At 33.9% G+C, this 72,089-nt stretch overlaps 5 protein-coding genes, 1 long non-coding RNA gene and 2 pseudogenes across 12 annotated transcripts; 2 read left to right on the top strand and 6 right to left on the bottom strand.

Annotated features, from left to right (window-relative positions):
• Positions 1–2,429: 2,429 nt before the first annotated feature.
• On the bottom strand, positions 2,430–3,960 carry LOC120136401 (B3 domain-containing transcription factor NGA1-like). The gene has a single exon (XM_039152447.1). The coding sequence runs from the start codon at positions 3,924–3,926 to the stop codon at positions 2,739–2,741; it is 1,188 nt and encodes a 395-aa protein (XP_039008378.1). The 5' UTR covers positions 3,927–3,960; the 3' UTR covers positions 2,430–2,738.
• A 24,201-nt stretch (positions 3,961–28,161) lies between these two features.
• On the bottom strand, positions 28,162–29,732 carry LOC120136368 (annotated as a pseudogene).
• Positions 29,733–31,202: 1,470 nt separating this feature from the next.
• On the top strand, positions 31,203–36,008 carry LOC120136405 (serine/threonine-protein kinase ATG1a-like). 3 transcript variants are annotated; one of them, XM_039152455.1, is made up of 13 exons: positions 31,238–31,712; positions 31,798–31,915; positions 32,556–32,614; positions 32,869–32,933; positions 33,169–33,262; positions 33,352–33,432; positions 33,517–33,628; positions 33,820–33,874; positions 33,994–34,274; positions 34,366–34,718; positions 35,063–35,363; positions 35,451–35,521; positions 35,611–36,008. In XM_039152455.1, exons 1-13 carry the CDS (start codon positions 31,449–31,451, stop codon positions 35,845–35,847), a joined length of 2,091 nt encoding a protein of 696 aa, XP_039008386.1. In that variant the 5' UTR covers positions 31,238–31,448; the 3' UTR covers positions 35,848–36,008. The 3 variants fall into 3 exon arrangements, with proteins under 3 accessions (XP_039008388.1, XP_039008386.1, XP_039008387.1); XM_039152456.1 differs by having other exon boundaries at positions 31,239–31,712; positions 34,369–34,718; XM_039152457.1 differs by lacking the exons at positions 35,451–35,521; positions 35,611–36,008 and having other exon boundaries at positions 31,203–31,712; positions 34,965–35,297.
• A 711-nt stretch (positions 36,009–36,719) lies between these two features.
• Positions 36,720–47,543, bottom strand: LOC120136404 (protein LATE ELONGATED HYPOCOTYL-like). 5 transcript variants are annotated; one of them, XM_039152450.1, is made up of 10 exons: positions 47,200–47,543; positions 46,866–46,891; positions 46,425–46,616; positions 46,190–46,301; positions 45,932–45,993; positions 39,109–39,330; positions 38,895–39,004; positions 38,816–38,849; positions 37,582–38,730; positions 36,720–37,490 (listed from the first exon to the last, which is right to left on the bottom strand). In XM_039152450.1, exons 3-10 carry the CDS (start codon positions 46,461–46,463, stop codon positions 37,050–37,052), a joined length of 2,169 nt encoding a protein of 722 aa, XP_039008381.1. In that variant the 5' UTR covers positions 46,464–46,616; positions 46,866–46,891; positions 47,200–47,543; the 3' UTR covers positions 36,720–37,049. The 5 variants fall into 5 exon arrangements, with proteins under 5 accessions (XP_039008381.1, XP_039008383.1, XP_039008380.1 ...); XM_039152452.1 differs by having other exon boundaries at positions 37,582–37,904; positions 37,959–38,730; positions 38,816–39,004; positions 47,200–47,542; XM_039152449.1 differs by having other exon boundaries at positions 38,816–39,004; positions 47,200–47,542.
• A 2,641-nt stretch (positions 47,544–50,184) lies between these two features.
• On the bottom strand, positions 50,185–53,011 carry LOC120136387. Its single transcript, XR_005517338.1, has 4 exons — positions 52,897–53,011; positions 52,083–52,277; positions 51,842–51,886; positions 50,185–50,304 (listed from the first exon to the last, which is right to left on the bottom strand). It is a non-coding gene; the product is annotated as an uncharacterized LOC120136387 (long non-coding RNA).
• Positions 53,012–59,096: 6,085 nt separating this feature from the next.
• Positions 59,097–61,373, top strand: LOC120136346 (protein DMR6-LIKE OXYGENASE 2-like). Its single transcript, XM_039152399.1, has 4 exons — positions 59,097–59,368; positions 59,474–59,721; positions 59,798–60,119; positions 61,093–61,373. Exons 1-4 carry the CDS (start codon positions 59,138–59,140, stop codon positions 61,336–61,338), a joined length of 1,047 nt encoding a protein of 348 aa, XP_039008330.1. The 5' UTR covers positions 59,097–59,137; the 3' UTR covers positions 61,339–61,373.
• Positions 61,374–61,589: 216 nt separating this feature from the next.
• LOC120136386 (protein CURVATURE THYLAKOID 1B, chloroplastic-like) lies at positions 61,590–62,796 on the bottom strand. The gene is made up of 6 exons (XM_039152430.1): positions 62,518–62,796; positions 62,297–62,418; positions 62,133–62,219; positions 61,999–62,061; positions 61,880–61,917; positions 61,590–61,801 (listed from the first exon to the last, which is right to left on the bottom strand). Exons 1-6 carry the CDS (start codon positions 62,684–62,686, stop codon positions 61,744–61,746), a joined length of 537 nt encoding a protein of 178 aa, XP_039008361.1. The 5' UTR covers positions 62,687–62,796; the 3' UTR covers positions 61,590–61,743.
• A 4,694-nt stretch (positions 62,797–67,490) lies between these two features.
• Positions 67,491–69,204, bottom strand: LOC120136379 (annotated as a pseudogene).
• Between the last annotated feature and the right edge of the window lie 2,885 nt (positions 69,205–72,089).

Here is a 72,089-nt window from a genome sequence, read left to right as displayed (position 1 = left end):
AATTGATAACGGAATTCAGCCAATTGTGTTTATGTCTCCGGACTGCTGCAGATCTTTTACTAAAAGAGAAAATTTACAGGTGTTTACAAAACACTCACTACTCACAAGAAAGCTCTCTAGTATTGGGAGAAAGAAATGATTTTTGGGATGGTTTTGAAGCTAAATGAGCTAGGGTATTTAAAGTTGAAACTTAAGGACTTAATCTTGTAAATACCCTAAAACCTAGGGATTAATTATGATTATCCCATTATCATTTTTCAACAAACATCTACTAAACTTTGAAAAACTATTTTTCAAAGAAACATTTACCAAACTTTGAAAACCATTTTCAAAGAAACATTTACCAAACTTTGAAAACCATTTTTTCAAAGTTGGTTACCAAACTTGAAAACCATTTTAATACTTTCAACATTTCAAAAGAATATTTTCTGGAAAAATCTCATTGCATTGTCGTCAGAAATAGTAGCAAACACATATAGCCTCACATGATTTCAAGTTGAATATATATATATATTCTTTAACCAATGCAGCATAATAAAATAAACTCTGCTGCCTAGACAAAATAATGAAACGATGCATGATTCCCAATATCTTTCCTTTTTGGATTCCTTTTACCTCTATCTCACCTTTCTCTTGCCCTAGAATATTTCTACTGGATGGCTCCTAAAGGCGAATTTAAATTATTCATCCAAATACCATGCTCCTAAACACGAGATTAAAGCAGGAAACAACGATATACTTTTTGTAAAACTTTTTTATGTTCATCTATCTATGCATCAGCCCTAAAGTAATCTGTCTTCTCTTAAGAGAAAAGCTATCAAAGTCTTGTGATCCCGCATTAACATTCACATTCAAAATCAACAATACCTCATCGGGAGCATAGTTTGACAAATGAAAATCCTTACGCAAACGACTCCTAGCCAAAGAATCATTACCAACTTATATCCCTTTGCTTACTACTTTACAAACAATGATAGACATAAAATTTTATGTTTTTTAATATTTTAAGAGATGATAATCTTTTAAAATTTTAAGGGAATAGATTATCAGTAAAAAATATAAAGAAAATATTTAAAATATATGAAAGTAAGGTCACTCCTCGATCCATCACTTAGTGCAAGTGCAACATTGTCTCATGTATGTATATAGTTTTTGAGAACGTTAAATATTAGGCAAGACATGCATATAGATCCATATAACCATCATCAATATCTAAAACTACTGCAAGTTGTAGCATTCAGTTAAATATGATGAAAAAAAAATATTGCACCATGTGTACTACCATAGTAGCATGTTGTTGTGATAGAATCTTTCTTTTCGATATTGTACTGCACGACAACAGACATCATGGGAAATTTTATAAATATTATATATATATCTTTATTGGATGCAGATGTCCGATCCGAGAAATATAGAACTATGTGCAATAACGAATTGTGCATGGCTGAAAATGCATGATTGGAGAATCTCAACAAAAATCAACAAGTACAAGATTGGTCAATCAAATGCCATGAAACACACTTGAAAAATCAGTCATCAAACTACTCACCAAGACAGAGACGAGATATATCCGACTGGTTATATTATATGTATATATATATATTCTTCAAATGAATGCAATTCAATATCAAGTCACTGCATTCTGATGCATCACAACTGTTTTGGAAGAGCCGTATGGTTCAGTAAACAGTAGTGAAAATAATTGATAGGGAATTTGTACAACAAACATGTATCTATAGATGCCAATTCAACATGCACATATGTGTATACCAAGAAATAAAGATCTTGTTGAACTGCTACTAACTAAAATATTGCTGGTATATTTTTCAATTCGTTTCAGAAGCTCTATATTTTATGTATCAATGGTGCTTTAGTTGAATCTTAATCATACTTAATATAAATATTTGATGCAACATAAACTTCAACATGATTGCAAACAAGATTACCTGAGTTCTTAGTAGAGATCCTTACCAGTCGGGGATTGTAAAGAAGAAGACTCCATTATCACAGTAAGGGAAAATCTAACTCAAAATAATAACAAATTACAATGAGTAGGAAAATTCTCAAATTAATAATTACAATACTGAGTACTGACAATACCGCTTTATTGTGCTCCAACTTTTCTGTGCATTTCCTGCTAGCCTGCAGCTTTGTTGTTCAGCAGTAACAAGCCAAGAATACACATATAATGGTTAACATACTAAATTAACACAGAGACACGATAGAGGGAGAAAAAGAAGGAATGAAAGGCCTTTTTTTTAGACTATACATACATACATACACACCAGCTATCCATGCATCAGAGGACAAGTAAATGCTGTCAGTCGGAGAGAATGTGCTAACTGCTAAGACAACTAGAGAAGAGAGGAATATATATATAATATTACACACACGCACACATGTATATATATATACACACATACACGCTTAACAAAACTGGGAAAATTGATTTACTAATAAATAAGTTGGGAATATGCTGATATAATTGTATATGTATTATACACAACTATCGATTGTGTTGCAACTTCTTTTAGCTTTAATATGCATAGATCCCAAACGTAAACAAACTAAGGTACTAAAACCATATGTAGAAGAAATGGTTTTCTATAAAAAAAAATAAAAAAAGGTTGCTAAGAACTTATATTCAACATCATTCAGCCCTCTTTCTTAAATCCAATGCATGTCGAAAGCAAAAAGAAGAGAAAATGCAACCCTTCACTGTATTTTTCTCTTTATGATCAGAGATCCAAATCAATGGACAAGGAAGATTTCCCTTTCTTTGAATATTCAGACAGTGGCGAATTGTTATTATTATTGGACGAAGAGCAATGAGGAGATTCATCTGAACCTATTGTGCCGTGAGGAAAACTCAAGGAAGATTCATCTCGTGCTGTACTGGGACACTCCATGTTCACACCAAACAACCTTAGCGTTTTAGCTACAGTTTTAGTACCCTGAACAACTGGCACTGAATCAATCACCATTGGCTCTCCTTGAACTGCTGCTCCAATTTGATGATGTGACCCGGATGATGACCTCGAATAATACTGCCCCACATAGCGGTATGTAATTGCCTGACGCTGTAGCTGCTGTTGCCTTTGATGGCGATGGCAATAAGGATATATGCTGTAGTTCAACCGATGCAAAGGCTCATAGCTTCGAGAAACGCACATGGTTTGCGGCATTGAGTAGAGACTACCCCACCGCACTGACTGCGGAAAGTTGAACCGACTTTGGAGCTGTATGCGTGCTAGTGTTGTTGGATCGGGTGCATTAGGCCTGCGGCTCCAATCAATGTATAAATGGTCTTTTCCCGCCTCCCCGACACCCCGTTGGAATGACACGGTATCACCCGGATTGAGCTTTTTTTCCTTGACGAAACGGCTCCACCCTTTGGTCATCACATAACTCTGGCTACTATTCCAATACAAGTACCGGAACTGCCACGACTTTCCGTTCGGATCCTCGAAATTCAATAGAAGCCCTTTCTCGTTCGATGAACCGTAGAGAGGGAAGTACTTCTCGGCATGCTGCTTCGGTATAACGAGGCGGTTGAGTTTGCCTACATCGCTCGGTGTGACGACTTTGTCGAACATGTGTTCCTTCTCGGTAGACCTACTACTATTTCCGCCTATACAGCTTCCAACATTTGATTGACATTCATTATAGTTGCCGAGGGACAAGTCCATCAACCCTAGATTCTTGTCGAAATTGATAGCAGGCTCTTGGGTTTTGTAATCTTCTCCAGAATCCAAGGTTCCCGACCACAGGTTTCGGGGTTGCCGAGGAACAGAATCTGTGTACTTTGAAGTAGCAGAAGAAGAGGAAGAGGAAAAGAGGAAGCTGCTTGGAGTTTCTCTCATCACTTCATCGTTTCGCTCGTGTTCCTCATTACAACACCCTTTATCTTCTTTCATAAAGTTCATTCTGATGACCCGCCACCCAATTTTACCTTGTTTATCACACTGAGATGAAATACCGTTGAAATGGAATTTCAACCATTAGATTGATGGGAAAATTAACGGTAAAAGAAAAGAAAAATTGGGTCTAGACTCTAGATTCTAAAACTGAAACTGAAAAAAAAACTGACCTGCAAAATAATGGTTCTTTGGAAGTATATGGTATTGTTTCTCTTAGATCTTTGATGGCCGAGGGCCTCACTGAAAATCCGACCGGAGTCGGTTCTTGCCTTCTTCTTTGACCCCGAAAATGAAAAACGATGAAAAAAGAAAACCCTAAACAAGACAAAATAAAGCCATGGAAGAAGAATCAAGATGATAAGGTTTTTCTCGTGGTTGACCTAGCATTTAGCTTAAAGAGAAAGCAAAGAAACAAGTGAAGGATGAAACTTGGGTTTAAATCCAGTTTTTTCTACCTCCATCAAAGCATATTAAAACGCTTTTTTTTTGTTCTGGGTTCTTAAAGAGAGAGAAAGATGAAGAATGGAGAGGTAAAAACTCCTACGTAGGGGCCCATGAATGATCTGGTTCGACTCATGTGAGCTTGTCATTTCTTCATTTTTTTGGTTTATCTCTTTATCATCTCTATTATCTTCTCCACTAAGACACATATGGCCAGTTTGGTCTTTAACTCTCAAATCTCAATCAACTTTGTACTGCCAAAATGTGCCCACAAGCATTTCCCATTATCTTTTATTATTATTATTATTATTATTATTATTATTATTATTATTATTATTATTATTATTATTATTACTGCTACTGCTGTTTGCTTACCTATTAGCATGAGTGAGAATGTTAATAGTTAGGTTTCAAATGGAGTTTTGACTCTGCTGTCATTGATTGTGTGTTGCTTGGATTTGCAGCTGGTCCTCCGAAAAATGGATCTGAATAAAGTTGAATTGATTTTGCTCTCATCCGATCCAACAACAAGAAGAAGAAAAAGACTCCTCTACTATCATACATCTAACCAAACTCACCATCACTGCAGTTGAAGTTCATCAACCCTTTTTCCAGCTTTCAACTTCAACCCCTCCCATTCCTCCCATGTCTTTGTTGTTTTCCTATCACTAGTACTCTCTCATTTATGGCTAACTCTCTTTTAACTTTTCTTCATTCATTATTCTACTACTATATTTATATGCATTAACCAAATTTCTTACTAATTTATGTTCAATTATATTAGACATCCTCAAATTATAGCTTAAATTCTAAATTGGTTTCAAATTTTAAAATGTTCTAATTGAGTCATCGAAATACGAATATAATTTTAATAAAATCTTTAATGCCAACTCAATTCTAACATAGAGCATATTTAAAAAATGAATTAAATTGTAATTGTACACCTACTCCACGGATAGTTTAGATATGTTTTGTTAAATGAAAAAAACCTACTAAATTTATTGATATTGTTTGTTTTTAACTTGTCAAATCCAAACTATCTCTTCATTGTATGCGCACGTGTTTATAGTTTAATTAAAATGTTTTAAATATAAGTGATATCTAAATTGATATTTAATAACTAAATTGACAAAATTTTGAAGTTTAGAGATAATATTAAAATATAAAAGTTTGATGTAATTTACACATATAACTCAATTAGAGGTGTGGTCGGTTTAATTTTATCAAACTTTTTTGAAACTTTTGAACCGTTAATGATAATTCAGTTTTATTTTTTATTTTTTATACTCTCGTTGTCCTATTAATATTGTCACTTACTAAATTTTTGTGATCATTCTTTTAAAATTTGACTATAATTATTTTTTGGATATGATTATAATTATTTTAGCACTTAAAATAAATAAAATTTGTAAAATATATATTTTAAAAATAATTGAAGATGATTCGTAACAGAAAGGTGGAAGTTTCCCACTTAACAATTCTGCAACATATTGACGATTTTCTTAGCAAGGATTGGAATTTTCGCTTGATGTATACACCAAAGGAAGGAAATAAAGCTGCTGATACATTGGCTAAGTTTGCATGGAATCTCACTGAAGAGCTGCATGAATTCGATGAGCCTCCTGAGATGATCAATGATGTCATTCTGATGGAAGTGATCCATTTAGAATAGATTGTTTACTTTAAACTCTGTACTCAACAAAAAAAAATTATATTAATAAGAACTTTTAAAGAAATAGAAGAAAAACTAAGATTAAAAATTTTATAATCAATTAATGAATTATAATTTTAACGAAACAGAAGAAGTACTAAAATCACTTATCGTCATTGAGCCTTATACTTAATTACAGTGGTTTGCATACTAGTATTTTAACCTTTGATTGTTTTTTTAATTATGATGAATAGTGACTTAAATTATGATTTTTTAATTGATAAAAACTATATTGAATCAGCCTATCAATGAATGTGATTAAGAGAGAAGGGAATTAGCTCTTAAAAGATTGGTAGAAATTTCTCGAAAAACATGAAAAAACGATAAATAATTTAAAGTAATTCGACTTTTAAATCAAGTCTATATTATAAATATCAAAAATAATATATTTTGTCCAATGGGATTTCATCAATCTAATTCTCTTCCTAATCTAATCAAATCCGTGTTTTGAAACTAAATATGGTTGATTTATTTAATGAATGTGGTCATTTATCAATGTCCGAAACGTGGGCAGTTATCCGACGAAATGTTCTTTCCCCATCTCTGAATTTAAGGAAACCTGCGATCTTTTCAACTCTTCGCTTAATTGCATGCGACTCTATTTTTGGTAAGTCCATGAGTACTAATTTGGAGTGTTATTTAAAATACTTTTGTATTAAAATCTCACATTAAACTAAAAAACATTTCTGACTCAATGCACAGAGGGGTACTATCTCCTCCTTATATAGATCTATTTTTCAGCCCAAAATCAAATTTAATAAATTTAAAATAATTACTTGAAAATTTAAGTATTTAAATTAAATTATAAATCTATTTGTAATTTCACTCAAAATACAATTTTGAATATGATCAGATTATTTAATAAATATAAAATATTAAAAATAATATTATTAATAGAACTAAAAATATTAAAAAATATTTTTCGTTAAGTGATATATGTAGGCATTTATCTACCTAACATTTTTTTCATATTTTTATTAAAAATTTCTAACGAATAATAAATTACCAAATAAGCCCTTAAATAGCTTAATTAGTTTTTTTAAATAATTAAACCTAAATTTCTTGACAAAATACTAAAAAATAAGACTAAGTGTGTGGTTGATAAACTATTGAAACACTCCATTTCATTGAAAAATAAGTATTTTTCAACATTTAAATTTTTTTATTATATTTGATAATCATAGTTAGTTTTAACTTATTACAATAGTTTTAACAAAAAAAATAATGAATGAGATAAATAATTAGTTCGCTACTTTTTTATATTGGGCAGGGGAAGGGGAAGTAGTTAGCTACTTATTAATGTTGAAAATATTAATTTTTTTTAAATTATATTTAAAATAATTTTTTTTTGTTAAAAATAAAATATTAATTATATTTAACTTTTATCCAACACCATTAAAAATAATATAAAAAATGTTATGTTAATAAGTTTAACACTATGAAATAAAAAATTAAATATTAAAATTTACTATTATCAAATAACTTAATCAAATTTGACATATAATTTTTACTGCAATACTTAAAGATCTTATAATATAAATTTATTATTTAAAAAATCATTACTAAAATTCAGCGCGTACTTAATTTTCTGATTTATCAAACGATCTTGTAATGGGATACAAATTGTTTTTTTAATTATCCACTCAAATAAAATAGTAATTAAAGAAGGGAAAAACAATCATGGAACAAAATACAAGTTTTGTTAGACAAAGACTTGGATGTAAATTGTTAATGTTTAGGTTTCAGCAAAACATAATTTGTCATCAGTAGGTGGATGTGCCTATTCATTACTAATGTAAGGTGGTCCAAATCCAATTACATCTATACCATATATATATATTCTTTCATTTTATAGATCATTTTGAGTAAACAAATAATGGCTTTGATTGCCTAAAATTTCATATATTATTATTATTATTTTACTGAGCTAAAGGTGATTATAAAGTAATATATGTTCTATGTACTTTCAACCATTTGACAATAAGTGTTTAATCACTTTTGTAGCCATTGATGCTTGAACCCGTGATATCTAAGAACAACAATGATTCTTTAACCGCTGAGGTAAATTAGTTCGTGTTTCACATATATTACAATACATAAAAACAAGACAGTATCAATTGAAAATTATGTATTTATATAAAATCTTCATTTATTATGTTATTATATTTTAAAATTATGTATTTAAAACATTTGATCAACGTGTTCAATTGCAAATTCATTTAAGATGTTTTCTTAGAATTTTTTATTATTATTTTTAACATGATGTATTTAAAAGAGATAAATGGTCGATTCATTCACAAGTTCATTCAATATTGATACCTAATTTGAGGGGAAAATTCAATATTGATACCTAAACTGTTAAATGAATAAGCGGGCCTGTAACTTTGGTTACTATATAGTGTAGCTAAACACGGCTTACTTGGCTACCTTTAGTCTATGTCTAGCATAGTCTATTGCAATTTGCAACACATTAGGATGTGTGCCATTTACATTCCCAACATAATAATAACAGCTATAATATATATGAATGATGACGAGATAATTGAACTTTGGGAGAATTCAGAAATTAAATAAAATATTATCTTTTATATTAGGGTAAACTACATATTTAGTCACTCAACTATTTGTGTGGTTCTATTTTGATTATTCAACTATTTTTTTTCAAAATCATACATAACGTTACGTTTTGATTTCATTTCAGTCACTCGTCGTTAAAAAATTAACAAATTGGCGTGACATTTTTACAATGATGACATGGTATTAACTTATGTTGACATGTATGCATTATATTAATTTTTTAACGAAGAGTGACCAAAATGAAATCTAAATATAAGGCTAAATGTGATTTTTAAAAAATAATTGGATGACCAATATAAAACTACATGAATAATTGGATGACTAAATACGTACTTTACTCTTTATATTAATATTTACTTGGGAGATGGATATCCACTGGAGTGAAAAGACCCACAATACGTATATCCTTCACCCAATAATATTGTCTTTTATTGTTGAAGGTCGATAGTTTTTTTTGTAAGATATCAATTTAAGAGAGTGGTACCGACAAAAGTGAAGGGAAAATGAAGAAGAATTCTAACTCTGTGGTGGTTTTACAATGAGTTGAGAATTGATTTTATAAGGTTTTGACAGCAGCAGCAGCAGCAGCAGCAGCTAGGTAGCTAGCAAGTAGCAAAGCATCAGCGGCCGAACACGGCAGGCAGCCGACCACGGCAGGCAGCCCCAGATATTGACTTGGGGAATGAATTTGAATTGCATGCAATTAGTGTTGCCAAAAAATCAGTAGCCCCACTAGTCTGGACTCTGAACCTTTCGGGACAACTCTCATTTATTTATTTTTTAAAATTATGAGAGTAACCCTAATATTTATATTTTCAGAAATCAATATTTAATGGTTTGTTTGTATATATATATAAGCAAACAGGTCGTAAGTAACGCTTATCGAGGATTTACGAGGTAACTGATGAGAGCATGCCTCTGTGTTTATAAAAGGTATAGCACAGCCTATTTTCAAAACCCTACACTGGGTTTTGGGGACCTCAGACTTCACTGTTTGTATATAGTTTGGTTTAGTTTTTGCAAATACTGTTTTTTTTACAGGCAATAAATTAATACGTTAGTAGTAGTGATTTATTACTGTCGGGTAATTAAAATTGAATTTAGAGTTGCAACTGTATAGTTTCAGACTCAACAGTTTACATGTAATGTGTAGGGTGGAGTAAGCAGTGACAGAGGGTCAGGACCACTCTCTTGCTTAGGGTACCCCCACCATTCTCTTAATCTTCCCTCTCCACTCCCCAACCATTACCTCACACTAATACACTACGCTCCAGTTGGCTGGTTTCTTCTTTCATAATTCTTTTGCCGGCTCTTTGTTCCCTTCGCTTTTTCTCTCTCATCTTCATATATTTATAATCTTATCCTCCCTATATCAATTGTTATGTTTATGGTTACACTGATATTGGAAATATATCGGTGAGTCATTTAATTATGGTTTAATAACAATTTTTTTTAAAAAAAAGTTTTAAATATGAAATTCAATTAAAATATTATTATAAGCCATTAACTATTAAATAAAATAGTGATATAATCCGGTATAATAATAATTTTAATCTTTAAAATTTATATAAATTATCAATTTTATCCTAATTAATCAATAACAATTCAATTGATTTAACCTTTTTATATTTAAAATTTTTATTGACAACATGCATATATCTCACAAACACTTTTTATTACTCATGACACGAACAGAAATCTTCTGCCTCCTTTTTAGTGCCCTTATTGGTGCCTCTCCAACCAAATATTAACACCTGGATCAACTTTTAATTCATTAAATATATTTTAACCCTTAATAAATACACCGTTTATTTACTCGTTAACTTTTAAAAAGAAATCTTTCACAGCTAAAATCCCAACATTAAATGTACTATTAAAATATTAAAAGGTCATTTAATAAACTCATTTGTTGAGCTTTCTATTTCTCCTCTTTAAATTTATAAATTCTCCAGCTTTTGTTTTGTTCAGGAAAAATTATATTGTGCCTTCAAAGCAAGAGAAGCTTTTTTTGGAACGACATTAAATTTTACTAAAAACATTTCCTTCCGGTGAGTGCTTTTAGTGTTATTTTTCTTCTGACTGAACTCAGTTTTATTTGTTGGTTTTCTTGATTTTTGGAATGCTTTTTTTTCTTCTTGAAATGGGCTCTTTGATTACCGATTTCTTATTACATGCGCGGGGGAGTGGGGTTGTTCCATTCTGAAATATAATGGGTTTTCATCAAATGGGTTCTTTGATTTTAAAGTTTTAGGTATATGCATGGAATTGTTAGTCTTCTTTCCAAAGAATATAATTAATATTTAAATATATAATTAATATAAAACTAGTTCATTACTATATAAGAAAATTAAATAAAATTAACAATATATATATATATTATAAAAAATAGTTAGTATGATATTATATTAAAAATATAAAATGTTAAAACATATTCAAGAAGTAAATATAAAAGTAATAAGAAATTATTATTGTTAGTTCTACATCTCGTACTCTCTTTTCTAATTTTTTTTATTTCGACGATTTTTTTTCTTGTGGCTTTTTCAAAAGTATTTTTTGGTCGAATTGATGATCCACCTTTTTTTTCTGCGTTTACACTTGATTCCTTTAACTTTTTTCTCATTATTATCAAATTTGTCCAATTACATCAACTTGAGAATTTTTTTTTGCACCGTATGCGTTCGAAGATTATTCAATCGATAATTGCTTCAAGGTTGCCTCAACTTTACTTAATGTATGTTCTCTGTCACCCATGGCAATATCAAATGATTGTTCACTCATTGCATCATGTGCTACTAAATGAGAATACCATCTAAGTAAAATTTTATAATGAGGTCCTACATCTACTTTAGGATCATTTGATCTAGTAGACATTGACAAATTTATTGTAACTCCAATCTTTGCTTCTTTCATCCATCTTTTCAAAATGTATTTACTTGGAACTAGTTTGAAATTTTGAAATGAGAGCACCTTCAAAGCATGCACAAATAAAATACCAGCAAATTCAAATTTCTTACAATTACAACAGACTATAGAATTTGATGAGTCGAATATAACAATATGTTGACGATGTTTCCTGCATGAGTGACTTCATAACTAGTAATAGTCCTTGTACTTTCAATAATATGCATCTCACAGTCTCAAGTAAGCCATAATTCTTTCAAAAAAACTTTAAATACAGTTAAAGTATACACATCTGCAACATGTTTCAGTATCTCTACATGATATGGGAGAGATGGCTTACTTTGATTGTCCTTGTAGTCAGCTTTCAACTCTTCATAGCGTATATCAACCAATAATCTTTCAAAATGACGAAAGAAATGTAGTGAATCGTAGCTGTAACCAATACACATATTTATTTGATTATTCATACTCTCACTTCTTTGAGTAGTGTACATATCTACACAGAAAGTTTGTCTTCCATAAACTAAAACCCATTTTTCTCTCAACTCGAATTGCTTCTGTAACCAACTATTATTTTTCAGATTTTACCCTGCAAGCATTTGATCCCATGCTTTTAGAAAATATTCTTCTTCATCGTGATCATAAACACAATTACTAAAATCTTTAGCAAAATACTAAATCTCTCAAACACGTCACTAAGATGTTTCGCTGCATTTTGGTACATATACCACACATAATTGATAGCATGTTTCGGGCCATTGTGAAGCAAGAGCTTTTGCCATTGCAGCATCTTGATCTGTAAGAATTGTAACTGGTTTTTTTCCTGACGTTACTTTCGAAAATGAATCAAATAACCAAATAAAGGAATTACATGTTTCATCATACAACAAAGTCGCATCAAAGATAACACTTTGCTTATGATGAATAACACCCACAAATAGCGCAAAAGGTCTACTATCTTTATTTTTTTCTATATGTAGTATCAAAGCATACCACATCTCCAAAAGATTCATAGTCTAATTTCATCCTACCAAACTGTCCAGAAAATATTCATTATGAAATCATCAAGATCAACCTGAATGGCATAAGAAAAATTCGGATCATCATGTTGCATATTTTGTAGATACTCCAATACCCCGCCAGCATCTCCAACTTTCATCTCTTCCGTTCTTCTAGTACGCAAGGAATTACTATTGTCTTCAGGAATAAAACCAAGATTCTCGACCCCACCAACTTTTCTAGCTAAAAACTCGAAACTTTCTTTTGGTGTTAATCCTGAGCGATCAACAATTTCAAGTTCTGCAGCTTCAGCAAAATTAATTGTCCTTTGAGATCTCAGAAGCATACGCTTAGAAGGAGAAGCCAATGCATGATTATGATCTGGAATAAATTCTGTAATTTGAAACTTACCATTAAACTGCGAAATTTTTAATACAACTAAGCATCCAAATCTTGTTTCTGGACGATGATATTTTACATGATCATCTCATTTATCCTTTATTTGGGTACCTTGACAAGAACAATAAAAAACCTTGTTTACCCAATGACCGTATTGATCTTTATGTCCTTTGCTTTTACGGATACTAAATCCCACCTCTCTGGCATATGTATTGTAAAAATCATAAACTTCTTGTTCCGTATTGAATTTCATGCCAACTCTCGGAATAAAATCATTAGATAAATTTGCATGAATTGGAGTAGCAAAATTATTATAAGAATGAATCTTGCTCTAAAACTTGTTTATCCAGTGGTTCAATTGGTGGAACAACTTACGCAAACTCTAATTTTCTACATAGACTTTTAGTCGTTGCACTTATATCTCTATTCATAACCTGAAAAAATAAATTTTCTTTTTTTATGAATAAATAAATTAAAAATTATTTAGAGTAATCACATGTAAAAGTGTCATATAAATTTAATCTAATTAAATTTTACAAAATAAAAATAAAAAGAATGAAAAACAATACTTACGAAGAGTTGGAGGCAAACGATTGAAAAAGAAAATGATTGTTTAACCAATATTGAAGTATAATTCTCTTATTAGCGTGAACAATTTACTAGGAAAATAAAGGATTGGTACGATTTTATATTGTTATTCACTTTTTATGAAACCTTTTCTTTCTTTATTTTTAGAGAAAATAACTTCAGTGATCAAAAATATTTTATAATATACGATTTTAACTAATTTTTTTTGGATTTGCAAAAATAACCAACAAAATAGCAATGTGATTTCAAATTCGCAACGCGAACTCCTATTTTACAACACAGTTTCCAAATTCGCAATGCGAATTTCGTTTTCGCAGCGTGAATTTCGCAACATTAATTACCGATATAGGTAAACACAACTATCACAACGCGAATTTCGTTTTCGCAACGCTAATTACCGATATAGGTAAACATTCACCAATTTCGAAACTTAATTACCGATATAGGTAAACACGGTAGAAACAATCCGGTCAAAAATCCGAATTCGCCAATTTGAAAACTGAGTTACGAATTTAGCAAATTCGTGTTGCGAAATGTAAAATCTCACCTCTTAAAAAAATCATTTCGACAGTTCGTTTATTTAGTTAAAGTTAAACGAAAGAACGAACGAACATGAACATACCCTCGTTCGTGTTTGTTCAATTCATTTACAGGCGTAGGTTTAGCTGAGTGATTCATACGTGGACTTAGCAACAGGGATGTCCCAGGTTGAAAACTACTCCAGTGCATTTTATGTCCTTTAATTTTTTCTTTAAGAGGCGAGATTTTACATTTCGCAACACGAATTTGCCAAATTCGCAGCTCAGTTTTCAAATTGTCAAATTCGGATTTTTTTACCGGATTTTTTCTACCGTGTTTACCTATGTCAGTAATTGAGTTGCAAAATTGGTGAATTCAATTTACGAAATTCACGTTGCGAAAAACGAAATTCACGTTGCGATAGTTGTGTTTACCTATATCGATAATTAGCGTTGTGAAAATTTCTATGTTCGCGTTACGATTTTGTTAGTTATTTTTACAAATCCAATAAAAATTAGTTAAAATCGTATATTATAAAGTAGTTTCGGTCTTTTATTTCCTTTTCTCAACAAAAGAGTTTATTAAATGCCTTTTTAATATTTTTTAATGGTAAATTAAATGTTGGAGTTTTAGCTGTGAAAGATTCTTTTTTAAGGTTAACGGAGAATAAACGGTGTATTTATTAAGAGTTAAAATATATTTAAAGAATTAAAAGCTAATCCATGTGTTAATATTTGATTGGAAGATTTCTGTCCCTCATGACACTTGATGGGTTAATGGAATGTTTATGATTATCTATCTAAAATTTGGATCCCTAGGAAATTAATTAAAACCAGGGAAAAGACAACTGTGATGCTGGCATGCTGCCCCAGACCAGAACCGCGGTAAAAATAAAGCAAGTATACACACATATAAAGCCCATATTTAGGGGTATGTTATATAGTGTGAGAGATTACTCATTTAACGGCATTTGAAAGTACAGAGTCTCAAACGATGGACCCTCACGCAAAGGAGCCTGAAAATCAACCTGCAGGTTGCGATCATACCTACATAAATTCCACCCTATACATGCTTATAGTACCGTAGCTTAGCAGCAAAAGCAACAGTGCGTGTACGAGACAAATCCTTTTTAAAGTTAATTATATGTTTAGCCATCACCTCTTCTTAGCACATTATTACTCTACAGATCCATCTCTTTTTCATGGACCATTTCTCTCTTCATAATTCTGCATGGAACCACAAAATCGGTAGAGTTTTTCTGGTTTGTTGGAAGTGGTTAGATGTGAGTTGGTTGAAGATAATTAAAGTTTATTATCCTACCCTGGACTTGTTCATGCATGGGGGATTGAGTCTGTTAATTAGCAAGTATAGTTTTAATTAGCCAGAACAGACCGATATCTGCCTTTTTGTTCATTTATTGTTTTTCCATGAAAAGTAAAACTACTCGGGATAGATGGCATTATGCATGTAATCAATGCCCCCAACCATAAGAATCCCTGGACCCTGGTCCAATTACTCTTTTATCTAAACCACATGTTTTGAAAAACTTGAAATCTCGTGGGTTTTTTTTTTTTTTAATTTCTGATCGTCAATCGTATTTGTAGTTAACATCCTTGTCAAAATCCTCAAATCATTATCATTATTAATCAAGACCCTTAACATTATAGTTTGAATAGCCTTTTTTATTATTTGATCGCATCATATTCAATATGAACTAGGTCATTTTGGAACCATTTTTTCATGTGGCTTTGATTTCACGAACCGAGTAATGAGTATGTATGTGTACATAAAACCCAGAAAGAATTTAAACGTTTGTATCATTACAATCACATGGCCTCAGTTTAAGAAGCAAAATTAGTTTTCAATTTAAACGCGTAGATGGTTGACATTTTGGTTTTTGCATGAACCTCCTATCACGTCCACTATTTTTCCTTGTGTTTCTTGTCACGAGCTAACCCATACAGCTAGCGGTCGGTGTGGGATACTTGGATTTCTCGACTCTATTACATGATCTGCACACCCACCATTTGCGTGAGAATTAGGTTACTTTTACGTCAAATCATTATGTTGGGTGAAACAGTACAATATATTTTATTTTCGATAAAATTATTTAAATTCTGAGACGATATTATATTATCATAAATTTGGAATGGGAACTGTAAAATCATTGTAAAGCTATTAAAATAATATTATCTAATTCAATTAAGAAACTTTTAATTTACAGAATAACATTACTTGCATTCCATTGTAATATGATGAAAACTAGTGAATCATCAAGAAATAGTTCAACTATGTGTGTCTATTTTATTTTCATTATTATAAGTTGAGAAAAAAATACGCTTATGTCTAGTACATTTTGATTAGAATAATACTTCTTATAATAATTTTATCATTATATTTTATTATTTTCACTAATTTTATCCTTAAACCATCATAGTATATAACATGTTTTAGGGGAAACACATTCTTCTATCTTTTATCTGTAAGTTTGATCAAAGGAGAAACACTGGTTTGTTACTCATCCCAAATTCTGTTTTTATTCGAGAAATGAGATATAAAATTAAATTTACTTATTTGTAAAATAAGATATTATGAGTTTTAAGTTTCTGTTCATTTATTCAAATCGGGACAATATTGTTGACTCATAAACCAACCGGAGGAATGGGGAATCAGTTAACGCATTACCTAATAGCTAATGGCCTAAACAAGGAGGAGGATGTAGACCCTGTTGAAAAATAAACAAGTGGACAAGCCACTTTCGGTGGCAGCCACCAATTTTGTCAAAAAGGGTTGGCTATTTGTTGAAAATCAACAATGGTAAAATCTCAATTTTAGTCATTGTAATTTAGGGTATTTACAAATTAGTCCTTAAGCTTCAACTATAAATACCCTAGCTCATTTAGCTTCAAAACCATCCCAAAGCATTCTAGCTTTCTTCCAATACTAGATAATTTAGAGAGTTTCTTGAGAGTTATTTTTCTCCTTTTTATCAAGAGAGAATTATCATTATTTTCTCCTTGGTAGATAGAGAGAAGTTGTAATTCCTATTTTCTCATAGTGAAATTCTTCTACCATTGCCCGTGGTTTTTTACCCTATATTATTTAGGGGTTTTCCACGTAAATTCTGTGTCTCTTTTATTTTCTCAAATTATTAGTTACGATCTTGCTCTATCCGATAGCCGTCTTCCGCAACAATTGGTATCAGAGCTAGATTAGAGTGTGTAATATCTGCTTATTATCTTTGTAGTTGCCACCAAAAGGTGGATCCTCCAACATAAGAAAATAAGAAGTTATTACCCATTCTTTGAATGTTCCAGAGAACTATTCACGATAGTGAAATAGTGGGAGCTATCCGTAAAAGAAGCTATGGCAACGAAATTTGATATTGAAAAATTCAATGGGAGAAATTTCTCATTGTGGAAATTGAAGATGAAGACCATCCTGAGGAAAGACGGTTGTCTAGCAGCTATCAGTGAAAGGCCGGTAGATTTCACAGATGACAACAAATGGATCGAAATGGACGGGAATGCTATGGAAAACTTTCATCTACCATTAGCAGATGAAGTATTATCAAGCATCGAGGAGAAGAAGACAGCTAAGGAGATATGGGATCATCTCACCAAATTGTATGAGGCCATATCGCTGCACAATAAAATTTTCCTTAAGAGGAAATTGTACACTCTCCGGATGCCAGAATCTACTTCAGTGATGGAGCACTTAAACACGCTGAACACTTTATTTTCTCAACTTACATCCTTAAGCTATAAAATAGGAGAACAAGAACGTGCTGAACTTCTACTTCAAAGTCTACCGGATTCGTATGATCAACTCATCATTAACTTGACAAATAGTAATGTTACCAGTCTAGTCTTCGATGACCTTGCAACTGCTGTTCTACAAGAAGAAAATCGGAGCAAGAACAAGGAAGACAAACAAGTAAATCTGCAACAAGCAGAAGCATTGACAACGATGACAACGATGAGAGGGAGATCAACGGAACGTGGCCAAAGCAGCAGTCACAAACATGGTAGATCGAAGTCGAGGAGCAAGAAGAAATTAAAGTGTTACAACTGTGGAAAGAAGGGTCACTTGAAGAAGGATTATTGGAGTCTAAATAAAAACTCCAATCCATAAGGCAATACCGCAAACACTTCACATGATGGAGATGCTCTATGCTGTGAAACGTCAACCATCGTGGAAGGAAGAAAACGATTTGCAGATATATGGCTCATTGATTCGGGAGCAACATATCACATGTCCTCAAGAAGAGAATGGTTCCATCATTATGAACCTGTCTCAGGAGGATCTGTATATAGTTGCAATGATCATGCCTTAGAGATCGTTGGCGTGGGAACCATCAAATTGAAGATATATGATGGAACAATTAAAGTTGTCCGAGATGTGCGGCACATGAAAGGTCTGAAGAAAATTTATTATCCTACGGATTGTTGGATAATAATGCTAGCAAGATTGAAACACGAAAAGGAATCATGAAGGTGTTCCGTGGAGCGCTTGTGGTGTTGAAAGGTGAAAAGATAGTTGCAAACTTGTACATGCTGAAGGGAGAGACTTTGGTAGAAGCAGAAGCCTCTATTGCCTCATGTAGTTCAGATTCGGTAATGCTATGGCATCAGAAACTTGGACACATGTCAGAACAAGGAATGAAAGTCCTTGTGGAGAAAAAGCTAATTCCAGGCTTAACAAAGATATCGCTTACTTTGTGTGAGCATTGCATAACAAGTAAGCAGCGCCGGTTGAAATTCAACACATCAAATTCTAGAGGCAAGTGTTCTAGAATTGGTACACTCTGATGTATGGCAAGCACCAGTAACATCCCTAGGCGGAGCAAAATACTTTGTCTCATTTATTGATGACTACTCTAGGAGATGTTGGGTGTACCCTATTAAGAAGAAGTCAGATGTGTTTTCCACTTTCAAAAACTTCAAAGCGCGGGTGGAACTTGATTCTGAAAATAAGATCAAGTGTTTCAGAACAGATAATAGAGGAGAATACACAAGCAAAGAATTTAATGACTTTTGCAGGAAAGAAGGCATCAAAAGACAGTTCACAGTGGCGAACACTCCTCAACAAAATGGAGTGGCAGAGCGGATGAACATAACCTTGTTAGAAAGAACAAGAGCAATGTTGAGGGTTGCAGGCCTAGAAAAATCATTCTGGGCAGAAGCAGTCAATATCGCCTGTTATTTGGTGAATCGAGCTCCATCAACTACAATAGAGCTGAAGACACCAATGGAGATGTGGACTGGTAAACCAGCTGATTATTCAAACCTCCATGTATTTGGAAGTATTGTGTACGTGATGTACAACTCCCAAGAAATCTCAAAGCTGGATCCAAAATCCAGGAAATACAAATTCTTGGGGTATGCTGATGGAGTCAAGGGGTATCGCTTGTGGGATCCCACTGCCCGCAAAGTGATCATTAGCAGAGATGTTATCTTTATAGAAGATAAACTACAAAGAAAAGAAGACGATGATAGCGCTGAAAAGTCAGAGACTACACAGATACATGTGGAAAAGGAGGTTGAAGAAGGAGATTCTTCTGAAGCAGAACCAGCACATGATGAACAAGAACCAGAGAGTTCTGAAGCTCCAACAACTCGTCAATCAGATCTTGTGAGAAGATGTCTCAATTGGCACTCAGATTATGTTATAGAAGGAAATGTTGCATACTGCCTTTTAACAGAGGACGGTGAGCCATCAACATACCAGGAGGTAATAAACAGCTCATATGCTTCACTGTGGATGATGGCGATGCAAGAAGAAATCGAAGCCCATCATAAAAATAATACATGGGACCTTGTGCCACTACCACAAGGAAGAAAGGCAATTGGGAACAAATGGGTCTTCAAAATCAAGCGAAATGGTGACAATCAAGTTGAGAGGTATCGTGCAAGACAAGTGGTCAAAGGATATGCTCAAAAAGAAGGTATTGATTTCAATGAAAATTTTTCTCCTGTGGTTCGACTAACAACAGTTCGAGTAGTCTTGGCAATGTGTGCTACATTGAATTTACATCTGGAACAGCTAGATGTTAAAACAACTTTTCTTCATGGAAATCTTGAAGAAGAGATTTATATGCTTCAGCCTGAAGGTTTTGAAGAAGATGAAAAGAAGAACTTGGTTTGCAGGTTGAACAAATCTCTGTACGGTCTAAAGCAGGCACCGAGGTGTTGGTATAAGAGATTTGATTCCTTCATTATGTGCCTTGGATACAACAGACTTAATGCAGACCCTTGTGTTTATTTCAAGAGGTCTGGTGATAACAATTTTGTTGTATTGTTCTTGTATGTGGATGACATGTTGGTTGCAGGACCCAACAAAGATCATATTGAAGAATTGAAGGCACAACTGGCTAGGGAATTTGAAATGAAGGACTTGGGATCAGCAAACAAGATTCTAGGGATGCAAATTCACCGAGACAGAAGTAATAGGAAGATTTGGCTTTCACAAAAGAATTACTTGAAGAAAATCTTGTCACGATTTAGCATGTAAGATTGTAAGCCAATTTCTACCCTTATTCCTATTAACTTCAAATTATCCTCCAGTATGAGTCCTAGCAGTGAAGAAGAGAGGATGGAGATGTCTCGAGTACCGTATGCATCAGCAGTGGGAAGTTTAATGTTCGCTATGATATGCACAAGACCAGACATTGCACAAGCAGTGGGAGTGGTTAGTCGGTACATGGCGAATCCAGGCAAAGAGCATTGGAATACAGTAAATAGGATCCTGAGATACATCAAAGGGACCTCAAATGTTGCATTATGTTACGGAGGATCAAACTTACTAATCAATGGGTATGTAAATTCTGACTATGCAGAGGATTTGGATAAAAGCAAATCTACAACATGATATGTGTCAAAGTTGCTAATGGAGCTGTAAGATGGGTTTCTAATTTGCAGTCAGTTGTGGCTACATCCACAACAGAAGCAGAATATGTAGCAGCTACACAAGCCAGTAAAGAAGCAATTTGGTTGAAGATGTTATTGGAGGAGCTTGGGCACAATTAAGAGTATGTCTCTTTGTTTTGTGACAGTCAAAGCACCTTGCATCTAGCAAGGAATCCAACATTTCATTCAAGGACAAAACACATACGAGTTCAGTACCATTTCATTCGTGAAAAGGTGGAAGAAGGGACAGTAGATATGCAGAAGATCCATACCAAAGACAACATAGCAGATTTCATGACAAAGGCGATCAACGCTGATAAATTTACTTGGTGTTGATCCTCTTGTGGCCTGTCAGAGACATAAGCAACATGATGGTACAAGGTAGAAAGAATTGTGTGAAGATATGATTGTTCCAATCTAATCTTCAAGTGGGAGATTGTTGAAAAATAAACAATTGGCCAAGCCACTTTCGGTGGCAGCCACCAATTTTGTCAAAAAGGGTTGGCTATTTGTTGAAAATCAACAATGGTAAAATCTTAATTTTAGTCATTGTAATTTAGGGTATTTATAAATTAGTCCTTAAGCTTCAACTATAAATACCCTAGCTCATTTAGGTTCAAAACCATCCCAAAGCATTCTAGCCTTCTTCCAATACTAGAGAATTTAGAGAGTTTCTTGAGAGTTATTTTTCTCCTTTTTATCAAGAGAGAATTATCATTGTTTTCTCCTTGGTAGATAGAGAGAAGTTATAATTCCTATTTTCTCATAGTGAAATTCTTCTACCGTTGCCCGTGGTTTTTTACCATATATTATTTAGGGGTTTTCCATGTAAATTCTGTGTCTCTTTTATTTTCTCAAATTATCAGTTGCGATTTTGCTCTATCTGATAGTCGTCTTCCGCAACAGACCCATCATCATTCAAATAAGTCTTTCGATCTGAACCTGAAGTAGTCCAATTTATGACAACTAGGCCTAGCACTTGATTTACATATGACATTTTTGAACCAATGAAACTTGAAACCGATACGTAAGAGTATTTAACAGTTAATCTATCACCGATTAAATTAAATTAATTATTAAATTTTTCTTTAATCGATAATCAGATCGATTTTTTGTGTCATTTGTGCTTTGTAAACGACTTACTTATCTTCTACCACAGTTCAACTGATTCTATTTTGGAGGGCCTTAAACACTTTGGAGAAGTTCTATGAGATGTCTAGACTTATACTCAATGCAACCAAAACTAAATTTTTTGCTTGTGAAATGGTAACTAGTAAGGTTACAGAGATCCACAAGCTTTAGGATGGATCGTCTCCCTGTTAGATGTCTTGGTGTGCATTTGATAAGAAGGAAGCTCGCTAAAAATGACTGTTCATCCTTATTGGAAAAGATTAAGGAAAAGCTTGGTAAGTAATCAAGTAGAAAATTCAGTTATGGAGGCCGTTTGCAGCTTATCAAGATTGTGCTCTTCAATATTTTCAATTACTAGAGTTGGCAGTTAATTCTGCTCAAGTTTGTGATCCTAAAGATTGAGAAGTTATGTAGGAGATTTTTCTGGAAAGATAATGACCTTCCTGTCAAGGGAGCTCGTGTGAGTTAGAATCAAATATGTTCTTTGAAATTTGAAGGCAATTGAGTTTAAAGAGTCTGCAATAATGGAGTAAGGCTTGTAATCTGTTGCTTGTGAAAAAATATCCTTGAAGGGGAGGGATCTCTATAGGTGGCTTGGATGAAGGAGTATATTTTGAAGGGTGTGAATTTTTGGAATGTTGATTGCAAACCTCACTTTTGTTGGATCCTTAAAAAATTATTGAAATTTAGGGGTGAAGTAAGGAGTTTGTTTACTTCTGGTATTAACTGGTCTTATGTTAAGTGCGGTTGGATTTGGGATAATATAAAGACTATGAAAGATAACGTGATATGGCATAGGCTCATTTGGTTTCCTTTTCATACTCCAAAGAATTCCATCATTGCTTGGAGGACCATTTTGGATAGACTGCCTACAAAAGACATGTTAGCTCCGTTTGGAATAGCTATGGATGATGTGTGTGGTATTCATGGTACTGCTATGGAGTTAAAGAAACCATTTATTGTCTGATTGATTGTATTCCAGAGGAGTTTGAGAGAAGGTCTTGCATGTGTGCAATTTGCTTTATAAGTCTCTGTGTTAAGATGATAATCTTTTGTGGGTTGTGGATAATTTGAAGGATATTTTCTCCTCATTCGAATCCTTAAGCTGATTTGGACATGATTTTTGTATTGTATATGAGGGTCGTAAGTAGTTTAGGGGTGCTAGGCGCTTGATTGATGACATTGTTGATTGTGTAAAAGTGATTGTTCCTATTGAATTGTGTAGACATTGTATTGACATAACGATAGGGTTAATATGCATTTATACTCTGATTAGGGGATCCTGTATGTGATGGTTGCTTTGTATAAGCCGTATTGTTTGTAGGAGCTTGATTGTATTTTTGGATAATATAAGCAACAACTATTAATCTAAAAAGAATCATTTTTAAATTATTAACCGAATCAAATAAATTTTGATTAATTAAATCGGTGACCGAAATAATCAATTTTTTGTAATTTTTAGTTAGATTAGTTTGAATTTAACGGAGATATATATATATTTTTTAAATTAAGTTAAAATTTGATTGGGTTTTGAAAGTTTAATAGGTCTAGTGTGATTAAAAAATAGTTAAATTTTAATTCTTATCGGCCTTGAGCTTAAAATATATATTTAATAAATGTTAATATTTAATATTTCAATTAATTAACTATAACCAAACTTTAAAAATTTTCTTAATCATTAACCGGTTTAATATCTAATTAACCGATAGATTAACCAAAATAAATTTTAATTCGATCATTTAATTTAATTAAAATCGAACTATAAACACCATACGAACCTCAAACAATTATTTCTTTTTTCTTCTTCTTCTCGGAAACCAATTTTATTACCGACATACAAAAATAGCATGCATAATCATGTTTAGAGTATTTCTTTTCATCATTTTAAAAACACATGTATATCGTGCTAGCGATACATTATGTAGCATCAGCTTTAAATCATTGATTTGATAAGTTTATCGAATCTTAAAATTATGGAGTTGAACTGATGTTTTTAATAATTTTATAATTTTAATTCAAATGTTTATATTAAATTAAATTTAATCAAATTATTAAATTTTGGGAGGACAATTATCTCTTCCACCTACAATGTAGGTTCGTCCCTATCATATTACTAGGGGTGAGCATGGGACCTGAATTCGATGGGTTCCGAACCGATTGGGTCGAGTTTTTTTTAAATTCAAGTTCGGGTCTGGTCGGATTCGGATTTAGGGTGACAAATACCCTATTTGACCCGACCCAAAAAATATAATTTTATCTTATATATTTAAGAATAATTATAATAATACCCCTCTCTATATATATATATATATATATATATATATATTTCAATTAAATCATTGTTTTTATTGAAAACAAATAATATATTTTTATTATTTCGGGTCGAATCTAATTCGGATTTTATCTCAAAAAGTCGGATAGGATTCGGGTCTGGTGAAGGGTATATATTTTTCGAATTGGGTCAGGTCGGGTCGGGTAAATGATGTAAAATTTTTGGGTCAAGTCGGTTTGACCGAAACCTGACCCATTCCCATCCCTACATATTACTATGTTGTTTTGATTATTTTATCGACATTTCATGATCATGCAACCACTAGTAGGCTAGTAGCCCATTCTATCAATTTCTTTACTTTTTTTTGGATAAATCGTTATTTTATTATCCAAGAACAGTAACAGATACAAAAAAATCAGAGGTCGGAATCAGTGATTCGCCTATACAAAAGAATCAGATCATTCAATACCCCATTACTCACATAGAGTAATGTTAACATTAACATTCCTATTAAAATTCCTATCACTCAATTGAATTCTAATAGTATCCTTAATGCTAAGGAATAGTTCATGTAAGTTTCTGGATCGATCTTGGAATAGACGTTTGTTGCGCTTGTCCCAAACAGTATATATAAGAGCTATTAAAGCTAGTTTCATGATCAAAATTGTAAGTGATTTTCCTTTCCAGTTAGTACTTGCTCTCATGATAAGATCTTCCCAAGAGTGAATATTGAATGGAAGGCCAGAGGAGGAGAAGACAACAGACCACAGTTGGTTAGCCGTTGGACAGGAGAAGAATAAATGCTCCCTTGTTTCACAAGGGTCGTCATAGAGTATGCATTTATGGTCATTAATAATACCCATATGGAAGATCTTATCTCTAGTTGGTAATCGATTAAGTAAAGACATCTAAGAGATTAAACTAAATTTAGGAACATGTAGAGGGAACCAAATAATATTTTGCCATGGAACTTGAGGTTTTTATCACGCAAAGTGTCTTATATATCAGAAATTTTCCCTGTTCCAACAGTAAGAATGGGATAAGCCACAGCTCGAAGTTTGAAGATACGCTTAAGGCACCAGCTGTAAGAAGAATCAATATGAACAGTCCAAAAATCATTACCTTTGAGAAAATAGTTATTAATACAAGCCACCCATAAAGACTCTTCTCCTGCTAGTATTTTTTTTAATAAGGAACACCATAGAAGCTTTATTCCATGTTTTCAAGTTTTTAATTCCAATTCCACATTCAGATTTTAAGTGGCAAATATGCTGCCAACTCATCCTAGCACCGGTTGCTGATTTATCATCCCCTTTCCAGAAGAAGCGCGAACAGAGCTGCTCAACTTTGCTTAGAGCCGATTGAGGCAGAATGATTTGCCTACACCAGTAATTGGTGATGCTAAATAAAACGGTTTTGATGAGCTCAAGTCTACTAGCATAACTCAAAGTTTTAGTAGTCCAGTGGTTAAGTCTTGCTCTAATATTATCAATAAGAGTATAGCAGTCCTTTTCAGAAATTTTTCTAGAGACCAAAGGGATTCCTAAGTAGCGCACAGGTAAACTGCCAATTTTAAAACCAGTGGCCAAATGGATTTCCTCAAGAGATAAGGAATGAAAACCAGCTGCATAGATTTCACACTTTGAGGCGTTGAGCTTAAGGCCTGAAATCTCATAAAAAAGGTCTAAAACAGTTGTGACCCCAATGACAGAATCAATCGATCCTTTGTAGAAAATTAAGAGATCATTCGCAAAAGATAGATGGGTGAGGCTAATTCGTTTGCATTTAGGGTGGTACCCGAAAACACCCTTTTCAGCTGTTAAATTAAGGAGTCTAGAGAGGACATTCATTGCAAGAACAAATAGCAAATGAGATAGAGGGTCTCTTTGTCTAATTCCTTTGGCTCCTTTAAAAAAACCAATTAAAGTCCCATTGAAAGATATGGAATATCTAGCTGTAGAAAAATAGATTTCAATCCATTTGATGAAGATTGAAGGAAGACCAATTGCTTTAAGAATGACAGAGATGAAATCCCAGTGAAGAGTGTCAAAGGCCTTATGAAGATCAATCTTAAGTGAACATCGAGGAAAAATATTTTTTCTATTGTAACCTCTAACCAATTCTTGAGCAAGTAGAGTATTGTCCATAATGCTTCTTCCTTTAACAAAAGTTGTCTGGTTTAGGGAGACTAAATCAGGAATGAGCTTTTGGAGTCTCCAAACCAGAATTTTGGTGATGACTTTATAGAAGACTGAACAACAAGAAATAAGTCTGAAATCCTTGACTTTGCTTGGGTTAGGAATTTTAGGGACCAATGCAATAATAGTGCCATTAAAAGCTGGGAGAATAGGAGAATCAAGAAAGAAATACCTAACAGCAGAAGTGGCATCTTCCCCTATGATATGCCAAGCTTTTTTGAAGAAGAGAGGAGTGTATCCATCAGGCCTATGATATTTATCGTTTCCTTGACGAAAGAAAGCATCCTTAATTTCCTCATTAGTGATTTCTCAAATAAGATCATTCGCATTGTCTTCAGTTATAGGTGATTTGAAAATATATTTCAACAATAAAGGATCAATAGCTTTCACCTCATTGTCAATGGTGCCAATCAAGTTAGTAAAGTAGTTGATCACCTCGGTTGACATTGAATCAAAAGATTCCAGCCTGTTGCCATAGTCATCAACAAGGATTCGAATTGTATCCCTTTTATGTTTAAGAGCAAGAGCAGAAGAGAAAAGTTTGGAACATTTGTCACCCTCTTTGAGCCATTGAATCTTAGATTTTTGCTTTAAAAATAGAGTTTCGGCAGATTCGAGGGATTTGAGGTCATTTTGTAGCTGAATTTCCTTTTCAATAGGATCCTCACCCCTAAGAGTTTTAAGTTGTTGATGCTCCAATTCTATCTTCTTTTAGAGAACCCTTATAGTAATATCACTATAATTTGAACGATTAAGATCTCTTAGCTTGGCTTTCAAGCGCTTAAGTTTAGAGAAAAGAACCTGCATTGGATTTCCTTGAGTAGGAATGTTCCAAGATTGCTCAACAATAGTTAAAAAATTGGGGTGGAGAGCCCAGAATTTGAAGAACTTGAAAGGTTTAGGTTTATTAGCTTGAACATCTTTGGATAGGAAGACTAAAGATAAGCAATGATCAGATATTCCTGGAGGAAGGAATTCAACGTAAGAACTTTTAAATCTGCTCATCCAGGTCGGGTTAACTAAGACTCGGTCAAGCTTTCTAGCAAGAAAAGAATTTTGCTGTTTGTTACTCCAAGTAGCAGCAATACCTCACCGAGTACCCAAATTTCTTTACTTTTTGGGGGGGACCAAACTAGCCCATTTGTAGTTGAACCATTACCATAGGAGAGTAGTTTATGTTCCTTTGGACTAGATAATGCCCAAGTACATTGAAAAGGTCCAACTCATTTTCTTCTATCAATTATCATAAAATGTATATTATAATATATAATACTAAATCTACAATTTCGAAAATACAGTTGTACGGGGTGGTGGCGCAGTTAGCTAGCGCGTAGATCTCATAGCTTATTGAGTTATCCTGAGGTCAAGAGTTGGAGCATCTCTCACCCCAAAGCGATTTTGATATTTTTAAACTTGTTTTCAGACTATCTTCAAGCTACACATGAATTATATATAATGGCTAAAGTCCAGAAATTGCATTTTCTTCGTATATTCTGGAAGTATGAGGTGACAATTATGAGCATAGCTTAGACTCCCAAGTTTCCATTTTGATTTCTTTCATTGATTCATACAACTGTTAGCTCAAACCCTGCCCGCCCATCAAATTGCTAGTAGGCTGATCTGCTTAAACTCTGCAAACTCGCCGAATTCACAACACAAAAGCTAATTTCTCATTTTGTGCCATTCACAACTGCTCTACAGGCTCTGTTGTGGAAACCGTAATCTCACCGGTGAGAATACTGCGGTGAGTCGGGCATGATCCGAAAGAGGGTAGTTTTTGGGCCATATCCCTTTCTCCACTTCACGGGGGAAGATAGCTGCATTCTTTACTGCAAAACCAATAGCCTCTTCTTCATTACCTTCATTCGAGTCATCCGAGCTGCCATCATCATCCGGATCTTCTGACCATGTACAGTTCCAGATTCTCTGTAGTAATGTAAACCAATTACTAAATGCTTTATTCTATGTAGCTAAGTACATGAAGATTTATAACATGATAGAGATATGCAACAAACCTTAAATTCATCATAATCTAGAACACCATTCTTGGACCCAGAGATCCTTTGCATCCTGGAAACTTCCATAAGAAAGACCTGTTAAATTTACCTTTAGATAGTTCAGAAAAAGGTGGGAATTTCATCACTGCAATTATACTAATTATCTCAATAAAGTGAATGAAGAGAAGCTGTGTAAGAGCATCACAGAAAGCCGAATAAGTTATGTGGTTGACATTGTTGTCAACCCTTAGAACAATTATACTAATTATCTCAATAAAGTGAATGAAGAGAAGTTGTGTAAGAGCATCACAGAAAGCCGAATAAGTTATGTGGTTGACATTGTTGTCAACCCTTAGAAAGGCAAAAGCATCTCTTTCAGCCAATGAAGCCTTCTGAAGTTGAAACTATAACCAAGAAAACGGAAACTAAATTTCTTATTCAAAAGAAAATGATAATGTAATCTACCTGCTGCAGTCTTACGACCGATAAACTGGAATCGTGAGGAAACAAAAGGTGAGGGTTTTCACAATAATAATTTCTTGTTCAACACAGCTATTCTGATTTATCGAAAAAGGGAAAACTGACTGAACATGTAAAAATTGAGCAACTCGGTCTCCACAGTCGTTGAAAAGCATTTCTCTATAATTTAAATTTAAGACCCTGAAGTAGTCCTTGCGTATAGCAGTTAGTAAACCTGGTGAAGTCAATAAGAACTTCCCTATCAACTCAATTCATAAACAAAATCTTAAAACTTGCCTTCATTATTCGAAGAAATCAGTTAAAGAGCTCTGAGCTCATACCATCTCCTCTGTTGTTGGTTCTTGCGAGCTTGAAGGTCTGGTAGGGTAGCCTGCAGCACCAAATCTATCTTCAAACATATGCACCAATTCCTCGTTTCCAACCCACAATTCCTAGTCATTGAACGAAACAAATACATATTAAAAAAGATACTAATTCATCGGAGTAGAAATAAAGGGTGTTAATGGATGGAAGGAACAAGTCATTTCTTTTAACAAATCATTTTCAGAAAGTCAAACTAATGAGAGAGAGAGAGAGAGAGAGAGAGAGAAGGGCACATGAAACGAACCTGGAGACAGATGATGGAAGAACTTTCATAGAGCAACCAAAATGCGCTAAACTCACTCTCGCGTATGTTCGGATTACGTTCCATCACCACACGTTACAAAATGAGATTAGCAAATCCTACAAATGGAAGATGAAAAAAATTTATCATATCATTTTAAACAAGATTTTGTTTTAAAATAGATTTTTATCATGTTATTCTGCAACAAACTAAATAACTATGATAAAGTATTATTAATTTAATTTATATTGAAATCTAATATAAATTAATTGAAATTTTCTGCAACGATTATAAGATAATTTTGGTGTTCAACTCATCATTTAGAGAAAATTTCAAATATCATTTATTAGAGTAAATTTAATTAAGTTTTTAACTAGTATCATAATCACCAAATATCATTTGTTTATCCTTCATATTTGGTCAAAATAAAAACAAGTGTTTCGCTTACATAATATCCAGAGAAATTATAAAAATAATAAATATTAAAAGATAATTATTAATTTAATATTTTATTGATGATTTTGAATTTTACCTCACCGTTAATGATAATAAATATGATAATTATCTATACATTTTGAATGTGAATAGATAAAGACAATTAATAAATAATATTATTTTTCTCGTGATTGGTTCAATCATAAATACATTTAAAATTTTATAACTTTTATATAACGAAATACTGTTTTTTTGGTATAAATATGATAATTATAAATAATGTTTTAAAATTTGACCCAACATGTTCTCTTTATGGTTCTGAAAATGAATCTAGAGAACATCTTTTTGATGACCTTGATTCTCCTAGTCAGATTTGGTTGAAAATATTACAGGTTTATCTTGTTCGTAGGCCCATGAATGATTGGACAGAGATGTTGAATTGGGTGCAAAATCATGGCGAGGGTAAGTCATTGAGGGCTGCTGTCATTCGGATAACTTGGTGTTGTTACGTTTATAATGTTTGGCAGGAAAGGAATGGCAGGCTGCATGGAGATAGTCCTCGGCATGTTGATGAAATTGTTCTTTTGATTAAAAATGTTGTTAGGTTGGCCCCCTTGATTTTGTTGCAGGGTAGGGTTTGATATAGTTTCTTTCTTTGACTTGTTTATGTTATTATTAGGTATTAATTTTTTCTCTTTGTAATTAGTTTTGTACAGATTGGTTTTTTTTTTTTGGATGAATAAGAACGTCATTTATCCAAAAATACTGTTTTTGATTTGTATTTTTTAATATTTTTTATATGGACAGCTTGTTATTAGACCACGTAATATTTTTTTAATGAAAAAATGTGGAGCGAAGAAATTAACCTAAAAATACGAGAATTGTCGATTACTAGAATACACATAGAATAAAGCATGTATTCAGTCAATTATAAATATACAATTGATTTTAAATTATTTTATGTAAAAGAAAAAAATAAAACTCAATAACAAATGTATATTCAATAGAATTTATACTACAGTGGAGAAAATTAAAAGTGAGATAAAGCTTGAGCTTTAATTCAACTCTAACTAATACCAAATCTCATTACATCAGACATCGGCGTCGTTTCCACACAAATAATTTAATAAAAAGCCGAATCTGGGAAACAAAAAGAGACATACTAGTCCAATAAAACAACGCAAAATTCTCGCTCTTTGCTAGTCTTCTCCTTTTCCTTGTGTTTTATTTTGTTTTAGATAAGTTGGGTAATTCTGGAATCTGAAGAACCAGGGGATGAAAGGCTTGAAGGACAAGAGAAGATGATGTTTTTAACCAGAGGAACAAAAACCCAGTAAAGGCAGCGAGTCAACTCGTTGGTCGTCGATTATGACGATGAGGGTGGATTTCGGGGGACCGGGTCAAATCCAAGCCCGAGTAGTGGGAAACTATATTCTGGGTCCGAGAATCGGGTCTGGTTCATTCGCGGTGGTTTGGAGGTCAAGGCACAGGCAACATGGATTGGAAGTAGCAGTTAAAGAGATTGATAAGAAGCTCCTGAGCTCTAAAGTCAGTGAAAATCTGCTGAAGGAAATTTCCATTCTCAGCACTATTAATCACCCCAATATCATCCGATTTTTTGAAGCCATCGAGGTCTTTCTTTATTTTATCTGATTAATTAATACCCACTTCTTTTTATTAATTTGATGTGATTGATGTGTAAGTAATGCTGTGGCAGACTGAAGATAGGATATTTCTGGTGTTGGAGTACTGTGATGGCGGTGATCTCGCAGCTTATATTAATCGACATGGGAAAGTATCGGAGGAAATTGCGAGACATTTTATGAGACAATTGGGTACTGTTCTTTGAAATTTTCATGCTTTCTATTACAATGTTTAGACGATTGGTTTCTTTAATTTGGATTAGGGAAATTGGGTTGTTTTGTTTTTGCTGTATAATTATTACTCTAGTTGGGTGCCATTCATTGCAAGTGGTTTTTTTTTGTTGGAAACCTCATAGAACAGTTAAAAGAAGAAACTTTTGCTTCGTTAGCACTAATGACTTTTAAATTAAATTTTTTATAGTTAAGGCTATGGTTTTTGCAAATTTTTATTGTTGGAAAATAAATTTTTTTCATGTGTGGTTTACAGTAAGATAATTCGTAATAGTTTTGTTTGTCAAATGGATATGATGCCAAACTTAGAAACTTGTAGCTTCTCCCTTTTGTGCTTTGGTTTTCATCTTCATTCATCGGTTACGGTACTTAAAATTGAATCATATGGTAATTTTTAATGGTTGTGGTATTTGGCTGTTCAGATTCAAACATATTAATGCCATATAAGTTGGTGGTATAGGGAGGGAGCTTGTTGTAGGTGTTTCTCCCGAGGAGTTCAATTTTTACCTCATATCCCCAACTTTTACCTGCTTACACTTGTTTGATATTTCGCTATTGTGAAAAATCTGGAATGCCCTGATCTATGGACTGTCTCGTGCAGCTGCAGGATTGCAAGTTCTTCAAGAAAAACACCTCATACATCGAGATTTAAAGCCACAGGTTTTGTGCTTAATATCATAGTTTAATTGTATGTATGTTTAGTAGGATATCTCTTTAGTGCAGACCACGTTGTTTAGTTTTAGAATTTATCACTTCAAAAAGTTCAGACATTATTGTTTTATAGGACTCTAGTCTATTCTCTCTTGTTGGATGTGAGTAGATTTATCTAGTAATCAACTGGAATCTAACCTCTGCAGTTTTCATCTTACGAGTACTTGATCATTTATTTCTTTTAAATTTGTTGCAACTTGCAGAACTTACTATTGTCAATAAAAGGAGAAACTCCGCAACTGAAGATAGGAGATTTTGGTTTTGCAAGGTGAATATTTTAGTTTGCCTCTTACAAGTTGAATCAAGGCTTACTTCATAGATATTGCTTCACTTTCAGACATGCAGTATAACTTCGTCTGTTTATTGATTCTGATACTTCTGGGGGAGTCCCCTGGCTTTCCGAGAAAAAGGAGGGAAATTTTTCAAATCCTATCTAACAAAATGTGTTCTGACTTCCATGGAACATTGGTCATAGAAAGCTGTTGATATACCTTGTTTTGCAGATCCTTGACACCTGAAGACTTGGCTGCTACACTATGCGGTTCACCATTGTACATGGCACCAGAGATTATTCAGAACAAGAAGTATGATGCAAAGGTGAAACAACTACTTGGGTTTTACTCCCCACAACCACCTCCTATTGTTTTTTCTTTGCTATCTTTAAATAACTGTAACACTCTATGTAGGCTGATTTGTGGAGTGTTGGGGCAATCTTATTTCAACTGGTCACTGGGAAGCCACCGTTTAATGGAAATAGTCAATTACAGGTTTGAGTATAGTAATCTATTTGGCTTATTATCAAAGCTTCAATGCTTCGCAAGTTATTTATTATGATTCTCTGCTTGATGCAGCTGTTCCAGAATATATTGAGATCCACTGAACTGCAATTTCCTGAAGGTTCCCTACAAGAATTACATCCTGATAGTGTTGGTCTTTGCAGAAGCCTTTTACGTCATAATCCAGGTACTGGTTACTACAGTACAGGTGTTTATGCATACATGTTCATGTTAAAGTGATTATTGTCCAACAGTTCTTGACTTTGGGTTCTTACATAGTACTAATAATTTTGCCTGCTATTTTCAAATATTTAAGATCATAAATTTATTTGCAATATTTATAAATCCTGCAATCTAAAATTTAACTTCAATTTGCAGTTGAGCGACTTACATTCAGGGAATTTTTCAATCACAAGTTCCTTAGGGAGGCCAGGTAAAATCCTCTTTTAGTGCATTTGATGCTCCTCAATCCAACTTACTTTATGTAAAGTTGTCTAGCATCTAAAGCAATTCAAGCTATTTGGATTGAGTTTATTGCATCATTATCTGTAGCAAAAGGGTGGATGTTGAGCCAGACACTTCACGTCTGCCATCAGAATCAATGCATGAACAGTTCGCTTCTTCTGCAATGAAATCTCCGTTACCATCCTACAATCTTATGGAAGCATCTAGCAGAAATAAAAAATCAGCTAGTTCATCTGGATGTGATACTTCATCACTTACAAAGGAGAACGGTGGTTCATCTGGTGTCAAAGGTGCCCATGGAGCAATGCCTCTTGTATGTGATGACAAGAAATCTGTTAATAACCAATGTTTATCAGATCAGCTCAGAGGTGAATTCTTCTGTCAAATGATGTTCTCATTGCGCTCTTTACTTTTCTTTCTTTTGCTTTTGAATTCCTCATTTTTCCTCTCAATGACCAGTAGCTGACTCAATGGAATCTATTGAGAAAGAATATGTTCTAGTCAATCCTCATTCCACATCAATGGAGACTTTCTCTGATTACCTTGAGACACCCCTGCGAGATTATTCAACTTTGAAGTGCCCAACAAAGAACAGTGACCAGGAATCAGAAGTTACTCTAGAAACAAAGGAGACTGCTGGGAGTTCTGTGGGTTCTGCAAATACACAAGTTCTGGGATCTGATCCACAAACAACATCATCTGAATCAGCTATATTAAGGGAAGTACAGAGACTTAACAGAATGCATCCCTCAACTAGACTGCAGTTATTGCATCAGTATGCACAGGCTATTGCGGAATTAGCTCAAGAAAAGGTGATCTTTTATTGTTTTCTGCGGACTAAATTTACTGTGAATTTTGTCCCTTCTCATAGGAAAGAGAAGTTAGTTTGTCCCCATTTAAATGACAAACGTTTAATTGCTGCATGTGCATTGTAATCACAATCCGAGGTGAAGGACAATTGGTACTCGGTATATTTGAGCATGTGAACTCCTGTTCATAGTTGAGTTGGAGCCTGCTAATACTTCGTGAAATCAACATTTCTATATCTGTTGTTGCAGATTGTTTTTTTTTTGTTGATAAATTGCATTTGCACTTTGTTTAAGGTTTCTGATATTGTTGCTTTGAATGAGACATCTCAAAAATCAGTTCATTGCAGTACAATGCAGGACTATTTCTGGAATCATTTTCGATTGAACTTGTTGTCCTGGCTATATGGAAGAAAGCTCTTCAGATATGTGCCTCTTGGATAGCCTCTGCTCCAGAGAATGAATCCCATGGAAGCAGTTCAGCCAATCAAACAACTACCAATGTCCTGGGTAATGCAGACTTGGCTCTAAATTCAGAATATGGTGGAGATTCAAACAGGCCTTCATCTGCTTGCTTCTGGGTAGAGCAAGGTTTTATTGCTGCATGTGATCGTACCGAAAAGTTATCATGTCATATTAAAGATATGGATGGTTAGATTGTCAATCTGAAACAACTCTTCGTTTATAATTTTCTTAATTGGGTTGGAATTATTTAAGGTATCTGTCAAATAATTGCAGCTGCCGCTAAGATGCCTGATGCCATGGAAATAATTTATCAAACAGCACTCACTATCGGGACAAACGGTGCTGTGAGTAACTTGCATTATTGTCATAATTTATTTACTTCACCCTTTGTAGTTGTGACTAATGCAAATTCTCTTTTTCCAACTTCTTCTAGGTAGAAGAGTATATGCGAAACAAAGGCAGTGCTGCAGCATCGTACTCGAAAGCAATGCTTTTACTTTCATTCATTGTAGGAGAGGCGGCAAGTATTCCATTGAACCCTCCCTTTTCATTGACTCCTGCCAATAAGAAGCGAATTCAGACCTACATCAACAACTTGCAGACTCATCAGGTTCAGTTTCTAACATCAGCACCTTTCCCTAAGCTGTCTGCAGACGTCCACACCAATTGAAGAGACTGAAAAAATATTTTCAAAAGTGCGGCAAGTTTGAACTGTGTTTTCTCGGAAAATATATTCCGATGATTTCATTCTATGAATAGATTTGAAACATGATATATCTATTGTATAGGAAAAAACATATTAACAAGTACTTGCAATCTGGAGCAGAATGATCTGACATTGCACAGGAGTTGATGTAAATAATATTCTCTCTTGATATACTGTAAATCGGAATTGAAATGTAACCTGTACAGTAATGTTTTATATATATGGAGAGTATTCTTTCAATCATTGTTGGATCTGTTTAAAAGCGTACTTGATGGATTTTGTCTAACCTGACTATCTGATATAAGTGATATTGATAAATGATAGAACCTGTCTCGAAATCCCTGGCAGGCTCAACCCATTAACACCTCCTGTCTTCTGAAATGAAACTGTAGGGGAAAAGTTCTTATACCTGAAATAAATTGGAAGTGTTGTCAAAATCATTCTCCACAAACATCAAGTATGGGAGTTATGCACACCTGTAACGCATCAAGTGAGAAATTTTCATTCTGTTGACAAATGTTAATCAGTTACTTTCAACATTTAGGGCATTATCTGGGTTTCACCAAGGAAAATAATAATTGAGTTGATATCAAAAGTAGAATACTAACAACCATGGATTTAGCTCAGTTGATTCGTATAAACTTCTAGTATAGCATCCAGACATCCTGTAAATCTTGAGTTTGAATAGCAGCATCTCTGATACCTTCTATTGTATGCTCATGGAAGGAAAATACTATGTAGTTAAGACTTGGAAGAAAAATAAGCATAAAAGCAGTTAAAAAGTTTACAGAAACCAGTGGATGTCGCCTGCAATTGAAGGGTGGGCAAGTAGATCTTTTTTGTGTAGCTTGCCGTTTCAATGCATCTAAAAGGTTACAGCGAATATGATCACCATAGGTCCATAGTAGAATAATAAAACACAAGGGCAAATATATGCTGAAAAGAAGCCAAAGCAAAGGCCATTCAATATGCTAGATGCTTCTTATCTAAATTTTTTTAGCTACAGTTGCATGGTCCCGGAAAGTGAACAAGCCAACGTATATATAGTACACACTTCTAGACATGAAGTCCCGTTAACTGCAAGTCTTTAAGATTAAAACCGTAAGTCAGATATTAGGGGAAGGGGGGAATTAGAAATGCACACAGCTAACAGAAAATTTTCTTCGTTAATTGAATGCGCTATAGCTTAAGTATGTAGAAGCTTCCCCTTCCAAGCGTATCCTCTTCGGGTCTTTCCCTTCACCTTGACTACCAGTGTTCATCATTCTGCTTTCCTTGGCTTCCACAGAACACCTTTTGTAAGGTTTAAATCCTGTTTGGCGGCCCTTAAGCTTTTCATGTCCTAGCTCAATTGTCGGCTGGCTCTTTTCTACAATGTTCTTGGCTTTTGATAACGCATTGTTCTCAACTTCTCGATGGTCAGAACAAGATCTGCTTGCCTGGCTTGTGAGGTGTAAAGTTGATGTCTCTCCATTATTCTCATCTGCATTTTGCTTGTCTTCGCCTATATTTTCCTTTTTCTGCTCCTTATTCTTGCCGTCATGTGGTGGAGAAAAGCTTTGTGGCAGTACTTCTCTGGAGAAGAGGGCTTGAAAAGCAAGTCGGCCCTGACGAACACAAAAATGCTTAACAAAAAGTAATGGAGCCATAAATGTCATAATATCACAATACAAGTGGAACAATGTCAAATCAACTCACCCCTTCAGATACCTCCTTCCAAGAATCACTCAGGTTCATACTGCTTCTACCACGACGACTATTACATTCAGCTTGTGGATGATTTACATCAGCTTCCTCTGGATCTTCCTTGTCTTTCTCGTGCTTTTCTAATACATCTATCTCCATCTCACTACAAGGTGAATTAGAATCACTTGAGGACCGATCAACTTGTTTCTTGTTTGTTTTATTTGCATCTTGAGGCTCGGTTACTCCAGCATCTTTCACATCAATATTTACTTTTGCATCACCGCTCTCTTCACAATCTGATGATGAAGTAGGTGACTTAGATGCGGAATGTTGACCTTGCATAACTTCAGAGTATCCATGGTCCAACTGTTGGTTCTGCATGGATAGATCTTGATCAGCATTATTTTTTCCACCCGTCTTGGCAGATGGAGCTTGGTCACTCTCCACAGGAGGAACAGTACCTGCAAATGCAGGAGCACATGTACAGCCAGTGTGCAGAGGGGCACATAAAGAAAGCATCCCATGGGCAGCCCACCATGTAGTGGCAGCTGCTACAGTTGCAGCTGCAATTCCAGCCATACTTGTAGCAGAGTTCATTTGTCTGGAAGGAAAACCTCCCTGGTCACAAGTGGGAGAATCAGCAGAATGTCGAACATTTGCATATGGCCAAAACGTAGCTGCAAAGCTTGCAGTAGCATGAGCAGCTGGATTCTGTAACAGAGTAGATACAATGAGATTGGAAAAAGTGGAGGAGACATGTAAAAATGATTGATAGTCCTCTTGATTGGGCTGCAGATGCGTAAAGGGAGTATGAAAGGTTGGAAACGCCTGATGAGTTGATCTTGGTGCATTATTCTGATGTGAAGCAGTAGTGGATGCAGCCGGATTTGCAAACAGGTTAGCTTGTCCATGAAAATCACCCATAGGGTGAAATATAGAGTCCTGAAAAGGCATATCCAGGGAACGATTTTGAGCAAATGTTCCCCGGCTTCCATCTAGGACATGCACAGCAACATGCTGAGGGTAATTTTGAGCGACTTTCATCTCATCTGTACGTACAGCACCTTCCGTATCATCTTTTCTCTGGCCTTGAGCTTGTTTCTCATATGAAGTGCAAGAATTCTCCAAGTCTGAAGTCTGACTTGTATCATTATTAATTGTCTGTAGGACATCAAGTTTATAAGCCTAAAAAAATTAATTTCAAGAATTACAAAGGGAGGGGTTAATGTTTATCATGATTTACTACCTCTTTTAGCGAAGGTACAAACTCCCTAAAAGTGCAAGAGGTTCTGATCGCTGCTGGTGTTGGCATAGAATTCTTGTTCACCAAAGACACAGAGGAGCAGTTTGCTTCATGGATATGGGTAAAAACCTCAGAGCAACTACCATCTTGATTTTCCTGCAGATTTGAAGACTTTTCATCCTCATTAGGTCTCTGTCAGGAAAAATGGAAACTATTTAGATAAACAAAAATATATGGAACATAACTAAGGGCATGGAGAATTAGATAAATGAGATACATGAGAAAATGAAATGAACCTCTGGAAGTGGCTCTTTCTCCAAGTCTAACACCTGTTTGCAACGCAAAAAAGATGGTGGAGTTTCAGATTTTCCATGCTTCATTCCCATCTGTACTAAGGTAGCAGCACTCGTTTTTCGAGGATAAGGGTTGCTTGGTTTTCTTTTTGGGCGTGGAGGAGGAATTTCTATATCAAGACTTTGACCAGTTGGAACACCTTTGGCAAGTGCCTTCTTCTCCAGCTGAGAATGTAATTTGTTAGTACTCCCAGGAACTGATGGTGTCATTTAGCATCAACCATAACAAACTGTGAAACTAAATAGATAGGAATAGCATAACTCATGTTGGCATTGGTTTATTTATTTTCTCTGGAATTTTTTAGATAAGGAGACGAAGTTGTTTTTCTCACTTCAATGCAAAAAATATAAGATGTGAACAGAAGAATACTGCATATTATCAGGAAATTAGAAGTCCATGCATAATTCCTCTAACATCTACTCATTTCTCGTACAGGAGGTTCATGCAAAATTATACACTCCTAGTGTCACTTATATGACCTGTTTTACATACATTTGATGTATCTGCTTCTACTCTCACTAAATATACACACAATTGCGACCTTCAAATCAGGAAAGCTCATTCCAGATGGTGAATCCTGTAAGCCACCTTTAAAGAGCTATTTATATCCTTTCAGTCCTTTACATATACCATGTGTTCTCTCAAAGAATCCTATGCGAAATAACATTTCACTGCAGTAGACAACTCAAAGGACTCCTAGACCACGGTTGATCATACATACTCAACCATAAACTAAATTAAAAAGGGGGCTGATCTAGCCAAGCAGTCTACATAGATGGAAGAAAATTACAGGTGGTTGCTTAGGTATCACAGTTTCAAGATCCGCATAAGTTTAGTTTTCCTTTAGCTGATTATGAAGGATACGCTAACTGACAATCCTAACTGTCCATGCCTGGCATGCTACCCACGGATGCTGAAGAATTCAATTTGAAGCAAAGCCAAAACCTTTGCAAAATCTAGCCATGATGCACACTGTAGTTAAGTCTGTTGGGAAATAAACCGAGTAACGAGTAATTTCACTATAACCAGATTAGTGAGAATGCGAAATAAAAGCGGAAAAATAATACACGAAATTGATAACGGAGTTCAGTCAATTTTGCTTACGTCTCCGGACTGATGCAGATCTTTTACTAAGAAAGAAATTTTACAGGTTTTTACAAAACACTCACTACTCACAAGAAAACTCTCTAGTATTAGGAGAAAGAAAATGATTTTAGGATGGTTTTGAAACTAAATGAGCTAGGGTATTTATAGTTGAAGCTTAAAGACTTAATCTTGTAAATACCCTAAAGTATAGGGATTAATTATGATTATTTCATTATCATTTTTCAACAAACATCTACCAAACTTTGAAAAATTATTTTTCAAAGAAACATTTACCAAACTTTGAAAATTATTTTTTCAAAGTTGGTTGCCAAACTTTGAACTTAACAATACTTTCAACAATCTCCCACTTGAAGACTGATTTTAATCTGTCTTCACACCTCGATCAATGCAGCAGCATTTCTGGTCCTGTTATTCTAGCATGCCAACTGAAGTTGAACACAACTTCAGTTTGTCAGTGGTCACCGTCTTTGTCAACATGTCTGCCGGATTTTGAGCTCCACTAATCTTTTCAAGCTCCAAAATCCCATCTTCCAGAAAAGACCGGATAAAATGATATCTCAATTGTATGTGATTTGTCCTGGATTGAAAAGACGGATTCTTTGCTAGATGAATGGCACTTTGACTGTCGCAATACAAGACATTGTTTTCTTGTTTATTGTCTAACTCTTCCAAGAAACTTTGGAGTCAGACCATCTCCTTGCTTGCTTCCGTAACGACATATTCTGCTTCAGTTGTGGAAAGAGCAACTATCTTCTGTAGTTGAGAAACCCAACTCACTGCAGTACCTCCTAGAGTATAGACAAACCCTGTAATGCTCCTTCTGATGTCAACATTTCCGGCTAAGTCAGCATCTACATAGTCTGTCAGTATCGTATCTCCACCTTTGAAACAAAGTACTTTGTTTGTGGAACCTCGCAGATATCTGAGGATCCATTTGACAGCTTCCCAGTGTACTTTGCCCGGATTATTCATGTACCTGCTAACAGCTCCTACTGCATGAGCAATATCTGGTCTAGTACAAACCATAACATACATCAGACTTCCAATTATTGAGGCATACGACACATTCACCATGTGTGCACGTTCTTTATCCGTCTTTGGTGATTGATCTTTGGAGAGTCTAAAATGAACACCTAAAGGTGTACTTACTGGTTTAACATCTTGCATGTTGAACTTGGAGAGTACTTTGTTGATGTACTCGGCCTTTGATAACATCAATGTCCCCGACTTTGTCTCTCTTGATCCTCATCCCAAGTATCTGCTTTGCAGCGCCCAAATCCTTCATAGCAAACTGCTTCGACAATTCTTGCTTCAAGTTTATAATCTCTTGCATGTCTGAGCTTGCAACGAGCATGTCATCAACATACAACAATAAAATAATGAAGCTTTTGTCGAACCTCTTGATGTAGCAACAATGATCTGCTTGACATCTGATAAAACCACTGCTACTCATGAAAATATGAAACTTCTTGTACCACTGTCTAGGAGCTTGTTTTAAACCATACAAGCTCTTCTTCAACCTGCATACCAGGTTTTTCTTGCCTACCTCTATGAAACCTTCTGGCTGCCTCATATAAATTTATTCCTCCAAATCACCATGAAAGAAAGCTATCTTTACATCTAACTGCTAAAGATGTAAATTCTCTGCAACTACAATTTTCGACACCAGTCTGATTGTAGACAGTTTTACGACTGAAGATAAAATTTCATTGTAGTCGATTCATTCTTTTTGCTGAAAACCATTGACAACCAATCTTGTTTTGTAGCGTTTACTCCCATCGTGTTCTTCTTTGATCCTGTAAATCCACTTGTTATGGAACGCTTTCTTGCCTGGTGATAATTCAGCTAATTTCCACGTCTGATTTAACATAAGCGAGTTCATCTCATCTTTCATGGAAGATTCCCACTTGATCGAATCCTCCACTTGCATTGCTTCATCATAGCACTCTGGTTCACCATTGTCAGTCAGCAACAAGTAGTGCAAAGAAGGCGAATAACGCTGGGTTGATTTAGGAATTCTAGAGGAGCATCTTAGTTCTGGTGTGTCTGGTTCTTCTTGAACTGCTTTAGGACTGATTTGAACATCATTTTCAGAAATCTCCTCGAATTCAACAAATTCCTTTGTTTCAACTTCGATATTTGAACTACTTAATTCTACAGTTGATCTGTCTTTGTACATCACATTCTCATTGAAAATGACATATCTGCTTCTGATGATCTTTCGATTTTCATAGTCCCAAAATCGGTAACCGAACTCATCACCGCCATAACCAACAAATGCACATTTGTTGGACTTAGCATCAAGTTTACTTCTTTCAGCAGAATCTATGTGTACATAAGAAATACAACCAAACACTATTAAGTGTGAGATTTATTTATTTCTTGCTCCAAACTTCCTCTGGTATTTTGCATCCAAAGGAACTGAGGGCCCACGGTTGATCAGGTAAGTTGCAGTGTTGATAGCTTCGGCCCATAGAAATTTAGGCAATCCGGCATGTATCCTCATGCTTCTGGCACGTTCATTCATAGTTCTATTCATGAGCTCTGCTACGCCATTCTGCTGCGGTGTCATGGGAACTGTTGTCTCCATCTTGATCCCATTGTTTGAGCAGAAATCTCTAAATCTACGATTTCTGTACTCTCCTCCATTGTCAGACATCAACCGCTTGACTTTCAGACCAGTCTCATTTTTCACCATGGCCTTCCATTTTCTGAAGGTATCAAAGACTTTTGATTTCTTATTCAGAAAATAAATCCATACCTTTCTTGTAGAATCATCGATGAAGGTGACATAATATAATGAGCCTGCAAGAGATGGAACTGGAGATGGTCCCCATACATCAGTATGAACCAACTCTAACTTTTCAGCCTTGGGTGTCTTACAAATCTTTGCAAAGCTGATTTTCTTTTGTTTGCCAATGATACAATCCTCGCATAGTCCGACATCTACATTCTTTAGATCCGACAGCTTCCCTTTTGACAAAAGTGTCTTCATCCCTTTCTCGCTCATATGGCCAAGTCTTTGGTGCCATAGGTTTGATTTTTCATCAGCATCTGCGGCTGCAATGATATTCTCTAAATTTGAGGTTACATAGAGAGTACCAGTCTTCTTACCACGAGAAATGACGAGTGCTCCTTTGGTAATCTTCCATTCACAGCCTGAAAAGATTGTGCTATATCCTTCTCCATCAAGCTGTCCAACAGAAATCAAATTTCTTTTGAGACCAGGAATATGTCTCTCCTGTCAGCTTCCAGGTGATCTGGTTTGACAGTTTTAATCGGATGTCTCCTTTTTCGACGATCTTCAAGGTTTCATCAACAGCTAGATGAACCTTCCCAAAATCATCACTGACATAGTTCTTCATGATTTCTCGGCATGGGGTGGGGTGGAGTGGAAAGATGCCCCTGAATCCAAGATACATGATTCAATTGAACTGTTGACGCTTAGAATTATGACATCACTTGTCTCCTCTGTCATGTTGGCAGAATCCTGTGTGCCAGTATCTTTCTTCAGTGCTCGACAATCTCTTTTAAAGTGACACTTCTTGCTACAATTATAGCAGGTAAAATATTTATCTCATTTGGATTTTTACCGTCTGGATTTCAATCTGCCACGATTTGAATTTCTTTCTGAAGTTCTCTCTGGACTCCGTGTGCAAGGCTAAGGAGGTTGATGCTTCACCCGATTCTCTCCGTCGAATTTCTTCACTCAATACCAAATCCCGTACATCGTCGAATTTTAATTTTTTGTTTCCCGACGAGCTGCTGACTGATGTAACAGTAGCATTCCAACTGTCTGGTAGAGATAATAAGAGAATTAAAGCTCGAACTTCATCATCGAATTCAATTTCTACTGAACTCAACTGAGTTGTGATTGCGTTGAGTTCATTTAAGTGTTGAGCCACTAATGCTCATTCCGTCATCCGCAAATTGAACAATCGCCTCATCAAATGAACTTTGTTTGAGGCCGATGGCTTCTCATACATACTGGAGAGAACCGCCATAAGACCCGCCGTGGTCTTTTCCTTTGCTATGTTGAAAGCAACATTACGGGATAACGTCAGTCGGATAACTCCGAGGGCTTGTCTGTCGAGAAGAGCCTAGTCTTCATTCTTCATGCCCTCTGGTTGCTTTCCTGAGAGAGGTTGATATAGATTTTTCTGGTACAGAAAATCTTCAATCTGCATCTTTCAAAAGCCAAAGTCCGCACCATCGAACTTTTCAATTTTCACTTTCCCTTTGTCTGCAGCCATCGCTCTCACTCGAATCTGGCTTCTTTTGATCGTTCTGACAATTTTCGCGAACCGCCGTGTATTATTAGAACACCTCCGTCGACAAATTCGTATCTCCGACAAAATTTCACTATTCACGAAATTCTCTATTCACGTGAATTGTAATTAATAGTAACCTCGCAAAAATTGACAAAATTCACAACCAAAAGCTCTGATTACCAGTTATTGAGAAATAAACCGAGTAACGAGTAATTTCCCTATAACCAGATTAGTGAGAATGCGAAATAAAAGCGAAAAAATAATACCTGAAAATGATAACGGAGTTCAGTCAATTTTACTTACGTCTCTGGACTGCTGCAAATCTTTTACTAAAAAAGAAAATTTACAGGTGTTTACAAAACACTCATTACTCACAAGAAAACTCTCTAGTATTGGGAGAAAGAAAATGATTTTGGAATGGTTTTGAAGCTAAATGAGCTAGGGTATTTATAGTTGAAGCTTAAAGACTTAATCTTGTAAATACCCTAAAGTCTAGGAATTAATTGTGATTATTCCATTATCATTTTTCAATAAACATCTACCAAACTTTGAAAAACTATTTTTCAAAGAAACATTTACCAAACTTTGAAACCCATTTTCCAAAAAACATTTACCAAACTTTGAAAATCATTTTTTCAAAGTTGGTTACCAAACTTTGAACTTAACAATACTTTCAACAAGGTCAGCCCAAATTCACTTATAAGCCAAAGAACCAAATATGTTAAATCTGAAACCTCTGCTGTGGTAGATTAAGTACAAAACTATAGCAAGTTCAAAAGTAACCAGAAAAGTGCATGCCTTGAGCGTAAAAAGATTGTGAAATTGCTACCAGAAAGTAACCATTTAAAACAACAGAAAAAGTTGGAATGCACTCCTTTTCTAAAAGATCAGACTCCTATGATGATAAACATTCCTTGCACAAATCAGATTGCCAATCTTGGACCCAAATAAATAGAATTCAAATAGCTGACATCTCCAGAACAATAAAACAGATTTGTGGAGAAGGGATCACCCTACATGTAGTATGCTAAATTAGTATAAGACAGCTCAGACTTCGGTTGTAAAATCAGTATTAAGGTTTCTTAGGTATCACAGTTTCAAGATATATTGCGTTGAACACTTTCTCCTCAATTGTTACTCGCCTGTGCTGGGAGAACCTCTCATATTCTCCTGACTGTTTATCACCCCCCCCCCCCTCCCAACCAAAAAAAATGTTTATACAAGTATGGGGATAAATCAATATGAAGTAAAGAATAATAAGATTTCCCAGACCATTCAATATGGTGCAACTGAGGAATCAATATTTCATATAGTTGTAGCAGAAACAAGAGTTAAGAAGCAGAAAAGTACATTAAATATAAGCATAAGCAAGAAAGCACCAAATGACCTTTGAAAAGAACTTTTGAGCATGACTCCTGATCTGAACAGCAGTCTTGGTTCCTATGTGTTCTGCAATTCACCAAGTTTAGAGAGAAAGGACAGATCTCCAGTTAAGACAGTAAACTACCAAGTCCTAACAATTTTTTTAGCTCCAGTCCAGGATAATAATAATTCTAAATTACAGCAGCAGCTGAAATATTCCTGTTTCTTCCTCCTCAACCCCACCAACAAAAAGAAACAATAAGATCAAAAAATAAGTGAAAACCTTCAATGCGTTGCCAAGCTCGTCCATGGAGCTTCAAGGCCTCTAGGAACCTGTTATGCTCCTCCTCAGTCCATCGTTCACGTTGTTTTGTAATAGTATAAGGCTTCCTAGTCTACAATTCATAAGGGAAATTAAATAATTGAGGTTGTAACAAGAAGAAATCCACTTTCTACAATTCCAAAATGGATATCTTAAAAGAAACTGAAAAGAGTTTCCTGTTTTTGATAACCGATACCTTAATTACTAGTTCTTCGCCAGATGAGTATGCGTCCATTGACAGTACCTGGACAGCGCTACCGCTGCTTCAAATCCTCTGCAACGAGCAATGAGTAAGACACGAAACTCCTTTGATTTCCTTTGACATCCAACACTACAAATAGCAAAGCCGTCTTTGAACTCCGAAAAAGCTGAATATAGTTATATACTGCTGCAAAACACAAAAGCCAACACCAACCGATAGAGATCCGTCTCTGTTTTCTAATTTCTTTCCAGTTAACACCACCTCATCAACATTCATAATCATAACAATAAAAATATTTTACTACTTTTATCTTTAATCACGTAATAAATTGTTGATGAAAGTTAAATCTCTTGAAATGATTGAAAAATAAGGACATCCACCGTAACAAAGAGAAGAGACGGCATCTTCAAAAGAACTTAAAAGAAAATTCCTCACCAAAACGAACCCGTTGACGCCAAAACCTTTCGAGAAATGAGAGGAAAAAAGAAACTTTAATTAGTAATGAAGAAAACACTTGCTCATCCAGACTTCAGGTAAATGCAAAACTTTTCCGTTTTAGCAGCCAAAACATAAATAATTTCTAGGGAAAAGAACTCTCTACCTTCTATTTGGTTGCCAAAACAAAAGGAAATCAATCAAATTTTCTTTTGTCTCTCTGCTCAACTTAGTATAAGCTTAGGTGAGCCGAGTTTTTAAGAAAACGAATTAATTTAGGCGGCAACCAAACAGAGAGTAAAGAAGGAAAGCATCGGAAGTGCGGTGAAAATACCTTGAGAAAAAGCCATGGAAGACGAGAATTCTGGAAACAATGATCCACGAATGAGAAAAAATAATTCAACAGCGACCTGTTGGAGAGATCGGAATCGGCATCGGAAAACAGTCTTTATATTTAGAAGGAATTGAAGAAGTAAAGCTCGAAGTGAAAGTTTGCGTGTTTCTGGTGAGACCTAAAACACCATAAACTACGGTTTGGGGGAGAAGGAGAAATCTCAGCCACTACAATTTCCTGTGAAATATTTTTCCAAAAAAAAAAAGTAAATACCAAATTTAGGCGAGTTTAATATTCTTTGTATTCAAAGGAGATTAAGTAATCTGGAAGAATCGGAATTTACGACTGGGAAATAAAATTCAACCTTTGTAAGAGAATTCAATTGAGCTGGCTGCGAAACAGAAAGAACGAACGGTGAAAGGTAAACAGAAATGAGAGACGCAACACGATGTTGCCAAGTGGCGGTAATTTGGTGACTGATTTAGGTATGACCCACCTTTGCGCTTTTCCCCCCCCCCTTTTTTTTTTCTTCAACTCATTGCTTGCTTCCTACCTTCCAATCTCAGCCACAAGTTCCCTAACTGTGAGGTCAAATCCGTAAAAACGCCATAGCTATGCCACGTGGGACCCTCTTTTGACATGGACTTTGATGTCTGCCGGTTGCATCCGTAAAAACGCCATAGCTATGCCACGTGGGACCCTCTTTTGACATGACTTCAAATTATAAATTTTAAGACTAAAATTGCTATGTTTAAAAAATAACGTAAAGACAATGAATTTAGAATAAATATAATAAATGGATGGAAGAAGTTTAACTAATTTACTTTTGGGGTGGAAGCCGCTGTGTTGGGGACCATAGATTAGATGCTGCTATCCAAATCTGGAGTTAAGATTGAAGCCACAAATTATGTATATCTAGAAAGCTCTATCCTGCTTCTTGGGTAAGATTATGGATATTTCTTTTTAGAAAAAAATGTGTTATAAAATGATCCAACATTATCTAAACTCTAAATAGGGGTGTAAAAAAAACTGATTGAAACCAACTCGAGTTAAAATTGTTTTTGACCTGCGCTGTAACGATCCGAAACCAACTTGAGTCGGAACTGGTGTTGACCTGAACTCTAGTTGGACCTGGAAATTGTGGATCTGAACCCGATCTGAGAACGACATGAACCCGAATTGAACCGAAAATATGATACTCGAACTGCATCCGATTGATATGAACCCGAACCTGATAGTGACCTGGTAAATAATTGGTATTACCCGACCCGTATACAACATGACCTGTTATGAACCTGACTTGTAATTGACTTAACCTGTAAATGATCTGATGCGTTGTTAAAGTGATATGATATTATCCTGACTTATAATAATAAGTTACAATTAAATAAGAGCACAAGGTTCTTAATCTTAAGGTCGTGAGATCGAGTCCCATGGAGGGCATTTCATAATTTGGAGGTCTCCTACAGAAGTTGCCTCAACTTAGTGTTGGGGCATCCTACTATCTTACCTCCCCTTACCCCATTACATATGAGAACAAGGGACAACCACTATAATTAATATAATTATGTTATTTTAAATTTATAATAAATTTATGATAATTAAATTTAGTTTTTATATTAATTACAATTCTTTATATTTTTTATAATTCTTATATTATAATTTGAATATTATAAATATGATTTTTATATTAATTCAAATTCTTTATATTATTTATAATTCTTATATTATAAATTTTATTTATAATCACTAAATTAAATTTAAATATTGTCTTATTGAACATGATTTTATTAAATTATATAAATTGAGTTAAAATATTCATAAATCTAATTTACTTTTAATGTAAAAATTGATTAATAATTTAAGTATAACTTAACTACATATATTAATTTTTTTATATAAACAACTCAAAGAAAGTACACTGTCCTCAACTACATGAGATTAATATATCTTATGATTGGGGCATCTAACTTACATATATTAGCTACAAAAGAAAAGAAAAAAGCTAAACTGCATCTAGCAGATCATTCTTGTTCCTCCCAATGCTAAAATCCATGATAATCAAGTATGGTTGTGTATGTAATACATTTGCAAAAGCTGACATAGTTTCTATCCCGAGGATTGAGAGGTGTCAGCACGATTAAGACAATTTTTCCTGCATCTCCATGACACCTGAATACGAGTTGCTGCAAGGCTTCTCCAATATGGTGATTCATAACTGTCAAAATAACACTTTCATCAAATACATAATCAGCACCGATACATCTTACTCACAAAATGTCTCCACATGATCTGAAAGGGAATGAATGTCTCTAATTTTAAAGCAAACTCTGTATAATCACTGCAACACCACTAATAACAGTGTCTATAATCACTGGCTGAACTGCTAACACGACTGAACCAGGAAAAGCAGACTTTTAATGACAGAGGATATAATTACATTCTATCTGAAGAGATTCGAGAGAGCAAAATCTGTTGCACAGTTCACTGTCTACAAACAGAAAACAAGAACATGACTTACTAGAGGCTATGGAGGAATTCTAGGTTCTAAAAAAGATTGATAATTTACAGTCTTTATGAAGAGGCCAAGGAATGAAGTATTGACCTACTAAAAGAATGGTGAAAAGAGCACGAGTCTATAATTCGTGAGTATTGTCCGTTACTTATTAAATAAAAACAACAAACTGCAGCTCTTTAATCATTTTCGGATATACTATACAGAGTAACAAAAAACAAAGTACATGGATACCAAAGAGTAATATCATTGTGTTACTTTAGGTTTGCACCATAGTCTCATTTCCAGGGGCACGAGTCCTAGATCAACAATCAGCCAAACAGTCCTAACACAAAGCAATGTAGACCCAAATGCATACTCAAAACACATAGCTAGTCCTAGGACAAACCTCCACAAGCAAGATGCAGAGTTCCTAATTTATTGGTTCAAATTTGTTATTATAAGAAGATAACAACAAGAACTTGCCTTGTAACCAAATCCTTGAGCACTCTCGGAACCTGAACTGGAGATTTTTTGTTGTTTTCGTATAAGAAACAGTGAATTCTATCCATAGCATTGGCTTCTCTTAGAAAGTCAAATTCATACCCAATCTTGAATGGCACAAAGGATCAATTAATAACAACATCCAAAAAGAACAATGAAACGCAAATCATGCGGAAGAATACTCTTAATTTACATAATCTAAGAAGTAAATAGAGCATAAGGCAAACCAATAAATAGATTATATCAACTTAATGGCTCGAGAACAATTGTCTAAAATAATTTCATTAAAAGTTTTACCAACATGAATAAGTTTCATTTTTCATCAGATAGTAGATTCTGAACATAACAATTATGCAATAATGAATAAAACCAATGATATTCACTAAATCAAGTATTATTTGGAATATACAAATAGACCAGATGTACTAAGTTGACATCATACCAAAGTTTGAAATGGCTTAAGTCAATAAGATAAGCCATGAGAATGGAATTACATTCTTGTGATTCGAAATGATTAATTACAAATTGATTAATGAGATAAATCAACTCTAAAAGCCCTTCAGGGTGATAATTGTTTTGTTTTTCCCCCTCTAGAACGATGGTCCCTTATTTATTACTGAAAACCAGACCCATCATTCATCAAACTTTTGCCTAGCCATTGTTATTAATTACTTAACACTGGAAAGAAAGTAAAAAAAGTAAAGAAGACCTGGAAACAAAAGAAATTGGAAGACAAGGATAGATGTGCTTTGTAAGGAATATCAATGTAAATATTGACACCTGTTTTTCCATTTCCTTGGTAAGAGAATATAGATCAAATTTAATATATGTCTTTTGCATGTACAATGCAAATGCTTGCAAGTCACGGATGTCAGTCATCATCAGACCTTGGACTCCAGTATGGTGCACCTGCCATAAACTTTAGGGTGCGTTTGGTTCATGGAATGTAAGATTACCAGTGGGAATAAAAGATTACTAGAGAATATGATTATTGGGAATGTTGTATTTTGTGTTTGGTTGGTTTAGCACGAATGTAAGATTACCGTATTTAGTTAAAGGAATAAAAGATTATTGAAATGTATATTTGACCAAATTGTTCTTATTATATATATTTGTTTTTAACAAGTTGGAAAATATTTATATATTTTCTTTAAAAAATTTAAATTCATAAAATTTATATAATTTTTTTACAAAATTAAAAATATAAAAAGGTTTAATGAAAGGGTAAAATTTTATTTTAACCCCTGAACTTCATATAAAATTTTAATTATAGATTTTTTTTGTAAATCTAAAATAGTTTAAGGATAAATTTGTAATTTAACCTTCGTAGAATTTTTATTATTCAATGACAGAATAAGGATATTTTTGAAAGAAAAAAAATTAAGGGCATTTTGGTCCAAAACACAGGTATTCCAACAATACCTAAGGAAAGGGAGGTAATGACATTCCCGGTAATATACCCCAAAAAATCCACTATTAATAATGTAAGATTACCGGAAATGACATTCCCGGCCAACCAAACGGGAGAATGTGGATTTTATTCCCATGGGAATCTCACATTCCCCCAACCAAACACACTCAAGTTATAATCTCGCAGACTTACCTTTGACTTCAGGATATAATATCATCGTAAATGGGACTTACCTTCACAACATCTTTGACATCACCCTTGAGTCTTGCTCAATGAACCTAATTCATTGATGAAAACATATTAGGTATATCCATAGGATTCTCATAAGCAAATATCCCACCAATACGAATTAAGAGTTAAGCCAATGACTTAAAATTACTAATAAACAAAATTATCAAAATGGTGTCATTAAAGATCCCTTCCCAACCAGCTCATTCAGAATTTTGAGCTATGTAAAGAAATGGAAAGTAGTACCTGCGCAGTTGAAGCCGAACCAATAGGATTTACGTCAAAATTTTCAAAAATCTCGCCTATACTTAGACCCAACTCCTTATCTAAAACAAGTTGAACAACATCAAATGGTGTTGCAGGGGCTTGTTCACACAGAGTAACAAGCTTTCTCACCCATGCAGCAGGGGTTAGGTCTGGCTTCCCAATAATTTGAGCAACCTAGGAGCAAAGCATCCAACAAGCAATTAACGGATATTCAATAAAATATAGAGATACTATAAATCAGCCAATAATTGGGGAACAAATGAAAACAAAAGTTGTCAATGTAACGCAGAAGGGAACATAATCAAATAGGTACAGAACCATCCGTTGAATGAATTGAAAGAACACAAAAGAAAATACTTAATAGTTTTCCAAGAGCTAAGAATAACCAAAATCAACAAAAGAAACAATCGATAAGATAACCAAACAGCAAAGAAACTAAAAAGTAAAAAAAGACAACCTTGAACTGAACAGTTTTTCACAACGAAACTCAAGTCATCACTCTTCAATTTGCCAAAATAGTTTCAGACATGAGCATGGAGATGCGACTGTCCAAGGAATATCTAATTACATGAAAAACTTAAGCAAAATTCGAACATAACTTAAGTAAAATCCAAAATACATACTCAAGGTAAGAGACGATGGGGGAAACAGCAATTGAGATTAAAAGGAAATGGAAACTGAAGGTTGAATTTAAGTACCTCGATAAACATGGGGAATTCAACAACATAACTAAATACCCAAAACATAAAAACAAAAACCCAATCAAAATTTGAGGGGAAAATTGGAACCAAACCTTGTAACTCTACAGGCTATCACTGGAAGCAACAGAATGCCAAGCACGTGAAACAAGGAGAGATAGTGCCATGCTGCTCGGGGAAGAAGAGAGATTGAAAATAAAGGATGGAGGTTTGGTCGGGAAAAGGGAGAAACTGACTATTTTGGCGCTAGTTTTTAATCTTATCCCTATAAAATTTATATTAATAAATTATTTATAATTAATATTAAAATAATTATATATTATAATTAATATTAATATTAACTTATATTAATATAATATAGTTTATAATTTGTAATTAATATTAATATAAAATATAGTCTATAAAGTTAATATTAATATAAACTATATGTTATAAATTATATAGTATAGTTTATAAAATATATACTATATTAATATAAATTATAGTTAAGATAATTAACATTAATATAAACTATAGTTTATAAATTATAAACTATAGTTTATAAATTATATACTATAGGTTATAAAGTATAAACTATATAGTACACTAATATAGTTTACATATAATATATAGTTTATATATACTAATGAACTATATAATATATAGTTTATATATACTAATGAAATATATATAATGTATAGTTTATATATTATATAGTTTATATATACTAATGAACTATATAATATATGGTTTATATATACTATAGTATAAATTATTTTATATAGTATATAAATATCAACTATAGTATATAGTTTATATGATTTTTATAAATAGTTCATATGTAAATTATATTATATAGTATATATAGTTTATATATATAATATATAATATATAAATATAAACTATAGTATATATATATAAGTCATATGTAAACTATATAGTAATATCAACTATAGTATATATATATATATAGGTCAAATGTAAAATATATAGTTCATATATATAGTTCATATGTAAACTATAGTTCGTATGTAAATATCAACTATATTTTATATGTAAACTATAGTTAGTATATAAACTATATAATTTATATGTAAACTATAGTTCATATATAAATATCAACTTTAGTATATATATAGTTCATGTGTAAACTATATAGTTTATATATATAGTTCATATATATAGTATATAAATAAAAACTATAGTTTCTATAAATAGTATAAAATATAGTATATAAATATAAATTATAGTATGTAGTTTATATAAATATAAATATAAACCCTAAGTCATAAACTATAAACCTTAAACCCTAAATCTAAACCCTAAACCCTAAACCATATATTTTACATATATATAAACTATATAATTTATATTAATAAACTATGTAATTTATACAATATATATTATTTATAATTATACATAATATATAAATATAAATTGTATAGTTTATATATAATTCATATATAATTTATATATAAACTATGTAGTTTCTATATAGTTCAATAGTTCATATATAAACTATATAATATTATAGTTTATACATGGTATATATAGTTTATACATAATATATATATATAAACTATATAGTTTATATATATAATACATATACTTTACATATAAACTATATAGTTTATATTATATATATATATATATTAGTTGTTTTAATTTTTTCTCAACTTTTAAAATGAATGCAATTTAGTCCATTTTACAATATTTTTCATATTTGATCCTTTTGTGTTGTTTAATTTATTTAAAATTTTATTTGTAATTTCATATTTGTTCAATTTAGTCCTCCACATTTTATTTGCATCTGAAATTGACCCATACTTATTACTTATTTATATTTTTAAATTGGCTCATAACTTTTTAAATGGGTATAATTTAGTATTTTTTGTATTAATTTCAACATCATAATTTAAAATTATTTCAATTTGATCCCTCGTCAATGTGTGTTGTTTAATTTATTTAAATTTTTATTTGTAATTTCATATTTTTTCAATTTAGTCCTCCAAATTTTATTTGCATCTGAAATTGACCCTTACTTATTAATTATTTATATTTTTAAATTGGCCCTTAACTTTTTAAATGGGTATAATTTAGTAATTTTTTTATATTAATTTCAACATCACAATTTAAAATTACTTATTTCGATTTAATCCCTCATCAATGTGTGTTGTTTGATTTATTTAAATTTTTGTTTGTAATTTCATATTTGTTCAATTTTGTCCTCCAAATTTTATTTGCATCTGAAATTGACCCATACTTATTTCTATTTTTAAATTGGCCCATAACTTTTAAAAAGGGTATAATTTAGTACTTTTTTGTATTAATTTCAAGATCACAATTTAAAATTATTTTGATTTGATCCCTCATCAATGTGTGTTGTTTAATTTATTTAAATTTATATTTGTAATTTCATATTTGTTCAATTTAGTACTCCAAATTTTATTTGCATCTGAAATTGATCCATACTTATTACTTAATTATATTTTTAATTGACCCATAACTTTTTAAATGGGTATAATTTAGTATTTTTTTTGTATTAATTTCAACCTCACAATTTAAAATTTTTCGATTTGATCCCTCATCAATGTGTGTTGTTTAATTTATTTAAATTTTTATTTGTAATTTCATATTTGTTCAATTTAATTCTTAAATTTGTATTTTTCATAAAATTGAACCATGATTATTTATATTCTTAGTAATTTACTCTAAATCATATACAATTACAAATTTAAATTCAACGTTAACGAAAGACGAAAATAATTAATCCAAAAATAAAAATTAACCTGATTTGAACTAAATCCGTATCTGATAGAGATCCGACCTGAATTTTATCTGCCAATGATGTGACCCGATCTGAACGAGATCCGCCTGAAGTCCATCCAAACCTGAATTAACCTACTTCGGACCTGAACTGTTTTGACCTGAATTGGCAACGATCCGAACTGAAAGTAACCCGGCCTGAACTCGAACTGTATCTGGTGTCAAGTCAACCTGAAAATGACCCAATCTGATTTGACCTGGACCCAACCTGATCCGGATCGAAGCATCAAATTTACCTGACTTCACCTGTATCCGATTTTACCCGACCTGACAGGATCCGACTGAAACCTGAACGATTACCCGATTTTACAACCCTAACTCTAAAGCTGTTATTTTCCATTCAAAATTGGCATAACCTGATGAGTTCCTTATTCTAAATGAACATCGAAGAGGTTTTTGAGTAGCTTGTTTTATTTAGGGAAAATGATGTCTGGATCCAATGGGCCGACAACAAACCTGGAGAATATGGAAAACTCTAGATAAATAGATATATGGATCAAAGTCCACTCAAGTGCTTGGACCACAACCATTTCATTTCGCAATACTTTCTTCTCAGTTATACTCCTTTTTTTAAGATACGTACAGAGTATATTATGACTTAATATTTTTTTACTCTGTATTATAATAAAATTATCACTCTGATTTTTATTAGTTTGAAATTTTAGATTTTTTTGTTTGATTTGGAGTAGCGGTGTAAAATGTATATGAAATGATTGAAAGAATATAATTGTGTTCGTGTTTGTTTGTTCGCTTTTTTGAAAGTGTTTATGTTTTGTTTATTTAGCATTCGTGAACATATACATTTAACGTTCGAAAATATATATGTTTAAAATTTGTGAACATATTCATTTACTGTTTGCAAATATATACGTTTAGCGTTCTTTTAATGTTCGATAATTAACACCGTCCTTTTTACCATTTTATTTGCAAGTCAAATGAAAATAGTGAAATTATACCACTAGTCCTTAAACTCATTATGATTTATAGTTTGAGCTTCAAAGTTCACCCTTTGTTTAATTTAATCTCTACTTTCATTAATATTTAAAATTAAAAAAATAAAATAAAAAAGAGAATCACATAAATGGGCACTCCTTTATTCCCATTCGTTCATTTATTAAATGAACATAAAAATTATATTCATATACATTTATTTAATTTAATAAACAAGTATAAATAAATATTATACGAACAATTCATTCAACGATATATTTATTTACACTAACTCGAATGCTATTTTAAGCAAATATCTGTTTGTTACCAAATTTTTCTACGACTTTCCATCTCTCTTTCTTTTCTCATTATTTCGCACGGACTTCTTCTTGGCATCTCCTTAGCAAGCTGCAAATTTCTTTATTCCCTTCGTTTTTAAACACTTAAATAAGAGGTGTTTTCGGTACTTAAAGTAGTGATAAAATGATCGAAATTCACCGACACACAACGATATGGACAATACCCGCCGGATTTTTAGCAAAGGGAAATTACCTTGACGTTTTCGTTGTATTGTTGGAATACGGTATTTTGATCTCAACTAGTAATTTCAAGATATAATTGAATTTTATGATCTGTAATAATTTGAAAGTTTAGGTATGTTTTATATATATAAAGCAATTTACCTGGCCGCATACACCCAATATAATGTTGATGATTGATTCATTAGTAGACTTTATTAGTTTCCAAAGTCGAAATTACCAACCCAATAAGCAAATTGTAGTTGGTAGAGAGATATAAAGTGGAGTATTGAACACTTGAGCACCACGACTCAATCGCCGCCTCACCGGTTGCTGACGCGTGCTGCTGATGACGAAGGCACGATTACTCATGATTTGGGTGAACCCTTTCGTAACTCCTAAACGTAAGCACTGATGTAAAGGCACGTTTACGGATGGATCATGGCGGAACGGCATAAAATAATCACTTTTTTAAAAAAAATTAATTTTTATATATTTTCTTTTGATAATTTAATTTTATCCTCTCTAAAATTCTTAAAATTTTAAAAATTTACATTCATTGTAATAAGATCATACATCTATCTTCCTTTTAAATATTCATTAGAGGCCGTCGAATCTTGATTCTTTCACGCTCAAAAATGGACAAAAGCACATTGTTTTCATTGACGACTGTGTGCGTTGCATGATATCAAAGATGTCACAAACGTTATATCCCTCTTCACATTCCAATACATATCGGATTTTGGCTTTTACCTTTCTGCGTCTCTCGGTTCACACTTCTCAATTGAAAAAGGTACCAAAATACAAAGTAAATACGCTTTTTGCCAATGATGCACGCAAATATCTCAAAATGTTAAGTACTCGGATTTGCACTACGGACAAGCACGATAAGAATTTTAGGTACTGTAATACGAAACTCGTAATACTTGTACACATTAAGATTATTGTTCTAATTTGGACATTTTGCGATTTGACTAAATCTATTACATTACTTTGTCAACGTTGAAAAGTTTGCAATGCCATAAAATTCTGATTATTTGTTAAGTACTTTTCTTCTTAAGCCGTTGCTAGAAATTTGTGTCGTTGAATACCAGATCGGTGCACCAAGAAAATCTTATTTCTTGAATCAGACTTTGAAAATGGAGGTATTCTTTGCCACCAAACTTGATATTCATGAATGACTAACGTATTTTGAAGAAAAAAATTGAAGCAATTCTATATCTTGACTATTTGTTTGTTAAACTATTTTTTAAAACATTAAATTTAATTCAAAGTTGAGAAATTAGTAAGAGATTTCGATTTTCGGTTCAATCCATTTTAAAAATATTGTAATGCTGACTTTATAATTTTGTCCTTAAATTAGTACAAAGGAGTGAAAATTTAAAATAATCGGACAGTTTGAGAATGCTTCTAAAAATGGAAAAATAATTTTTCGCCTCATAAGTAATACTAAAATACCCAAAATTTGATTTGAAATCATAGTTGAACCAGTGATTTTTAACCTAAACTCAAGAGCTCAAATTTCTAGTTTCTGTTGTGAAAAATTATTTTTGGAGTGAAATTATATTTTTACTCTCATTATTTAATTTTAATTTACAACATAAACCTCTAACAATTAAATATTAAATTGTACTTTTTAGAAATATTTTTAAAAATAACTTTTTACAATACTTTTCAAAAGTAATATCAATCTGGTTATCATTATCAAGAGAAATTTATCAATTGATTCTAATTGATATTTTCTTCTCAGAATGTGAAATTGATTCTTATTTAAGATTTAAAAAGTTATAAAAAATTAAGATATTATATAAAAATGACGATATTTAAGGTAGAATATCATGTTATTCTCGTTTTGTAACGTGTTGTTCTTCATATAGTAAGACATTTAACTTGGACTTATCCATGACATAAAAAAACTGAAAACTGGACGTATCCTAATTATTTATTCTTAAATAAAAAAAATTAAATTTTCCAAAAAAAAAAGACAAAAAGAGAGAAAGAGGACCCTACCAAAAATGTAAGCCTACAATTTCTGATTTTTAAGCCTCAGGCCTCTATATAAATTTGTTTATTACCATCAACAATGAAACCACTATTAACCGAAGCAATGAAGCCACTATTAACCGACCTTGTATCCACCGTGAGCTCCGTTCCACCAAATTTCATCCGACCTGAATCAGAACGTCCAAACCTCCACGACGTTATCTCCGATCATTCCATCCCCGTCGTTGATCTCCAACACCTTGATGGCCCCAACCGCTCCACTGTCGTCAAAGCCATTGGCCAAGCCTGCCAAGATTATGGTTTCTTTCTGGTATGAATCAATTTCTGCACTCCAAATTTACTTCACTCTAAAAAAAATATAATAATAATAATAAAATATGTTCGGCTTCGGCTGTAACGCTAATCTGTGATGAAGGTTAAAAACCACGGCGTTTCAAACGAGGTGATCGATAAGATGATGCATGTCTCGAAAGAATTCTTCCATTTACCGGAGAGCGAGCGATTGAAGAACTACTCCGATGATCCGATGAAGAAGACGAGACTTTCCACGAGTTTCAACGTGCGAACCGAGAACATATCGAGCTGGAGGGATTACTTAAGACTCCATTGCTACCCTTTGGAGGACTATGTTCATGAATGGCCAACCAACCCTCCATCTTTCACGTAAATCATTAAAAGGATATATATATATATGTATTATTTTAAATCATTCTCATTTCTTTGCTCCTCGTTTCCACAGAGAAGACACTTCCGAGTACTGCAAGAACACCAGGAGGCTGGCACTGAGACTGCTGGAAGCAATATCAGAATGCTTAGAGCTGGAAAAGGATTATATCAATTCGGCACTGGGAAAGCACGCGCAGCACATGGCGATCAACTACTATCCAAAGTGTCCCGAGCCGGAGCTGACTTATGGGCTACCCGGTCATGCCGATCCTAATGCCATCACCATTCTCCTTCAAGATGACGTGCCTGGTCTGCAGGTTCTTAAAGATGGAAAGTGGATTGCTGTCAACCCTATTCCTCACACCTTCATTGTCAACATCGGTGACCAGATACAGGTTAGATAATTAATACATATTACATGTTCTACAATCATGTATAGGGTTACATATTAGACGGAGAGTTTAACGAGAGAGAATTTTCTGGGAAAAACATATTCTAGAAGCAATCATAAGCATATAATATTAAATTTACAAAAAGTTCAACTCCTTTATAAAATCAGTTGAAGACTAATGTAGGTTTTTACACCTTTTTTTTGGGGGGGGGGTACTGGAGTAGACCGCTAGTAATTAATAGATATAAAAGTCAAATTCGTGAGTTGTTGGTTTCAACTCGACAATCTACAAATTTAGGTGGATATATATATATATGAAATTGGACAAGGTCTGCCCCGATTGTTCCATGTAGTTCTCTGTAAACTAATTTTGGTTAATATTTCCAAATATAATTAATGATTAGTATAATACATATAGGGTGAATTACACAAGATGTTCTTAAAAGAAAGTCCAAATGCTAATTTTGTCCTTAAGTTTCAAATTCTTCCAATTGACTCTCATTAGCTTAGATGTTAAATATCAATTCAAAGCTAATGCAAAATGTATTAAAAATAATTATTATTTAAATTATAAACATGAGTCTATTTAATGCATGAACAACTTAGATATGATGTGTTAAGAAAAAAAATAACCCACCTATATTTTAAAGATATTAACTTTTTTTAACACGTAAAATCTAAGTTGTCAATATAATAATAATTTAATCCATCTATTTTAAATATGCTTTTAGTTATATTTGAATTGGCATTTAGTGTCTAAATTAATGGTTAGACTAATGAAAAGAACTTGATTGACATAATATTGATACTTTTAAGTTCACTTGATTGATGCTTTTTTTTATACTTTGAGGGCTCAATTAGAATCTTCTCAAGTTTAAGAGATCAATATAAAATTTGAGCAGTAGTTCAGAGATTTTTGTCAAATTAACCCATGAATATAATCATAAACAAACTATTATTTCGTTGTTGTTGACCAGGTATTGAGCAATGATCGGTACAAGAGCGTGCTTCATCGGGCAGTGGTGAATTGCGAAGGGGAGAGGATCTCTATTCCGACGTTCTATTGCCCGTCACCCGAAGTCATGATACGACCAGCTCCGCAACTGCTCGACCCCGTCCAAAATCCTCCCATCTACAGAAACTTTACATACAGTGAATACTACGATAAGTTCTGGAAACGGGGTCTCAACGCTGAAACATGTTTAGACATGTTTAAAATTTAAGTACCTTGGTCCTTATGTTTTATGTACTATTCATGTTTGTTCATCAGCATCATGTTTGTTATGATATTCGAGGATCTAGGAATAAAGCTTTAATTCATAGGCCACTCGGATTTTGGTTTTGCTAAAAGTTATTGAAATTATGTAAGGATGAGTGGGGGAATAATTGAGATTACTTTTTATTAACTTCCATATGATGTGTGCTACACAGGGGGGAATACAAAATATAAATGTATCTCAATTTGCCCACCACGAGACCACAATACATTGATTTACTTTTGTTAGAATTTTGTGCTGACAAAGTAAAGTTTATAAGCAAAGAGCAGTTGTTGATGCTGCAATTATGGGGCTTCAGATTTTCATGTCATCACCTCATCTCAACAGCATTATTTTCTTAAGCATTTTCCTCTAGCTAATTCCAATTATTTCCTTGTATGTCTCCTTTACTTTCTTTAGCATGGCGTCCCTGAAATTTGAGGGTTCAATCATCAGTAAAATGGGAAGCTTTTTAAGATTCTGCTAAAAAAGATTGAATCAGGCTTACCTGTCTGGCTTGAAAAGAAGGTGCTTGTATGCAAAGTACTGCAAGAAGAGAAAAGAAATGCCCAAGAAAAACGAGGATTTCTGAATGTAAAAGCTTTGATGATTGAATTGAGCGCTTACCCCACTGTAGCCGATACCCACGGCCTCCAGAAATCCGGGAATCAAAGGAAGCCTATCAATTGCCTGTTCCAGTTTCACCAAAGTTAGAAAGTGATCAGTAAGGCTTAAAACTATCTGCAACATTTGAAACTAACCGAGACCAATCCAGCGGAACCGACGACGGCCACCAAACCTGATACAGCAACTGTACTGACCGCATACTTGTCCTCAACTTTGTCCCACTGAAAACAAATGATATCTTCGTGTCGTAAGCAGAAACAGAGACTGAAAGGAATGTGATGTCAGGCAAAAGTCTTACGGTTTCTTGTAATGTCTTGATAAACTCTGGCAGCTCAACTGGTGCAAGTTCCGCTGGAGCTTCACGGGTGGCGAGAGCCTCCCCTGTGGCCATAGCCATCACGTTCCGAGCAATCTTGCGACCTGACAAAAAGAGAGAGTTTGAATACCATTAGTTAGAGTGTCTCCATTTACGATCAAGCTGTGTTGATATATTGTATGATATGAGAGATTGAATTTTACAGTAAGCAGTGGTCTTCCAGGCACGACTTTGGGACTGAACCGGTGGGGGAGGAAGCGTAGGAAGAGTCACACACGGTGGTGATGCGGTGGTTGTTTGACGAGGAGCCTTGGCATCCACGAGGGTGGATGAGGAAGGGATTGATAGTGCACTGGAAGAAGCTGAAGCCATGGAAAGTCAACCTCAAACAAGATGTAAATAACTTAGGTCCGAGAGAGATTATAAGGCCAATGAAATGGGAAAATGATGCAATTTGGTTGGTTTCCATAATTTTATCTGCGTTATTTTTTGTTTCTTTACTCTCTTTTTTTCTCTGGTTTTAATTGTATAGAAAGAGATAATTGTGGGATGGGAATGTGGAGATGGCTCGTCTTCCGCGTTTGCATCCACAGAACCACTCATTCAATTGATCTAGATAGAGATAGTGTTGACATGGCAATTGGATAGGCTTTTTATGGTGTTTGATTCCATACAATGCTCCAATTTAACAATCTGCTTCTTTCCTTCAACATAATTCTGTGAGACGTAATCAATCTTAAGACAACTTTCATTCAAACTTTCACCATGTAAATATAGGTCGAGTGTTAGGGTTCAACAAATAATTTTTTATCAAGTATAGAAGTATTATATTTCTAAGATAAATATCAAGATTTGAGTCCACGTAAAATAAGATAACATAAGTATTCTTGATAACTCAACCAGTTAATTTTAATAAACTTGTGAGTTTTTTCTTAAGTTTATTATATGCTGTAAAGGTGAAGAGTTATGGACTTAGAAAGGAGAGTTTGAATAAGTTGGTCAGCTTTATGGGTTCAAAGTAGAAAATGAAAATCACAGAAGGAAAAACCCATTAGGTCTTTAAGGCTATTGGGCTTTGACAGATAGGAAATATACTTCCAATCCTTTCTCTCTCTCGGAGAGTGCAGTGACTGAATCTTGACCCTTTTTTCTTCTTCGTTGAGGTGGTGAGTATTCTCTATGTTTTTTTATTATTGAATATGATGATGATGGCCACTGTTGGTCAAAAACGGAGATTAAGGTTCTCCTATAGCTTTGACTGATGGATCAAAGATTAAGAGAGCCATTGAGGGGGGCCGATTAGGCATGATAATTTAATTTCAAATCGTTAGATTTTAACTCGATTTGATATGATAGGATTAGTTTTATTTAAAAACAAATTGGTTTGGGTCTAATTTTATATAGGGATAGTTCGAGACAAGTAGAGAGTGAAAAACATATGATTCGATCTGATCTGAGGGTAATAGTATATTTTTTCATAAAAAAGTATAGATAATTGTTTTAATACTCTTTCTCTATAAATATTTGAATTAAGTCTTTATTTTATGTCGAATCAGGTCGGATGGAGTCTATAATCTAAAATTTTGGACCATATTGATTCAAGTGAAAAATATATTTTGTAAATTAGATCGGGTTGGTCAAAATTTTGATCCAACCTAACCGGATGCCATCTCTAGACCCAAAAAGACGAAGCTTTTGGGTATAATTTTTCAAAAAAAAAAAAAGGCACAGATCTTACGGGGTTGATGGCTCTGCTCACTCTTTGTTTAGAAATGGGGAATAGCTTTAGCTTTCCCTTGGGGACGGCATCAGTCTCTGACTGTGACCCCATTTGGGGCATCTAAAAAAACCCAGCTTTAAAGCCTTAAGCCTGCTATTGTCAGGCAATTAGAGTCGGAAAATAAAAAACTATTGAGAATTGATTCACATATGGCAGTTCTTTGATTGGAATTTGTAGTTAAAAGAGTACAATTGTAATACATGTTCCACCTTCAACATTTAATTCATTGGAATTTGAGGAATGGGAAGGTTCTATACTCATTGAATAAAAATTGGAATAAAAAATGTTTTCCTTAACATTAAAATCATTAACAATTTCTAAGTAGTAATAGCTAGGAAAAACATAGTGCAACAGTCAAAGATGAATAGGGGAGTTAAAATTAAGATAATTGATTGATGTATAAATAATTGAGATTATAATTATATTTATATTAATACTTTAATTGTTATATTATATTTTTCGTTAAATATTAATAGTTGGTAGATTGATTGATATCATTTAATTGAGTGATTTTATTGATAGAACTAAAGATCGATAATTATCTTAAATAAATGATTACATACGTATTTTATTTCTTTCAACAATATTTCATTTTATATAATTTGTTCATATACCTTGTTTTGTGTCCTAAACAACAAATTAATTAGTCATAATTTTGTACATTAATCGTAAAGAACTAATAGTACTCGGAAACCGAAAAGAAATGAAGACAGTTTGATTGAGATGGAAAGAAGTTAGGGTGCGTTTGGTTCACGGAATGTAAGATTATCAGTAGGAATGTAAAATTATCAAGGAATATGATTACTGGGAATGTTGTATTTTGCGTTTGGTTGGTTTAGCAGGAATGTAATATTAACGTGTTTGGTTAAAGGAATAAAATATTATTAGAATGTATATTTGACCAAATTGTCCTTATTATATATATATATATATATATTTTTAACAAATTGGAAAATATTTATATTTTCTTTAAAAAATTTAAATTCATAAAATTTATATATATATTTTTTACAAAATTAAAAATATAAAAAGGTTTAATCTAAGAGTAAAATTTTATTTTAACTCCTGAACTTCATATAAAATTTTAATTATAGATTTTTTTGTAAATCTAAAATAGTTTAAGGATAAATTTGTAATTTAATATTCGTAGAATTTTTATTATTTAATGACAGAATAAATATATTTTTGAAGAAGAAAAATTTAAAGGCATTTTAATCATAAACGTCGGTAATCTAATAATACCTAAGGAAATGGAGGTAATGACATTCTCGGTAATATACCCAAAAAAATATACTATTGGTAATGTAAGATTACCGGGAATGACATTCCCGGCCAGTCAAACGGGGGAATGTGAGATTCCACCCAACCAAACACACCCTTAAGGGTGCGTTTGGTTCACGGAATGTAAGATTACCAGTGGGAATAAAAGATTACCAGGGAATAGGATTACTGGGAATGTTGTATTTTGTGTTTGGTTGGTTTAGCAGGAATGTAAGATTACCGTGTTTGGTTAAAGGAATAAAAGATTATTAGAATGTATATTTGACCAAATTATCCTTATTATATATTTGTATATATTACAATTGTAAAATATTTATATATTTTCTTTAAAAATTAAATTCATAATATTTATATAATTTTTTTTACAAAATTAAAATATAAAAATGTTTAATGAAAGGGTAAAAAAATTTAATCCCTGAACTTCGTATAAAATTTTAATTATAGATTTTTTTTTTGTAAATCTAAAATAATTTAAGGATAAATTTATAATTTAACCTTCGTATTTTTTATTATTAATGACATAAGAATGATATTTTTGAAAAAAAATAAAATTTAAGGTATTTTAGTCCAAACGTTGGTAATGTTACAATACCTAAGGGAAGGAGGTAATGATATTCTCGGTATATACCCAAAAAATCTACTATTTGTAATAAAATATTACGGGAATGAGATTCTCGGCCAACCAAACATGGGGAATCCATGAGATTCTCATCCATGGGAATTCCCACATCCTTGAACCAAACACCCCCTTATGGTATGTTTGGTTGGGGATGTGAGATTCTCATGAAATAGAATCCACATTCCCATGTTTGGTTGGCTGGAAATGCCATTCCGGTAATCTTACATTACCAATAGTGATTTTTTTTGGGTATATTGGGAATGTCATTACCCTTTTCCGGTTATTGTTGTTACCGAATTTTGGACTTAAATGCCCTTAAAATTTTTGTTCTTTCAAAAATATTCTTATTCTATCATTGAATAATAAAATTCTACGAATGTTAATTACAAATTTATCTTAAACTATTTAGATTTACAAAAATATATAATTAAATTTTATATGAAATTCAAGGTTAAAATAAAATTTAACCTTTAATTAACTTTTATATTTTAAATTTTTGTAAAAAAATTATATAAATTTTATGAATTTAAATTTTTTAAAGAAAATATAATATTTTTCAACTTGTTAAAAAATATAATAAGAATAATTTGGTTAAATATACATTCGAATAATCTTTATTCCTTTAACCAAACACAATAATCTTACATTCCTGCTAAACCAACCAAACATAAAATACAACTTTCTCAGTTAATCTATTTTTCTGGTAATCTTTTATTCTCATTGATAATTTTACATTCCGTGAACCAAACGTACCATTAGAGTGATTAAAAACAGGTGATAATAACATTGAAAAGGGTGGAAGGCAGTGTAGAGGGTTTCAGAAAAGGAATAGATACATGGTGGATTGGGTCTCGGCTTGGGGGGAAGAAAAACGGAAGGTAAGGCTGTCATAAGGAAAGCAACACGAAGATCAAAATGACTATGACATTGGCTACAATGAGGGTGATTTTGTCTCTGCCTCGCTCCATCTTCTTCTTTCGATTCTTTTTTCACATGGGGATGTGTGCTGCAGCAGCTTACAATGAGAGGGTGATTTGTCTCTGCCTCGCTCCATCTTCTTCTTTCGATTCTTTTTCACATGGGGATGTGTGCTGCTGCAGCAGCTTCCTTATGACAAATTTCAGTGTGGGAACGTGGGTTGCTCACTTGCTCTTTTTGAGCTTCATCGAATTAAATACCTTTGACTTTGATTATTTATGTCAAAACCCTCTTCTTCTTCCAATACGTCTGCTTAATCGAGTCATGACATTGTTAAGCTAAAAAAGTTTGTCACCTCAACCTGCTTCAGCAGACGGGCAAACCTTGGTAACCCATTCAAGCATATGAATGATTTAGATTGTATTTTTCAGTCCAAAACATGAAATTTAGGACACAATGTGACAAAAGTAGTATTAAGCTTTATAACCCCATCCATCCTTACTGCCATTCTTTTCTTTCTTGTTAGATAGTTCCAGGCTTTAAGGCTCTATTTTGGCTCCAAAAAGGAAATATATATAGGAATCAAAGTCAGCTGCCTAATGGAATGATGATATCTTTCTTCATTTTTTATCTTTGAATAGCGAATATTTGATGAATTGCTGCTGCTATCTCATCCGCTGATCTTAGCTCAGAGTCGTCCTCCATCTGCCATTGCCATTTCCAACAACAAAACCAAACCAACAAGAAAAACAAGACAATTGTTTTAAGAATTTGCAGAACTAGGAATTCAGCCAAAAAAACAAAACAAACTTCAAAAACGAATATTTACCTTGAGATTGAACGAGTAGAGAACAGATGCTTGGGAACTGGTAATGTTGAGATGCAAAACTGTTAATCTAAAACTTTCCAGGGTGACATGGCTTTGCACAACGACCAGCTCTTCTTGAACACTGAATCTTTAAGTTGACATGACTGTTTATTACATTAACCTCTATTTCGGCTGCACTAGATTTGCTTCTGCGTTTACTTCATCTCCGTAATCTGGTTCCATGGCGGGCTTAAGTACTGAATTATCACCAATATTTCTACTTTAAGTTCTCTCATTCTCTTCGTGCTTCCAGGGATTGAAGAAGTTGCTCTAGCTCCTTAACGAAGTCAATTGCACCCCAATAATTGAAGCTTGGTCTCCCTGTAAAACATGGCTTTCGTTAAACCAGTATTAACAATGGGGCTAATGTGTTAAAGTTAGAAAATATATACTCTTTCGATATAATATGGAGGCAAGAGAGAGCGGAGGGAACTTAGATAATCGTTCATTTGGCGTCTGCGGTTGCGTTCGACGGCAATGTGGGTCATGCGTTGGCTCTCGACTTCTTTGTTCTTCGCCACCTTTGTTCGTTTTCGCTTCCTTCGTTCTCTTGTAGCAGTAGGAGATTTGGGAAGTTTTTCAAAGGTGAGGACCCAAGTTGCTGCCTGTCTACTACAGTTGTCTGCCATTGATGACTTGCTTGGTCTTGGTTCGACCCGGAGCTGGGAACTTCGAAACATGAACCCGAAGGGGGGCTTTTTCTGAGGTCTTTGGTCTCCGATTTTACTGGTGAATGCAAGCCAAATAGTATTTCATGCGTGACGCAGCTTTCTAGCTCTAGTGCCTGAATTTGGGTTTCCATTCCGGATGAAAGGATTGTGTTTAGCTCCCAAGGCTTCTTCAAGTGTTGCAGCCTCAAAAGGGTCTGGAAATTTGGTTCTTTGAAGGCAAAATGCTGAGGGGATTCAACACACTGAAGCATTTGAAGAAATGGCATTCTCTCTTCAAAGCTTGGTGTTGAAAACTGTCCTTCTTCACCAAAGCCTTGTTCTAAGCATTCCACCTCCAAATGCTCTCCTAGGAACTTCAATGAACAATTTGAAGGAGAAAAACTAATAAGCAAATTAATTAACTGGATGGAGGGCACATGATTCAACCCCAGCATACAAAAGAGAGAAGGAAAACAGAATGAGAATAGAATGTTGAAAGAGTAAGAATCAGCAGTAGTACAGTAGTGTTTTCCAGGAAAACAACAATAAGATGCATCGAATGCAAGCATTTTTTTAATAGAGTAAATGCAGTCTATAACTTGATTCTAGAAATGGGATTCAAGAAAAAGCACAAGTCCTAAAAGTAAGCAAAGCAACATACATAAGGATTAATTGGTCCTTGGAGCTTCTCCATAACAGGTTAGTAGTAATAAGTAGTTGAAGTAAATGCCTTTAAATCCCTTTCTCTTTCAACCTCTGTTCCCTTCTCTCAGTACACAACATTCCAATATCGATGGCTAACAAATCAATACAAGTAATAAATGTAACACCCCCAGTGAAGTAGAATAAGACCTTAAAGGCTTAATACCCATAGCCAACCCGCAAATTTATTCCCTTACTGGTAATAAATTCTTTGAATAACTCTCACTGAAAAAGCAACAAAAAAAAAGGTGAAATTCTAAACAGGGCTGAAATGCGCAACAATGGTGAAAGTAACAAGTATCGTGAGAAATGAAGGGTGGAAAAATACCCAAACTGAGAATGAGGAGATAAACAGTAATGTATTTTCAGTATTTGGAAGTGGAAGGTTTGGTGAAAAACAGAGGGTTAGTCTGGTTTACAAGGTCCTAAGCATTATTGGCGATGGCAGTTTTGACCAGCACTGGGACACACGGTTGTGGGGACTGCCCTTTCAGCGTACACCAAAGGAGGTAAAAAGCTTTGGAAAGTCCTGCTATGGATTTTTCACCCGTCTGATTGATGATGGATCTTGATACTAAAATTTTAAAAAGGTGTTGCCAATTTCCAATTTCTCATAAAACTGAGAAAACAGCTTGACTGGGACCTAATAAAACGTTAATTGTCTTAAAGGACAGAAATTGTCTACAAGGGGGGATATTGAGTTTTAGATTTGTCTTCTGACTTGAAGCCTCAAGCACCAATCAACACTTTTCTTTGAGTATAGTTGAAATTGAATTTTTGGTGTGCACCAACCACCCTTAATGATTTGGTTTTTTTCGAAAATTCCCCGTGATTAATATATTTATCGATATAATATTGGTCAGATTATATTTTTTGATCTAACACCCGTAGCAGTAAAGCGCGCTCCTTGCCCCTTGCTATATGTTGATTTGGCGTCACATAGGGTATAGCGCGACCCCTGTACCGCGCTATACGCTGACATGAGTTACACGTGTGTATAGCGTGCCCCTGATCCGTGCTATACGCCACGTAGGGGTATAGCGCGGATCAGGGGGCGCGCTAGACGCCACGTACCGAAATTATATTTAACGCTGTCCCTGGTCCGCGCTATATTTATGAATAATATATATAGCGTGGTGCAGGTACCGCGCCTTATATGGTTATAAATACCCTCCTCCGCCGGTTAAGTTTTTCACATCTCCTGACATCTCTCCTCTCAACTTATAAATTAATACAACAATTCCGTCAACGAGTAATAATTCAGGCAATCTTCTCATATTTGATTTAGAAGTTCGTGCGATTTTTCGTTATAAGGAATTTGTTATAATTTTTAATTATACTTATTGTTTATTATCATTATTTGAAAAAATATTATACTAATTATTTTCAATTAATTTTTATGTTTGTAAAATTGAAAAGCGAGAGCATACGTCGAAATAGTTTTGCGGTGCAGGTAATAATATAATATTATATTATTTAAATTATTTACGTTGATGTGTAAAAAATTTATTGTGTTATATTTTCGTTTATTTATAATTTATTTAATCAGGTTTGTTTCAGTTATTTTTTTTGCAGATATAATATTGCTGCACTTTTAAACTCAAAGAATGACGTGACTTTCAGCTATTGTTTATTATGATCGTGAAATTCGAGAAGATGAAACCGGCGTTGTTTTCGTATCAAATGAGCGTGTTGAAATATCATTCAAGATAAACATAACTCTTAAGGAGCTGATAACGAAGATTTCGAGGAAGATTCATGTTGGAAGTAATAAAAGAATGTCGTCGTTGCAGTACAGATTTCCAGCATCATTGTTGCCATAAACTTATACAGCGTTTGAACTTTCGAACAATGATGATGTTCAAATTATGGTTGAAGCTCAAAGTAATTATTCAGACGCCGCTATTGAGATGTATGTATATTTTGTTTAAGTGCGTGCTGTTCGGGGTCAATCATTAAGCTCCCACTATGGGCTGACTGAACAAGTTGATCAAGTTGACAGCCCGACTACAGTAATGTGTAATGATTTTAATGTCATAATGGGGAGATATTCATCCGCAACTCCTTACGATATATACCGAGGTGGGTCCACGAACAATCCGTATGGCAACACCGCGTCCAATTCAAGGGGAAGACATTCATCTGCAAATTTCTTTGACCTTAATATGGAGATGTCATCGACGCAACAATCTGTGCAGTTTCCATTTGACACGATGGCTTCAAGCTCCAGGGGAGGCATTCGACTGTGAGCTTTTTCGATCTCAATGTCGATATGGCTTCTAGTTCAAGGGGAAGACTTGCAAGTAGTAGGTTCTTCGATCTAAATGTGGAGCGCATGGAGGAACCATCATCTCCACCAGAAGAACCGCTTCGTGAGCCTGGTGCAGATGGTGCTGAGACTGGACTATTCATTCACCCAGAATCATCGCAATTCAACTCCGATGATGATGATGTAGATGAAATTCCAGGAAATGTGACACAAACTGACCCTCATGCAAACATGTATGAAGTTGATTATGGTGCAATGTACGGGCCAGAATTTGCGGATATGCCTCATCTCGGTGACTATGGATATTACTCATCAATAAATAATGGTGAGTTATCTTTAGGCATGGAGTTTTCAAGCAAAGAAGAAGCGATGATGGCTATCAAAAATTACAATATCCGTATTTCTGTTCAGTCCAGAGTCAACCGATCGACAACCGAAAAATATGTATGCTATTGTACCCGACGAGAAAACGGATGCAATTGTATGGTTCGCGTATCGAAAATGAAGAGGAAAAACAACATATGGGAACTAACAGTATACAACGGTCCTCACACATGTGTGTTGGAGGGGTCAACCAAGATCATCCCAACTTGGACTCTGAAATGATATGCCAAGCCATCATGCCCATGGTAAAAGGAAGCTCTCATATAGTTGTTGCAGTGTTGATTTCAGCTATACAATCGCAATA

Source organism: Hibiscus syriacus, unplaced genomic scaffold (assembly GCF_006381635.1).
Source record: "Hibiscus syriacus cultivar Baekdansim isolate YM2019G1 unplaced genomic scaffold, ASM638163v2 tig00110627_pilon, whole genome shotgun sequence".
Lineage (NCBI taxonomy): Eukaryota > Viridiplantae > Streptophyta > Magnoliopsida > Malvales > Malvaceae > Hibiscus > Hibiscus syriacus.
Note: the sequence above shows the minus strand (reverse complement) of the source record. Positions and strands in the feature narration are given on the sequence as shown.

Excerpts from the sequence above, each read along its gene's own strand:
- LOC120136401 (XM_039152447.1), bottom strand. The coding sequence starts at position 3,926 with ATGAACTTTATGAAAGAAGATAAAGGGTGTTGTAATGAGGAACACGAG.
- LOC120136405 (XM_039152455.1), top strand. The coding sequence starts at position 31,449 with ATGACGATGAGGGTGGATTTCGGGGGACCGGGTCAAATCCAAGCCCGA. Across the intron at positions 33,629-33,819 it reads CCTTTTACGTCATAATCCAG|TTGAGCGACTTACATTCAGG; the intron begins GTACTGGTTACT and ends TTCAATTTGCAG. Across the intron at positions 34,275-34,365 it reads TTTATCAGATCAGCTCAGAG|TAGCTGACTCAATGGAATCT; the intron begins GTGAATTCTTCT and ends CTCAATGACCAG.
- LOC120136404 (XM_039152449.1), bottom strand. The coding sequence starts at position 46,463 with ATGGACGCATACTCATCTGGCGAAGAACTAGTAATTAAG. Across the intron at positions 38,731-38,815 it reads TTGTACCTTCGCTAAAAGAG|ACAATTAATAATGATACAAG; the intron begins GTAGTAAATCAT and ends GATGTCCTACAG. Across the intron at positions 37,491-37,581 it reads GGAAGGAGGTATCTGAAGGG|GGCCGACTTGCTTTTCAAGC; the intron begins GTGAGTTGATTT and ends TGTGTTCGTCAG.
- LOC120136346 (XM_039152399.1), top strand. The coding sequence starts at position 59,138 with ATGAAACCACTATTAACCGAAGCAATGAAGCCACTATTAACCGACCTT. Across the intron at positions 59,369-59,473 it reads AAGATTATGGTTTCTTTCTG|GTTAAAAACCACGGCGTTTC; the intron begins GTATGAATCAAT and ends TCTGTGATGAAG. Across the intron at positions 59,722-59,797 it reads ACCAACCCTCCATCTTTCAC|AGAAGACACTTCCGAGTACT; the intron begins GTAAATCATTAA and ends TCGTTTCCACAG.
- LOC120136386 (XM_039152430.1), bottom strand. The coding sequence starts at position 62,686 with ATGGCTTCAGCTTCTTCCAGTGCACTATCAATCCCTTCCTCATCCACC. Across the intron at positions 62,419-62,517 it reads CTGGAAGACCACTGCTTACT|GTCGCAAGATTGCTCGGAAC; the intron begins GTAAAATTCAAT and ends TCTTTTTGTCAG. Across the intron at positions 61,802-61,879 it reads CTTCTTTTCAAGCCAGACAG|GGACGCCATGCTAAAGAAAG; the intron begins GTAAGCCTGATT and ends CTCAAATTTCAG.